The 60,455-nt window shown below is 31.9% G+C and overlaps 7 protein-coding genes and 1 long non-coding RNA gene across 8 annotated transcripts; 5 read left to right on the top strand and 3 right to left on the bottom strand.

Moving 5' to 3' along the window:
- Positions 1 to 3,284: 3,284 nt before the first annotated feature.
- On the top strand, positions 3,285 to 6,190 carry LOC25492164 (uncharacterized). The gene is made up of 3 exons (XM_013600232.3): positions 3,285 to 3,667; positions 5,072 to 5,095; positions 5,600 to 6,190. Exons 1-3 carry the CDS (start codon positions 3,457 to 3,459, stop codon positions 5,944 to 5,946), a joined length of 582 nt encoding a protein of 193 aa, XP_013455686.1. The 5' UTR covers positions 3,285 to 3,456; the 3' UTR covers positions 5,947 to 6,190.
- A 1,625-nt stretch (positions 6,191 to 7,815) lies between these two features.
- On the bottom strand, positions 7,816 to 13,328 carry LOC25492165 (condensin complex subunit 2). Its single transcript, XM_013600234.3, has 14 exons — positions 12,959 to 13,328; positions 12,772 to 12,873; positions 11,578 to 11,695; positions 11,219 to 11,286; positions 11,076 to 11,136; positions 10,779 to 10,979; positions 10,395 to 10,681; positions 10,127 to 10,271; positions 9,778 to 10,034; positions 9,619 to 9,649; positions 9,340 to 9,494; positions 9,055 to 9,168; positions 8,584 to 8,821; positions 7,816 to 8,118 (listed from the first exon to the last, which is right to left on the bottom strand). Exons 1-13 carry the CDS (start codon positions 13,211 to 13,213, stop codon positions 8,615 to 8,617), a joined length of 2,001 nt encoding a protein of 666 aa, XP_013455688.1. The 5' UTR covers positions 13,214 to 13,328; the 3' UTR covers positions 7,816 to 8,118; positions 8,584 to 8,614.
- Positions 13,329 to 22,842: 9,514 nt separating this feature from the next.
- LOC25492166 (increased DNA methylation 1) lies at positions 22,843 to 27,310 on the top strand. Its single transcript, XM_039833705.1, has 17 exons — positions 22,843 to 23,360; positions 23,466 to 23,589; positions 23,696 to 23,788; positions 23,899 to 23,980; positions 24,061 to 24,126; positions 24,227 to 24,279; positions 24,676 to 24,830; positions 24,981 to 25,191; positions 25,322 to 25,379; positions 25,488 to 25,544; positions 25,631 to 25,882; positions 25,989 to 26,053; positions 26,154 to 26,213; positions 26,309 to 26,402; positions 26,531 to 26,671; positions 26,751 to 26,867; positions 27,104 to 27,310. The coding sequence occupies exons 1-16, from the start codon at positions 23,021 to 23,023 to the stop codon at positions 26,838 to 26,840; spliced, it is 1,941 nt and encodes a 646-aa protein (XP_039689639.1). The 5' UTR covers positions 22,843 to 23,020; the 3' UTR covers positions 26,841 to 26,867; positions 27,104 to 27,310.
- A 6,024-nt stretch (positions 27,311 to 33,334) lies between these two features.
- Positions 33,335 to 40,349, top strand: LOC25492168 (outer envelope protein 61). The gene is made up of 11 exons (XM_013600237.3): positions 33,335 to 33,430; positions 34,104 to 34,334; positions 35,839 to 35,895; positions 36,028 to 36,156; positions 36,444 to 36,521; positions 36,616 to 36,686; positions 37,131 to 37,180; positions 37,301 to 37,499; positions 37,603 to 38,161; positions 38,828 to 38,971; positions 39,769 to 40,349. Exons 1-11 carry the CDS (start codon positions 33,335 to 33,337, stop codon positions 39,913 to 39,915), a joined length of 1,761 nt encoding a protein of 586 aa, XP_013455691.1. The 3' UTR covers positions 39,916 to 40,349.
- A 2,857-nt stretch (positions 40,350 to 43,206) lies between these two features.
- On the top strand, positions 43,207 to 44,182 carry LOC25492169 (uncharacterized). The gene has a single exon (XM_013600238.3). The coding sequence runs from the start codon at positions 43,382 to 43,384 to the stop codon at positions 43,838 to 43,840; it is 459 nt and encodes a 152-aa protein (XP_013455692.1). The 5' UTR covers positions 43,207 to 43,381; the 3' UTR covers positions 43,841 to 44,182.
- A 104-nt stretch (positions 44,183 to 44,286) lies between these two features.
- LOC25492170 (probable carboxylesterase 15) lies at positions 44,287 to 45,945 on the bottom strand. Its single transcript, XM_013600239.3, has 2 exons — positions 45,202 to 45,945; positions 44,287 to 44,763 (listed from the first exon to the last, which is right to left on the bottom strand). Exons 1-2 carry the CDS (start codon positions 45,855 to 45,857, stop codon positions 44,463 to 44,465), a joined length of 957 nt encoding a protein of 318 aa, XP_013455693.1. The 5' UTR covers positions 45,858 to 45,945; the 3' UTR covers positions 44,287 to 44,462.
- A 5,327-nt stretch (positions 45,946 to 51,272) lies between these two features.
- On the bottom strand, positions 51,273 to 54,935 carry LOC25492171 (uncharacterized). The gene is made up of 4 exons (XR_003011609.2): positions 54,535 to 54,935; positions 52,406 to 52,475; positions 51,777 to 51,847; positions 51,273 to 51,571 (listed from the first exon to the last, which is right to left on the bottom strand). It is a non-coding gene; the product is annotated as an uncharacterized lncRNA (long non-coding RNA).
- A 1,010-nt stretch (positions 54,936 to 55,945) lies between these two features.
- LOC112420825 (protein FAR1-RELATED SEQUENCE 5-like) lies at positions 55,946 to 59,009 on the top strand. The gene is made up of 3 exons (XM_039832725.1): positions 55,946 to 56,331; positions 56,473 to 57,886; positions 59,002 to 59,009. Exons 1-3 carry the CDS (start codon positions 56,293 to 56,295, stop codon positions 59,007 to 59,009), a joined length of 1,461 nt encoding a protein of 486 aa, XP_039688659.1. The 5' UTR covers positions 55,946 to 56,292.
- Positions 59,010 to 60,455: the final 1,446 nt, after the last annotated feature.

The following is a 60,455-nucleotide window of genomic DNA, read 5'->3' on the forward strand; positions in this document are numbered from 1 at the left end:
ATACAAACTTTATGATTCAAGTGTAAAACATTTTAAGAACACTGAATATGGTGTTAGACAAACTGAATATGTGAGCATCATCGATAGTCTCAGATATGCCACTGACTGTACTAGTCTCGACATTGCCTATGTCGTGGGACTCTTATGCAAGTTTACAAGTAGGCTAAGCAATGAGCATTGGCATGCACTTGAGATAGTCATGAGATACCTAAAAAGGACCGTGACGTTAGGACTGCATTATCAAAGATACTTTGGTACTTGAAGGGCATAGTAATGCAGATTCGAACACCTTGTCAGATGATTCCAAAGCGACCAGTGGCTACATATTTAGCATAGTTGGAGGTGTTGTTTCTTGGAAATCTAATAAACAAACCATTCGGGCCCAGTCCATAATGGAATCTGAGATGATAGCATTATCTACTGCAAGTGAAGAAGCATGTTGGCTAAGATGATTGCTAGCTGAGATCCCTTTATGGGAAAACCCGTTGTGAGCTGTGTTAATTCCTTATGATAGTACCGTGGCTATTGTAAAGATTAAGAATCGTTATTACAATGGTAAGAGATGACAGATAAGGTGAAAACACGACACGATTAGAGAATTTCTCTCTAATAGGGCGGTTAGAGTAGATTTTGTACGTACGGATGAAAACTTAGCTGATCCTTTGACGAAAGGACTAACAAGAGAGAAAGTCCAAAATACATCCAATAGGATGAGACTAATGCTTATATCTCACTAAGTGATGTTAATCCGACCTATATGACTGGAGATCCCAAGATGTAGATTCAATGGATAATAACATGTCATGAGGTGATAGAATATGCTATGATAAGACTAGAGAAGCACGACCCTGCAGTGAAAGAATGATGAGATAATATAAATTGTTAATGAGATCTATACTTTATGTTGAGTGGAGTACATGGCTACATGAGTAATCTTGATAGACTCACCAATACGAATGTTGAACTGAGCTCGGCTCCCATCAAATTTTGAGGCAGAATTCCTAGATCGTTTGTTAAAAATGAGTAGACGTGTAGGGCCTTCAACAGACGGGCTTTTAGAATACCTATGTTGAGTGGAGTATGTAACTAGAGGAGTACTTTTGATAGACTCACCAATACGAATGTGGAACTGAGGTAGGTTCCAATGGAATTTCGAGGCATAATTCCTAAATCGTTCGTTAAAACTGAGTAGACATGTAGGGCCTTGAACACGCGGACTTTTAGAATGCATCTTAGGAAAAGGTTTGTGTGTGAGTTTTATGTCTAAAATAGAGTTCAATGCTACGAGCAACTCTTGTTAAATCGGAATAGTATCTGTTATGCAAATGTTCAAGTTGTAGACGACACCTTTGCTTATTAGCAACCTTATAGAGACGTCTTTGACGTTATTTTCTCGAGACCATTTTTAAATTCAAGTGGGGATTGTTGGAACGCTAGTTGAATTTAAGTGGAAGTTGGAAGAGTAAACACAAGTCCTATTGGATAGAACTAGTGTTGGTGTGAATTAAAAAAATATCCCACATAGGAAAGGACACGCCCAATAGTAATGTTTATATAAGTAGGGGTGACCTCCAAGGGATTTGCCCTTGGGGTACCCACTTTTGTGAATAGAGTGAGCGCTTAAGAAAATATATATCACATGCGCGACGATGACAATGTTATTTCTAGAACTATTACTTACGGTATAGTACGTAATCGCACATGTGAACTGAGCTGTTTTATCCTGGAGGCAGCACGGTTGATAGCCTACCTTGCACAAATTTGGGTAGTGCAGAGTCTTAAAAGAGCGATCTGGTCGTGACTCAACTCGGTAATCTCTTCGGTAGTGATTTTTCCTTTTTAAAATACTTTTTCTAATTCCTAAAACAACATAAATTATTTGAATTTTTCACAAAATACAATATATATAATATATATCATGTTATCGTACGAAGATTATATCATCATTTTAGTGGTGACTAATCTTTGAAAATGGATTTCTGCAGTAATATTCTCTCCAGGTTTCTCAAGTGTAAGGATTTACATCATTAATCATTTTATTTTATCTCTCCTATTTTCAACAATTTAATTCCATGCATTATTTTTTCAAGCGTTGAGATTTTACTAGACCTTGTGGTCATTGCAGAGGGTCCCACTAATCTCCATGAAAATTTATGGGCCCACAAGGTAGCATCTATTTGAAGGTTTAAGTCTCTTACTTATTTAATTAAGTAATTAATTTGATTAAATACTTGATCTAATGCCTCTAAGTAGTGGTTCACCTTAGTGATTGTTTGGATATGCGGCAGGTTTTTTGTGTCCTTAGACAATTTTGCCGTGAAAATAACAAAGCTACACTATGTAGTATTAGAGCAAACGTGTGTTTTTTGCACTTCCACCGCTACAACAAACACAAGATTAGATGTCATAATTTATGACTTTCATTATTTTATTTTTGGGTTGAGAAATGATATTTGAACATTCATTTTATGACAACTTTCTCTCTTATACTCACATTACTTTTTACTTTATCTCTCTATTGTTTTGGTTATTCAATATGACTTTCATTATTTTATTTTTGGGTTGAGAAATGATATTTGAACATCCATTTTATGACAACTTTATCTCTCATACTCATATTACTTTTTACTTTATCTCTCTATTGTTTTCGTGCAAATACCAACTTTTTCTTTGTAAATTATGGTTGTCCCAAAAGTTGTCAACCAAATGGTTGTTCAAATAACACTCCTCTTTTGGAGTCATTTCAGTCCCTGAAAGTATAATAAGTAGGCAAAAAAGTCCTTCAATATATCAAAATTCTAATATTGTCATTGATTATCCATTTCGTTAGTAAAAAAATGGTAGCTAACTTTAAAATAGTTTCTCAATGTTCACAATAATTTTTTATTGCATCAATTGATATAACAATAAGCGAAGCAAGTACTTATGAGCATTGATATAATCGTAAATAAGTACATTATAGGACTGATACGACATTATTAACCAAATATTTTAACACGATGAGCTATTTTAACTAACAAAGTATAAATTGAAAGTATTTTTTTTTTGTCAAGTAGCATGGTGACTAGAGCTTACACAATTAAATTATGGAGAAGTGAAGTGTCCGGGATTATAACCCCGGCCCCTGCATATAAAATCCAATATCCCTACTAACTGAGTTAAGCTCACGGAAATAATTGAAAGATTATTTTAATATGACTATTTGGTACAGATTCAATCAAAATGACTATTATCTATTTATTTTTTAGAAGAAAAAAAAAGACAGACGTATTTTACGGTGCCACATTCAATTGAAGTCATAAATTAGGAGAAGATCAACTAAAAAAGAAAAAGTAGATAGATCGATCGAAAGAGGAGGAACCAGTAGCATAGCACTAGCAGCAGCATTACTTACCGACGCATACGCCGACACAAACACAATCTCAACTTCATTTCATTCAACTTCGAGAACGAAGCATGGCTATGAACAAATCAAGTGTTACGCTATTACGAGCAACTTTGATAATAGTTGCTGTATGCATAGCAGGTTATATATTAGGTCCACCACTCTATTGGCATTTCAAAGAAGGTTTAGCTGCTGTTAAACACTCTTCTTCTTCTTCTTCTTCAACTTGTTCCCCTTGTCTCTGTGATTGTTCTTCTCAACCCACTTTCTCAATTCCACAAGGTGTGTGTTTGTTTCTTTATGATTTTTGTGTTTTTATTGATTTTCCTTAATTGCCTGTGTTAAGATCTAGTTAAAAATTTGATCTTTTCTTAATTGGGTTGTTTAAGTTAGGTTTGGATCACAAGAAGAAGAAAAAATTGAAACTTTTTTAGATCTAAGTTCTATGAGATGATTTGAATTGATACTTAAACTTTTGAATTTGATTTGATCCTTGAACTAATGAATTATATGATCCCATATGAGTAATGATTTAATAAAGAGATACTTTGATCTTAATCTTAATCTTTCAAATTATGGTGTATATTATTTTTCTTCTTTAACATTATTATGATAGGGTTTTTTGTTTTTTTTGTAAGCAATCAGTAGACCAATTTGATGTGTAACTTGATCTAAGTTCCCCACTCTGTTTATGTTATACTTTATCGAATTTTTCGATTTGAGAGTAAGAAGACCTAATTAAGTAATGGACAATAGTTCATCTTACTGATGCTGTCATAAATTGCAATAAGGTTAATCCGCGATACATTCACCGCCGAAATTAGACAAGGGTTTTAAATAGATGTTGCGGTAGAGATTGTGGTTGTGTCGCGATTTTTGATATTGCAGATGGTTGTTGTCAAATACTGCCGATGCGGCAACATCAAAATTCAAAACCAGTTATGTTGCCACTCAGATTGAGATTGCAAACCTTTATTTTAAACCCTGTTGATGAGGTATAACCACATAGTTGTCTCCACTTAACCTATTTTTGGATTTTGCTACGACACTTATGAAGTTACAACCAACCAACTTTTTATCAACAAGAAACTTGATGTAACTCCCCAACAAATTCCCTCTGTTCATGTTATACTTCATCAATGCTTTTGATTTGATATTAAGAATAAGACCTAATTAAGAAACTAATGGTCAATTACCTCAAAAAAAAGAAACTAATGGTCAATTATTCAACTTACTGAACTAGTCTTAAATTGCAACAGTAATCGGCAGTACATTCACCGCCAAATTGATGGTCAGAGTTTTAAATAGCAGTCACTATAATAATTACGGTTGCAAATTGTGGTCAATGGTTGCATCACAGATTTGGCAACATTAAAAACTGTTATGTCACGGCCCAAATCATGACCGTAAATTAAAACCCTATTGCTGAAGCATATCCCCATAGTTTTCGTCATATAATTATTTATGTTATCAATTTAAACAAAGGTGAAAGTAGGCACCATAACCGTAACAATATAATATCTTGGTTATCGCTAATTAATTGGAAATTGTTAATCAACAGCCACGTAAATTAGAGCTTCAGTTGAACATTGTCATGGTTTTGTCATAATTTACTGCTCTTTTCTATTCAATTAAAGGCAAATTGAGCACATACTTATTTCAGTTTCTTTCACTGTGTTTCTGCAGGGCTGAGCAACATTTCCTTTGGAGGTTAGTTTCTGTATCCTAGATGTAGTACACTGAAATCCGTAGAAACATTCATTTCGTTTTTGTTATACCTTGATTTACACGTTTATGATGGTAGGAATGTAGGAATTGGAGTACCACTGTTGGAAGTCACTTTGAGCACTATGATAACTTATTTCTACTTTGCCAGAATCATCATTTACAATAACAAAATAATCTCATGTTGCTGATGTTTGTTTTCCAGTTCGGTTTTTTCATAGGATTCATTTTTTGGTTTGAATTTTGCTGTTTAAAAAAATATTAAATAAAGATTATATCTGGCGTAGTTTTTTGTCAAAACATGAATAAGGAATTATAGTTTTTGTACTGGATAGAACTCTGCTATAAATGTCATGAAAGCTCAAAAGCAGAAAATTCATCTTGCGCACAGCAGTGTTGTTGTATAACATTTTTTACCTGTGTTTTATGGCTCAGCTTCCTTCACTAACCAATTCTCTTTTTCTTTTCTTGATTGGAATTGCTATTTAGATTGTGCTAAGCCTGATCCAGAAGTTAATGGAGACACCGAAAAGAATTTTGCAGAGCTATTGTCGGAAGAACTAAAGCTACGTGAAAGTCAAGCTTTGGAAAATCAGCGACGAGCTGACATGGCTCTGCTTGAAGCAAAGAAGGTTGCATCTCAGTATCAAAAGGAAGCAGACAAGTGTAATTCTGGTATGGAAACGTGTGAGCAGGCAAGGGAGAAAGCCGAGTTGGCATTAGTCGCTCAGAAGAAAGTAACTTCTTTGTGGGAACTCCGAGCTCGCCAGAAAGGATGGAAAGAAGGGGCTGCGAAATCTAATACTCAGTCTCAAGGAAAAGTACAAACTTCTTAGAAACATAGCATGGCCTCCTCAATGGAGTGTTTCTTGCATATCACTTTTCAGTGTGTTTTTAACTGCTTGTAATAGTATATCATGTAGTTCTCATATGTGAACATGAAAGGTTAAGTGTAAAATACAAATGTTTTATTTCTACCATCCAGTTTTGGCCATTGATTCCACATGTACCACTATTAAAAGCTAGAAATCGGTGTTTTTGTTTACTGTGATAAAGCTTTACATGGAAAATATTTTACAACTGGCTTGTTTTTGGAGGCTCAGACTTGAATCTGTGTTCAGATTGTTGCTTCTTTAATTTTGGAGGTTCAGATTTGAACCTACAAGTTAATGTACACTACTTCAACCCTTCACCACTAGACCAATCCATGTGGTATAGGTTCTTGTTTCTTTGTTTTTACTCGATTATTTTAATGTTAATTGAGAGGGATCGAAAGGGAATTGTGTGGGATTATTAACTAAATCAAACTGTGGTAAAAAATATAAGTGGATAAGTATAAGTTTTTTTTTTTTTTTTTTTATGTAAATTGTGTATTGCATAAAGATTAATTTATTGAGCTAAATAAGACTACAAAGATTGACAAATCTTTTTCAAAAGATTTAATATTGTTGTATTTTTATAGTTGAATTCGAACAAAGGACCTCAAGTTAAATTGAAAGAGATATTTGTCTTCCTATTTAAGTGTTTTTGATTAATCTAGTTTAAAGTTTTAGGTAGTTTTCCAAATCCGACATATAGGATGACTTCAAATCTTTAATAGGGTTAATTATCATTTACAATGAAAAATATAACCCAAAATAGTAACTCACATTTTGGCTGGCCAATTAGTCTACCCTTTAATTTAGACTTAATAAAACAGAGACACGTTTGTCCCCATATGAAAATACGAGGGACTAATTTGGGTATTAATTTTTTAGACCGTGTTTAACTGGAAGAAAATTGTGAGACTAAATTAAGTCAATAATTTTCTCTTTCACGGTAAACAAATACTGAGCACCAACATATGTTAATTGAGTTTAACGTCAGTATAAAGTGAAGGCTGCTCAAAAAAAAAAAAAGTATGAAGTGAAGGCAAAAAAATTTACACTATCAATAAATTACAAGCATTCATACATTCCATTGTAAAAGTAGTTATGATTAAAGTCAAAACAGTTTTATTTTAATTTAACGGTGTAAAAGTAGTTATGATTTGACAATGTATAAATTTTACTTTATTTTTAGCTATTTTAAAATCATTTGCTTGATTGGTTGTGATTTACTAAAAAATAAAAAATAGGTAAAATTACACTTTTAGTTCCTTAACTTAATTTCAGGTAACAATTTGATCATCTTTTTTTCATTACAAAAAGAATTTAGATTATATTTTTTGTTATATTGTTGGTGTCATTGAAATAGATAATTTTGGTTAGTTTTGTTTGTTATAATTTGAAAGCAACAAACATTTCTATTTTTCGTTTTAATCAAAAACAAAATTTCATAAAAAAACACTGTTCATAATTTTTAAACATTAGCACAGTAAAAAAACGGAAAGACTTGCCCGTCTTTCCACTAGCGTATATAAATTAAATTCTATGAACTAGATCAAAAAAGTATGTGAGGTTTTTTTAAGAAACCAAATAACTGAATCACTAAAACAACAGAAAAAATCAACCAGAATGGTTTATCCCCATTTCTGAGAAGTGGTTTCTTCCTGCCATGATGATTTTGATTACATCCCAAGTGATAGTCACAACCCCGATCTAGGATACACGGACTGTGGTGTGTACCCTGTTAACCATTGAAACAGTGGTCCATAACTATTAATTTTCTATTGTAACATAAGAATCATAAAGTGAAACACAGCATACAAATCTGCAACCAAATGATCAGTATATTAACTAATTTATGATTACTTGTGAGAAATATGATTAATTTAGTTTGATATTTGTTAATACAGAAAATGTAGGCTGGGGTAGTGCTATAACAGTCAGTCAGTCATTCATCCATTCATCAACTTTGAGTATTTGACACAAGAATCAATCCAAATTATAGGATACAAATGGGAGCACAACATGAGTTAACTCTGTCATGAAGAAGAGCTAATTTACATCTCAATAGATCAGACAATTACTTGATGAGACTTGAACAACCATAACCAAAAGCGACATGTTACAATCTCCATCTGAAAACTGAAGCAGAAGCTCACGTCAATTGTATGATAAGGGTATGAATCAAGGAAAAAATATCAATTGACAATTGAGATTAAATAGTTTTTCTATAAGGAATTGAGATTAAATTTGTAATGGTCAAATTGGACTCATAACTACGGACTAATTTTTAATTTAATTTTTCTATCAATGTTTTTCAACCAAATCTGTTATCTATGATCCTCTGCTAATCTATTGACCCAAAAAAGAATGGACAGAGTTCATCATAACTAGGTAATGTCTATGAACAAAAGTATGGGTGAGAACTTTGAAAGCAGTGATTGAATTATATTATTTAAGTTAAAAAATTTAACATAAAATTTCAAAAAAGCTACTTTTATATAACAATTTAAACTGATTGAAGCAAGCAAGAAAAATTGATGAAAGCACGTCCATCAATCCCAATTAGACAGAAAGTGTATCAAAAGAAATCATAAAAACACTTACCGAACTATTTTCTAATTCCTGAACTGCAGAATTAATGAGTATCACCAACAGGTGGAAGGCATATTGAAAGATCATCCAAGTTGGGGAAGCTTTGGATACTCAATCCTTTCTCATTTGCCAAATGCAGTAAACATATGAAGCACAAATGAGGAGAAATGTCACTGATGTTTGCAGCGGCATTGCATTCACCAGGAAAATTAGCCAATAAATTTTTGAAAGATACTATCTCTTCTTGATCCTGTAGAATAGAGAGTCAACAGAACAAAACAATGCAAGAATTAGAACTTATCATTCAGTGGCAAGGCAAAAATAAACAGCTTTTGTAATGCTCTAGAATCCTATGGAGAGTTAAAATAGCACTGTGTCTTAACAGAAACTAACTGTAGCAAGTTTCATTTCAGTCAGAGAAACCAGAGAGGGAAGGATAATTGTACCCTGGATTTCTTAAGAAATGGAGGAATTTTGGTATACCTGAACAGGAGAAAGCTTAACAGATTCTTGAACGTGGTCCCAAAGAGTAACTTTTAGCACTTGAACATCAACCTGTTTGGACGTTTTGTCATACTGGACTTCTATTTTACTGACCTGTTATTTGGAAATAAGCATATATTATTATACTTGAATTCCTGCTGCAATATTTCGACTGAAAATTAATGACTAGTATATGCACTGATGAAAGACGTCATTCTTTCATCAGTGTGTATAATACCTAGAGGAATTTATTAAGAGCAAATGTGTATGTTCAATAAAACCTACCTGACGTGGCTGTGTAATAAGAGTGCCTGGATCCTCTATGTCACTATGATGATCACCTTCATAATCACCAGCCTCATCATCACCGCAAGCACTTCCATTGTCCCAAGAAGGGAATGGATCATTCTCGTTGAATTGATCTCTAGATCCATCTGCATCTGCAAATGCACCTAAGCTTGAAATACAATCTAATGACAGCTGAAGACATTTTAAATGATCTCTATATGTACAAGCATGGTAACTAGTCTACATTTTTAAAAAGGTAAATTTTAAACATTTTACCTGAGAATCTTTTTGCCCTCCTCCCAAGACACTAAAGAAAAAACACGAATCATCAGAGATAAATATAAATTAATATCACTCCATACAAGAAAGTACTTTGAAACTGATTGCTACGTCTTGCAGAAACTACTTTCTTTTGATCAAAAAGAAAAAAACTACCTTCACATCCGGAAGCAGAAATAGCTTGACAAGTTCCTCTGGCTGGTAGTGGCAGTCCTCTGGAAGTTTTGTGTTGCAAGGCGATCTGCTTTCAGGGAGAAGTAATGTTTTGGGATTCTTCGGAGGAGCAAATATATCAGACAAGTCTTTCTCCAGAGAATTTGTGAAATCTAAATCAACTTCGGCTTGTTTCTTACTCTTTGTCTGCCTAGGTTTCAGGGTTGACCCATCTTCGGAAGTAGGTTGAACCTCAGAGACTACAACAAAGTAACTAGAATAAATAAATAAAATGTTCAATTCTAAGAAACATAGAACATTAAAATATCTTTATCTGGCCTCCAAATCCCACCTTTGGATTTTTTATACTTCCAATGATCAGGGCCTGCCCATGCATTATGTTTTGAATTAAAACCCAGACTCAAGAATAAGAAACCATCAACATTTTCAAATCTATCATCCATATCAGAATCTGTGGAGGGAAACTGCTCATTTTCCTACAAAATTCAGAATTTTACTTTAGCAGCTGAACCACTCACTTGTTAGAATATCAAAAGAGGCTATTTTAAAATCTCATCCTAAACAGTCATAGAGGTTTATATGGTTAAAACATGACAAACCTGAGGATAACTAGAGAAACTTGGGTCTGCATCATTAGAGCCTAGGTCAGCAATGACTGGTTGGTCATCATGATCATCACTCCAGGTCGCGCCATTGTCATATTCTTCTCTGTCAGCGCCATTTTCACAATTAAAATCGGCATCAAGCTCTTCCGCTGAATTCTGGCCAGGAAGTTGAAAACCAGTAGGCCTTTTATTATTTTCATCGAACTGGTTTACTATAGTCCTCAGAGTTGGAGAAATTTCATCTTTCACACGCATCTCTAATACTATCTCCTCAACACAATCTACAAAGAAAATTAAATCACCAGTAACCACATTGAATGTGTTTCGGTTTGCAAATGTAACAAGAAGTTTCACCGGATATTTCACAAAGCAGCACACCTCTGGCAAAAGAAAGATCAATGGTATCTGAAATATCAGGTTCATTTTGGCTTTCCATACACTTTGCAGGTACTTCTAGTGAATCAAACAGCAGCCTACATCCACCATATACACCGAGATTATTCATTAAAAGACCTTTGGCTCCTCCTTCGTCAAATTTTGCAGTTGTCTGGCGATACAGGGGATCAACGACAAAGGCAGCTGAAAAAAATATATAATAGCATATACGCTTTCAGCACAACCTCAACCATGCTGCTTATAACTAGTAACAGAAATAGAATAAGGATTTGTGATCACCATCAAACTTCTTTACATTGAGAACCTCAAAAGATGATTCCAGTGTTGACAAAGGTGACAACTGCATGAACAAACAACTGTTCAAACTAAGCAAAAACTATCATAAACAAGTCATGATAAAAAAAAAAATCCAGACTATTGACCTTTTTATCTGTCTCTTTCCTGCTTCCTTCTTGTCCATTTTCAACATTAACACCCTCCAGTGTAGTGTCTGACATTATGACCAAGCATTAGATTAAACTAATATAAACAGAATATTTCAAAACCAAAAGTAAATGTACTGGAGTTTGAAACCGTTTGAATTTGTACATTCATAAGATATCAAACATTAGGAAATATAAGATACGTTGTACGCTATACTATACAATACAGAAGAAAAGTAATCCCCTGTAACTCATCCACAAAGCAATCATCGAGAAACAAATGCAACTTGTGCAGATAATGAAGAAAAAAAGAGAGAATCAGAATATGCTAGGCTTTATAAGAGGGTAATAAGTGTAACCTTGCTCAGCTTCTTGACCTGCTCTATTCATCCCACCAAGGACTTTATATGCCTCAGAATGAACCGAATCCACCCTGAGTGAATAAATTTTGACACCGGCCTCAAGAGTGCAGCTTGCCTGCCCAAAATAAATTTTTAATGAAACTACCTAAAGTATACACATACATAACTTTTCCTGTTCACCCCTATGTTGTTAATCCCAAATAGCAGCGCGTAGCGCCGAACCCAAAAAATGCTATAGTGGGATGACCGCTATTGTGAAGACTAAAAAACAGTTTACTTTATAGTGAGATGACCGCTATTGTGAAGACTAAAAAACAATATACAAACTAAACATAAATTCCAACAAGATACATAAATACTCAAAAGTACAAAAATACAAAACTTAAAGGGACATTCGTACTTAATAATTCTAATCAACTTTGTCATCTTCGATCAAATAAGTTCTAAATGTAATTAAAATGGCATAGCATTGAAAATGACAAAATCCAGTTCTAAAATTAAACAAAATGACAAGCCATCAAAATAAAGTTTTAAAAGTAATCAAAATCATGCTTCCGCGTCTATGTCGGCCTCATCTTCACTTCTAAGTTCCACCACATCAATATTAACTAAAGTAATCACTTGATTCAAACTCTTGTTTTTCCATCTCCAACTCCTCATCTTCATCCCCATCTCCATTAAGCACAGCTGTAGTGGGTCTAGATTGCTATAGTGGATAGTGGGATGGCCGCAATTCACGACCACAAAAACCACCACTGTTAAGGCAGCTTGCAGGGAGATAGTGCTGCGTCACTGCTACGCAATTCCGCTATAGCAGTGCTATTGACAGCATAGGCTCACCCTAGAAAGCTATATAGCACCAAAACTTCAGATTGAAGTTCTGTTTGTTTCTAAAACGACACGGACACATGTTAAATTACTTCCATTTTCTTAAATTGTTATCAACATGTCAGTGTCCAGTGTTCGTATCTATGCCAGTGCTTTATAGCTTGTCGGTTCATATGTCCAATCCATAATCTAATATCTAATTCCTCTAATCTAGTAGATTTTTTGAATAATTGCACATGACCTCACACATTACAACAAAATTTTACAGCAAACATCTAATCTCTTAAATTATAAAACCAAAACTCAAATCCAAAATTGAACCAAGAAATTAAAACAAACAACGCGAATTTTAAGCATACATACCTTCTGAAAATTAGTCTCAGTATCATTCTCTTCTTCAGCCTTAATAATATCAGTAAGATGATCAATCAAGTTCAACTCCCAAGTATTTTTCTGATTAATTTTCTGCACAAAAAATTTCCCAAAATCAAAAAATCAAACAATAAGATTAAAAATTAAAACTGAAATTTCAATTTCAAATTTTGTTTACATTTTCGCTGGCGAGCTTTATACAATTCTGGAACAAATCGAAGATCTGCTGTTTATTAAGACACGGATCGGAGTCGGCCTCGAGAGATTGCGAAACCGGGAGATTCTTGCGGCGGATTGCAGCGGCGCGTGCTGCACGTGCTTGAGCGCGTTCGAGCTGGTCGTCATTGGAGCCTAAGATGAAGGGGCTGGTGGGAGATTGGATGCGTGCAGCAACTGGGAGACGGTGTTTGGTAGGACTTAGGGTTTCCGCCATTGGAAGAAGAAGGTAGGGTTTGGAATCGAGAGAGTGATGAGGAAGATGAAGTTAGAGAGATTTGTTTGTTCCCTCCAGTTTTGCAATTTGAATTGGTAGCTTTTTTTTTTTGTTAGTGATAATTAGAAAGATGTTCAAAATAAAAAAAAAAATATATATATATATATATATATATATATATATATATATATATATATATATATAAATGATGTGATGTGACATAAAGAACACTAAAGTGCAAAAAAATAATCATCCAATGGTGAGATCTTCGCTATTTAAGACCCGATATCTAATAGTTATCTTTATTGGAGATTTTTTTTTTTGGGTTTTCTAAGATCCAGGGTCTCACTTCCTCATTTTTGAGTGGACCCCACATTACTTTTCATTAAAATAATCATTGTAGTGTTGGAATGTAAATGATGAAGAGTTAGTGGTGAGACCGATTTAGACCTTTTGTTAGAAAGTCTTCACTTGAGTGATTGAGTGTTTATTAGATAGTGTTATTAAAAAAATTATAAAAAAAAAAAAAATGATGTGTACACGTGATACCCATTTAAGAATTCTAAATTGAAGGTCTCTATTATGGATGCTCGGATATTCATATTGTAAATGTTTGATGGTTTGAGACCACAAACTATGAAAATATTAAATTGCTAACTCAAATTGTTTAAGTTAGTCAAAGTGTTCCTTTCGTAAAATAGTTGTGTTAGAAATATTGATGACTCATGTTAAATAATATCGTCGTTTGTTCATGTTGATGTTGTGTAACACACACTACTAGTTAATAACTTTAAAAAAATATGAAAATAGAAAAACATGGGGTGTAAATAGAAAAACTCATACTCTTTAGATAGTGGCTTTTTCTTTTTTTATTGCCACGCGTGAAAAACATTTTACATGTCATTAATAATTAAAAAAATATGAAAATTATTTTTCAAAAATTATAAAAAATGAATTAATTAGGAGAAAAATAATTTGTTTTTAAATTTAGAAAAAAATTATAAAAAAATCTCAAATTTAATATATTTCAAAATTTTCGAAATCTTTTAAAATAATAAGGAAAAAGATTCTAAAATATCCAAATATAAATTAAAATTAAAAAAACTTTGAAAAATATTATATTATCTAATTGTTTTATTTTGAAAATTAAGTTCCAGAATTTTTTTTTAAAATATTCGTAATTTCGAAAAAAAATTGAATTTTTTTCATTTTTTAATTTTGAAAAAGATTTCATAAAAAATTATAATCAGAATTTAAAAAATCTTCAAAATTTCGTAAAATCAGAATTCTGGAACAATATTTCAAGATTATATCAAAAAAATTGAAAAAAAAAAAACTGATTTTTTTTAAAAATTGAACGTTTTTGAAAAAAATCTGAAGTTAAGATTTTAAAAATTTAAATTAAATCGAATTTTTTTTCAGATTATATCATTTGAATTTAAAAACATTTTTATCTAGATTTTTAATAATTAAAATATTTTCCAGTATTTTTATTTTTTGTAGAAAAAATTTAAAAAAAGTTTTTTATTGCGAAAAAAAATCTGATTTTTTTTAATTTTGAATTTTTCTATTTAAAAAATTAAATTCCACATTTTTTAAATATCTTCTTAATTTCGAAAAAGATATGAACTTTTTTCTATTTTTTTATATTTCGGAAAAAAAAATCTAAATGTTTTTTAATTATTGAAAAATAAATCTGGTTTTTTTTTCCGATTTTTTTAATTTAAAATAATAATTTGAATTTTTTCAGATTTTTTTAAAAAGATTTTTCGTTTTTTAAATTTTTATATTATTTTTTTTAAATATAAATGATGTGTAAAATATTTTTTACTCGTGGCAAACAAAAAATAAAATAAAATAAAATAAAAAACCACCTAAATGTCACATCAAATATTCTGCTGAGTCAATGGACTTCGGTGGCAATCGTGAAGAATCTTCATTTTACAATGACGAAATCTAAAATAAAAAAATTACAGGGGGCAAAACCAAAAGTGTCTTATATTACAGGGGGGTAAAGGACTATTAACCCTAAATTTTATTATCTTATTCACTTAATTATTTAAAGGGTTAATAGTGTTTTACTCCCCTATAATATAAGTCATTTCCGGTTCTCCCCTATGTAAATTTTTTTTTTTTAATTTCATCCTTGAAATTTGAAAACTTTTTGGTTTTAGACCTTCATGGAAAATTTCACACCCTGTAATTTGAGCAAATTTAGGTTTACCTCATTGTAATTTGAGCAAAGTTCGGTATACCCCCTATAATATAAGCAAATTTTGGTTTACCCCCTGCCATATCTTCGATTTTGTACTGTCAAAATTCATGAAGGTCCAAAACCAAAAATCTTCAAATTACAAGGACGAAATCCCAAAAAAATATTTTACCGGGGGTCAAACCAGAAATGACCTATATTACAGGGGTAAAACACTATTAACCCTTATTTAAATAATAAACAAATAAAACATAACTTGTTAAGTTTCTTCCTCTTTCCCTACCAAATAAATAAATAAAATAAAACGTAACAACTTACCAATGCGGGTTTGGTATAATATATTTGGAAGGGCTAGGTATTTCAAGGTGTCTACTTACTATATTATAAAGATAAATCCCTATGATTTTACCATTTTGCCCTTAGGAGGGACATTTTAGTAGTTTTCTATTGATGGGTGTGGTTAGTGCCATCTCATCATTTTTAGGATGCATTTTCCATTTTGCCCCTCACCATTTTTTTTATTTATTTTATAATTTTTTATATTTTTAATAACTTTTATAATTTTTATATTTTTAACAACTTTTAACTATTTTCCAATTTTTATTTTTTTAACTATTTTTTTATTTTTTCACCCAAATTCAGTTGCTTCCACATTGCCGTTGTAGGAGATTAAGGTATCGTTTGACCCGACTATTTTCCAACTTCTCTACATTTTTAAGGAGAAGTTAGGTCAAGCACGCTATCAATTATTTTAATTTCAATATTGTTTAATCATCACAACCTCACAAATATTTTTATTCACACTGTCATTTAATGATACCAAATACTTTTATTTCTTTTTTTCAACCTCGCAAATATTTACACACACACATTAACATTTAGAGTAATATTTTATGTCCGTCTGTCTGTGTTTTTGTTACGCTGATGCATATAATTTTTTGGGTTAATAGTGTTTTTCACCCTTGTAATATATGTCATTTTCAGTTTTCGCCCTTATAAAATTTTCGGTTTGATTTGCACCCTCGTAAAAATTTTATTTTCCGGAAAACACCCTTAATAGGCCATTCAAAAACCAAAATTTCTTGAAAAAAAGATTCTGAAAATGGCCTATTAGGGGTGTTTTCCGGAAAATAAAAATTTTACGAGGGTGCAAATCAAACCGAAAATTTTATAAAGGCAAAAACCGGAAATAACATAAATTACAGGGTGAAAAGCACTGTTAACCCTAATTTTTTTTAGTGTTGCTTGGTTAAGTACTGCCTCACCAATTTTTTTAACTATTTTTCAATTTTTATATTTTTAAAAACTTTTAACTATTTTCTAATTTTTTTTATTTTTAACTATTTTTCTCCCAAATTCAGTTGCTTCTACACTGCCGCTGTGGGAGATTAAGATACCGTTTGAACCGGATTTTTTTACTTCTCTACATTTTTAAGGAGAAGTTAGGTCAAACACAATATCAATTAAGTACTTACTAGAAAGGAAAGTTTTTTTAATGCATAAAATTGAATGGAATGAACTTTGGCCAAAAGTTGTTGAATGCTACTTTAAAAAACTATTTCTCGACAATATATTTCACAAGCACCTCTTTTCAGCTCGCGCTCGGAACCTTTTCTTTTATTTTTTAATATTATATTTCAATATGTTTTCTTTTCATTTAACTTTATTTTATTTTATTTTTTTGAACCGTTCCATTTAATTTTATTATCTTTTTATCACTTATATATTTAATTTTAATATTGTTTAATCATCACAACCTCGCAAATATTTTTATTCACGCTGTCATTTAATGATACCAAATATTATTATTTCCTTTCTTCAACCTCGCGAATATATACACACACGCACATTAACGTTTAAAGTAATATTTTATGTTCGTCTGTCTGTTTTTTGTTACGCTAATGCATATAATTTTTTTAGTTCGACTTCTTCTTAACGTACTTCGTACAACGGTTTTTCCAAACTGTCTCAGGTTAAGCCAATTGCTGAATTTATAAACTTAGTCAATGTCTGCTTATTTTATGCACAAACATGCTTTGAGTTTTTTTACGCACAAATTAAAAATACATATTGCATTATTCTTTATTTCATGTGCATAATTTGTGTTAGGAAACATACTGCATCACTATTTGGAAAACAACTAAATTCAATCCTAACCAGTTTGGATTGTATTATGAGAGTTGCACCAAATGTTCGAAGACATGAATGTCAAATGGTGCTAGCTATATATGCACATGCGGAAGTGATGCTTAATTTCCATTTGTTTCAACAATGTTAATCGGTCAACGGGTTACATATAATGTACATGCATGCATTTATCTAGACTTTATAGGAATATACTCCCTCTGTTCCTTTTTTAGTGTCGTTTTTGAAGAAATTTTTTGTTTCTATTTAATTGTCACTTTTAAAGTTCAATGCAACATTAAATGCAAAAGTAGTAACAATCATTGACTATCTTGGTTTATGTAAAATGTCAAAATATGACAATTAAAAAGGAACGAAGGTAGTAATAGAAAGATAAATTAGAAGTCATGCTACATTTTCTTTAGCTTAAAATCAGTTATGGTACCTTTATTTTATAAATTATATGTAAATATATTCGCATACATCTTATCCATGTAAATATGCATTAGACTAATATTGCAGTTATTTTCCTGTTTAGCATTTCCCAAACGAGGTGTCAAAAACAATTCTGAAAGGAAAGCGCAAAACAATCAATCTCATTGATGACCAGACACAGAGACCGTATAACTGTCACCTCATTACGGCCGATAAAGCAAGCTATGAAAATTACTTGGGTGGGCAGTGGTTCAATTTCTGCAGATAACGAGTGATAGAAGAAGGTAGTAAGCTCATCTTTGATCTCGAAAAGTCACAGAAGAACTTGCAAATTCGAGTTGTTCCAAAGTAGATCTTTGTTGTTGAACTATTTGAACTTCTACTATTTTGACGTATCGCTTTAGACTGTAGTCGTAAACTATCTTGACTTTGGGATGTCATTTGTTCTTTTCATTTTGTCTGGTTTAAATATTGATAAAAAAACCCTTTTTGGTTAGTCTATGAAACTTGCAATCTCTTTTATAAACATAACTATTATGTAACGTTAATCTGCACATTTTTGGTTCCTTCATTGCTTCCAATTAGTATCATGTTAATTGTAATGTTGTTTTCCTAATCTCTTGAACGAAATAAAACATGCTCTTTTCTTACGGTAAATCTTTATAATGCTTTGGTAAATGTTTTAGAAATGTAAGTATATATAACTTCTAATTAACACTGCAATTTGTTTTATACCTAGCACTTCTCAAATGAGATATCAATGACATATCTAAAAGGAACACGGAAAACAATCACACTCATCGACAAACAAGCTCAAAAAAGGTGTAAGTGTCGTTTGATAACGGAAAAGAGAGCAAGCTACAAAAAATACTTAGGCGGCCAATGGTTCAAATTTTGCCAAAAACATATGTTAGAGGTAGGTGATAAGTTAATTTTTAATCTAGAGAAGCCACCTAAAAATATGCATCTTCAAGTCGTTTCTAAATAAAGATTTGGTGTTCATGATCCGCACTTTCAACAGATCACATTAACTCTAATCCTAGACTAGATTATCTTCACTCACCGATGCTACTTCTTTGCTTGATTTCATTTGATGTAAATATGGGCATCAATCATTTTTTGGTAACTCTATAACAACGTCACTCTTTTTTATAATTTTGGATAATATGTAAATTCACACATTATTGGTTCCTTTACTGGTTCCAATTGTTTTCATCATAAATATTATGTCAATTCCTAATCTCATAAACTTATTATATGCTCTCTTAATCAGCTCATACATATTTTATGATGAATCATAATGTTCCGTCGTTTTAACATCTATTCTTTCGAAGATTTTTTTTATCGAATACGTTATTGAACCCGTGCTTGGCATGGGTTTGTAACTAGTTTAGAAGATAAAGATAATGGTGAAACTAATAGTAGGGTATATAACGGAAAGGAAGAGAATTTGAAAACAATTATATAATTTCATAATTGTTCTATTACAATTAAAAGACCCTTTTTAGAAGTGATATAATGAATGATGAATTTTTAATTTATGTTATTTAATTATGTTTAAGTCCATACCATATGCCACAAATTTGACCAAGATAAATTTCGATGATAAAGTTGATCATCTTATTCACGTATGTTGGAACAAAATATGTTTAGCAATAATAATCTTTCAGAGTTTTGATGATAACAAAGTATTAAAAATTGTCAATTGGATACGCTAATATTTGTTCAAGTGTACAGGACTATAGACAATATTTGACATCTTAAATTGGTCCTAAAAGAACAAGTAAAGAGCAAGTATATCAACAAAAAGGGAAGCTTAAAGCGTCTGAAGAAAACTGTGTCTGAAGTTTGAAGTGCTCCTGAAGACAAAGTGCTTCTAAAGTGATGACGTCATCAGAAGCAAGTTTATCAGAAGCAAGTTCATCAGAAGCAAGTTCACCAGAAGCTGCAGATCATCAGAAGATCAACCTAAAGCTTCAAAAGTTGTTTCAAGGATTCAAGCTCGCCAGAAAATTGCAGAAGACTTGGAAAGTTAACAACGGCTATTTTGAAAAGCATTGGATACTTTTCAAAATACAAATCACTATCTGCACTACTCTGTTTTTGTCTCTGCTACAAGACAAGAATAACAGCTCTGCCTGCAAACAATGTTTATACACATTGGGAACGCATTTGAAAGTGATCCTTCATAGGACAATAACCATATCAGGAAAAAGATCAATGGTGAATTATCAAAGCTTCAAACGACTCTATTTTGGATGTGCTGGCAATTCAACGTCTCTCTCAGACCTCTATTTAAGGGACTGAAGACACAAAGTTTCATAAGAACAATATACGCATCAGCTAAGCAAAAACTCTGTTGAATTTGTTCTCCACTCCAAAGTTCACTTAGAATTTCTTAACAAAGCTTACATCTTAGGAATTCTAGAGTCTGTATCTGATTTGTATTGTGAACACCACTGATTGTATATCAAGTGTTCAACCTCAAACATTTTTCATTGTAATTCTGTTTGAATTTAGAAGTCTCTTGCAGTTGTGCTTGAGCAATAGAAGTCTCTTGATATTGTTCAGGAGCATAGGAAGTCTCTTGCAGTTGTGCTTGAGCAATTTGAAGTCTCTTGCTAGTTTTAGTAGTGAGCAATTGTAATTAGATATTACATAGTGAACTCTCATTGGAAGTGCAAGGGGGACAGGACTGACTTCCGGTTTGTTGAAGGAACCTGTATAAATTGCCTGTGTCTTTCTTTTCTCTTTCTCCCTGTTTTATCCGCTGCATCTAGTTATGAACATCTATTCAGAAGTGGAACTCTATCTGCTTCTGAACTACTTGTTTCAGTTAGGAGAAAAAGATTAAAAAAAAAAAAAAAAAAACACAATTTAACCCCCCCCCCCCCCCCCCCCCCCTTGTGTTTTTCTCACCTTCAACGTATTTATTTAAATGATTAACAAATAAAAACATACCAACATGGGTTGGATTCTTTGGATTTGGAAGGGACTAGTATCCTCTACAACATGGTGAACCTAGGTTCGAATCTTGCTTAAGAGGGTGTATGATAATTCTACAAGTAAGATTGATTATAATAACCTCTGAACCCACTTGGGTTGCTACGGTGGTGTTGGCTTGAGACTTTGGAATGTGCTCCTCTCAAGGTCTCAGATTCGATTCTCACCAATATCAATTTTGATGACTTAATTTACCTTATTCAAAAAAAAAAAATATGAAACTTAAAGAGGAATAATAAGTTATCTTATAAACCTATCATATCCTAACCACAAAATACATAAAAATAAAAAAAAATAAAAACTCTAAGGGCCCGTTTGATTGTTCTGATAGGGAGCCAAAATATGATATCATATCTTTCTTAAATCTCATGTTTGATGCACCAAAGAGATAAGATAAAATAAACTGTTTTCTTATCCTATCTTGTCTTTCCTTTGTAATTTTTATCCTGAGTATAAATTGAGTTAGAAACTATCCTGATAGAATTAGAAGATAATTTCTTATTTATTATCATGATATTCTTCCATTTTTAAAATGTTGTCATTTTTAAAATAATGATATCATGTATTTGTTATTATAACTAGCGAAAAGACGGGCACTCATGTGCCCCTCTTTCCGCTCTTTTTACTGCGCTAACGTTTGAAAATTATTAACCGTGTTTTTTTTTATTAAATTTTGATTTAGATCAAAACTAAAAATATAAATCTTTGTTGTTTTCAAGTTATAACAAACCAAACTAATCATGATTATTTATTTCAATGACACCGACAATATAATAAAAAAATATAATCTAAATTTTTTTTTTTAATGACACCGACAATAAATATTTATATTTTTAGTTTTAATCAAAATCAAAATGTCATTAAAAAAATCCACCGTTCATAATTTTCAAACGTTAGCGCAATAAAAAGAGCGGAAAGATGAACACGTGAGTGCCCAACTTTCCCCTAGTATCTATAACTAAATATGCAAAAAGAAAAAAATATTTGTGTTTTGTTAGTTTTAAGATATTTCAAAATTTTAAAAATATGTATATTAGATTAAAGTAAAAAGTAAATAATCAAAACAAAAAGTAAAATAGATTGCATTTGAAATATTATTAATAAAATAATAAACTATAGTTGCGTGGAGATGATACCCGGTTCACCCACAAAAAATGTTTCAAATACAATATTGTTAGTAGATGGATAACAAATTTTTGAAATAGTATTTCGTGTATTAAATTAAAGTGAATGTTGTGTTTTTATCTCCACAATGAAATACTGAATTGAAATAAATTTTCAAACCTCAAAAGTAAAATAAAATTATTTTTCACCGACATAAATTTTAAATAGGAGCAGAGCCCTTAATAATCTGGAGCTCTGAGAGGTAAATAAAGCATGATAAATAATTGTTTCATCCAGAAATTAAAATTTGGTTCTCCCGACTATTTTATTTGATTTAGCATCAATAGAAAAAAATCATGTTAATTAAGAATAGTATTTAATAATATTTAATTTTCTTTATACAATTAAAAACTTCGTGACAAAATATAAGAGAATGAGATGAAAAAATTCAAATGTATTTGGTCTAAAATTTAGACAAAGTGCATTTGGTAATTAAATTATTTAAAATGATATAAGATAAATTCCTTTTTTAATAATAAAATAATTTTTTAAAAGTATTTTTAAATAAAATTAATTAATTAATGTTTACTTATATTTTATATTGTTTTATTTGTCATTTTTGCTTGTAAATACCCACATTTCTTGTGACTGAAATGTATACAGAGGAAAACAAAAATTCTTCTTCTTTAAAAGTAATAGGTCTTGACAGCAAATTCTATCTCATTTTAATTCTTTTCTTCTCTCTGTCTCATTCACTTTAGTTCTCTTCTTTAACCCAATTCTCAAATTTCCCAAATTCGTCTCAATCCCTAATTCCTCTTTCTTCAACCTTTCCATTATCTCATTGGGAGCGTGCTTCGGTGTTTCTGCGCTGCTCTATTTTGTGTATTAATTATTTTTCATTTAATTGAACTGTTACTATACTATAAATGACGAATGTTAGTGATGCTGAACAATTCGTGATAAAGTATAAAGTACGTACAGGGCACAAGAGAGAGTTTGCCTTTGCACTTAACTCTCACTCTGAGATCGGGATCTCATTGAGTAAAACCCGACCTCGTAAGAACCAAAATATGGTTCCTACTCCTAAACCTAAGAAGACACGAATGTCCAGTTCACAGGAAGAACTAAACGACAATGTTGTTGAAGAAATCTTCACAAAAAATGGTGATGATGATAAGAAGAAATTAAAGAATAAGAAGGTGAACAAAAAGAATAAGAAGGCACCAACTCGAGGGAAAAAGCCAGAGTTTTGTGTGAATTGCAGAGGTTTGTAAATCATATGTTTAGTTTCCCACTCTTTTCTTGATGTGTTTGCATGCCTATTGCATAAAATCTAAGAAGTGATCTTGAAATATTTTTTTCAATTTGAAGATGTCAATGTTGTGTCAGGACTAGTCTATAGTTCATGTGAGGAATCAAAGAATAGTCAACCAGGTCCAAGACATACAACTCAGACCAGTAATAGTCATGTCTCACCAACAACCGCTAATTACAGGTATTTTGTTTGTTTCATAATCATAATTTGATTTACTATATAATGGTACATTATAAAATATCTTTGTTGTGATGGGGATATAACACCCACTATCTAATTATCTCAGATCTCGCAAACCGATTGTGCCTCAAAGTTCATCATACAAAGGAATGAAGTGCATCACATATTGTGATAAGAGTCCCCAGAGACTAACTAGGAAGTACGTTTGATTTTGTTTCTCGAATATAAAACATTTACATCTATTTTTATGGATGTATTAATCTCCTATGTTATAATCTTATCCTTTATTACGTTTTTTAAATTTTATAGGGATCAATGCTTGCATAAGTTGGTGTTTCATGAAAGTGTGTTGAAAGATGGAGCTGCAGTAGGATATTTTGTTGATGGAGAGGTTGCTTTGATGATGACTTGTTCTTACATACATTTTCTTTCACTTTAACTTTCCTGAATATGTTTTTCATGTATTGACAGAAACAATTACATGGAGAAATAAACATAAACAAATTTGGTATTTTGTGTGATTGTTGCAACAAAGTGGTAATTTTTTTTCTTATCATGTAGTATATTTTGTCTCATTTATCAGCTTCGAGTAGACATTGACATTTTTTTTTTGAAAAATAAATAATCAAATGAGCAGGTGAGCCCTTCTAAGTTTGAAGCACATGCAGGTTGGGCATCACGAAGGAAACCGTGAGTCTTTCTTTAAACTTTATTACTAGATGTTGGATACTTGGTATATATATTACCTTGGATTTGAGTGCCTATGAACTTGTCTCCCTAACTTTTAATAGGTCAGTCAAGCAAGCTTGCTCATTCATAGACATTTTTTTTATATATTTGAGTTTTATCTTGTAGAGTCCTTGAAACATGGGGAAAATCACACCCTCCTCAACATGTCTAAGGTCGTAACTGCATGAAAAACGTTGCAATCAAAGACTCGTTATATTTATACATTGGATTTTATCTTCATGATTATATTGTTTTTTCTTTTTTCCCTAAATTTTCATATTTTAGCTCTTATTTATTAATGCCACGAAGAATTCTAGTATGGTGTTTTGGGAATCAACGACTGTTTTCTTATTGTAGTTACTCGCACATACGCACCTCTAATGGAGTCTCACTACATGAGTTGGCCATTAACCGGAGAAATTCTATGTCTGATAGTGATGAACATTGCAGTAGTTGTCAACAAAGAGGGGATCTTTTATGTTGTGATGGATGTCAAAGATCTTTTTACTTAGGTGAAGTATTGATTACTTTATTTATGTTTTTGCATTAATGCAATTTAAGTTTTCTATTGCATCTTTCATCATAATGTTTGCATCTATTATATGTTTATACTTTATTTCATCAAGAGCTAGAATAATAAGTTTGGACTTTTTCATTTGCAGATTGTATTGATCTTAAATCCCAATCAAATAGCAAGTGGTACTGTAAATATTGGCGTAATAAATTCCAAAAGGACAAAAATGTAGAGCATAAAGCAAATGATGTGCCAACTGGAAGGATTGCAGAGGGTGGTCCTTCAAAACAAATAGTCGAGATAAGCACCCTTTCAGTAAAACAGAAAGTGGTTGAGGATAGTTCATGTGCATTGTGCAGGTATTCCTGTTTTATTTTATGAGTTATGTCATGATCATTTTTCTTGTTTTTTTTTTCAATTTGTTGTTTTGTTCTTGATCAACGTTAAAAAAATTATAGTGGCTTAACATAAATTTGTTAAATGTTTTAGCAAACAAGATTTCAACAATAATGAGTTTGGTCCATGGACAGTAATGATTTGTGACCAGGTATTGGTTCATGTGAATCATTGTTTTTCTTGCCTTATTCATAAATTCGTTTCAATTCTCATATCAATAAATGTTTTGATTAAATTACTTTTTTATATGTTCTTGCAGTGTGAGAAGGGATATCATGTTGAGTGTTTGAAGGATCATAACATGGCTAACCTAGAGGTACCAAATGTTCCCTTTTTCCATGATTTTTGCTTTTTTTTATTCAATATTATATACAATTGTTGATAAACGTTTTTCTTCACCAGAAAGTACCTGAAGGTAATTGGTTCTGCAACGTAGATTGTGATGATATTCACATGAAACTAAAGAGTTTTATGGCTCGTGGGGATTCACTTCTTTCAGATTACCTCTTAAATTTGATTAAAAAGAAGCAAGAAAAAAAAGGGTTTGAAACTGAATTAGGTCTTGATATAAAATGGAAGATTTTCAACACGAAGTTGATTGATTCTGGAATTATTACTAGTTCGTTCCTTTTCAATGTTGCTGCTATTTTTCATGTGAGTATATTCTTCTTTCTGTGTTTTACTTTAGTTATAGATATTTGACAGATTTGATTCAATTGAATGCGCAATTTTATTAAGGATTGGAATCTATGTTGTCTAGGAACAATTTGATTCCATAGTTGATACTGGAACAGACATTGATTTAATTCAAGCAATGCTTCGTGGGTAAGAAGCATTTACTTCTTTTTCTAAAGTTGATTTTCTTTTTGGACATTGTCGATCAAGTGAATGGAATTTGCTTCTTTGTTTGGTTGGATTTCTATAGGACGGAGATCGATGATAAATATTATTTTGGTGGAATGTATTGTGCAGTGCTCATTGTCAAGTAAGGCTGAGTGTGAAGTATATATGTTTTTTTGTTAACTGCATATTTCTTTTAAAACAATGCTTGATTTTTGTGTGAATTTCATGGTTTTATAGCCAAGTGGTTGTATCAGCTGGGATTTTTCGCGTGTTTGGAAAAGATGTGGCAGAGCTTCCCTTAGTTGCAACTAAGGCTGAATACAAAGAACAGGTTGTTTTATTTATTTTAGAAATGAATTTGACCTTTCTCCTTAGTGTTTTTTAATTTGAGTAATTATTTGAATTTAAATTGGATTATGTGAAATATTTATTTACGAAAATGTTATTGTTTTCTTTTAGGGTTTCTTTCGTTCCCTATTTTCCTGCATAGAGGATGTACTTATACAATTAAAGGTAAAATGGTTAATTTTACCGGCAGCTCATGAAGCTAAGTCAATGTGGAAAAAAAAATTCGGGTTCACAACGCCCAAACAAGAGTTGGTGAGTAACTTTTTTTTAAGTTTTTTATGGAGTTTCATTTGTTATTACTTATTAAAATTGACTATCACTATCATGGCAGATGAACGATTTTAGGAAATTCTACCATAATTTGATGATATTTGAAGGGACGTCGTTACTACAGAAGAAGTTAGTTCCTCCATCTCAATAAGGGTGTTGAGCAGAATACCCATTTGAAGTATGTACATGATTTATATTTGATGTATAGAAAAGCAATTGATTCTTGTTGCAGTCATAAAAAATTTGCAATACGGGGGGGGGGGGGGATTAGATTTCAAGATAAAGGAAACTCGGACACATGATTTTTAGAAACTTGCAAACTTTGGTGCTAAAATCATTTACTTGTTATAAAACCTATTCATTTCATTTATTGAGTTTATGAATATTCATTTTTGTTGTTAATATGAATCCTAGGGCTTTCAAAACTATGCTGTTGTGGGAAACTTCAATCCTGTCAGAAGTTTGCATTATCAGATAGTGTTTGCTTCAAAGAAGGTTAGCAACATGTGTTGTTTTATGGCAAAGAGGAGTAATAATAGATATCCATCAACAATGGTTTGCGCAAAAGGAGTTTGGGATACCATTTTTAATTGCTTGTGTGGAATCCGACTTTGTGGGGGGGGGGGGTGTAAGGAGAATTTTTTTTTGCATCGTTCAACTCTCTTATAAAAGAGAAAAATAAGTATATTGTATCTCAATTTTATTGTTAACTACTTGTTGGTGTTCATTTGGTTGGAAAGAATGACATTATTTTCAATGTAAAAATGACAAATTAAGTGGAGGTGATTGATAGCATTAAAATATTATTTTGTGTGTGGCTCATTAGTTAGGAGGGCAGACACAAAAATTAGAGAAATGATAAATAGACACACATTTTTTGACACAATAGAGACATCATGGGCAATTTAGACTTTTCAACCTTAAAATATGGGCATTGTTGTAAATACTTCTCACCCCTCTTCTTCCTCTCTTCTCTCTGCGTGTGTAGAATTCGCAATCCTCCTCTCTTCTTCTTCCTCAACACTTACCACTACCATCAACTTTCTTCTTTCCTTGTACCTTCTCTCTTGTCTTCCTCCACCATCTTCCTCACCTCCGTCCAACACGAACCACCATCTCTCTCTTCTCTCTCAGATCTAGATATCAGCCGCCGACACCATCCTCTTCTCCCTCCGTCGCCGGATATCCGTTCATCCGCCTTCCATCATCATCCGTTCTGGACCTCCACTGCCGGCGACATTCACACCACAACCTCCTGTTGTCTAACTTTCATTCATTCTAGATCTCCTATTCATCTGTATTTCTTTGATTCCATTTGTGTTGCAGATCTGAGGAGAATGAGAGGCCGACCATCGAGTTGCAGAGCCGGTGGTGGTACGAAAGAGAAAAGAGAAGGGTTGCAGGGAAATGAAAATAAAAAATAATTAAAAAAACAGCAAGAAAAATGGAGTATAAAGTAACAGTGTTAAAAGAAGGAAAATACAGTATAATGGTGTCTGTATTGTGTCACAAAAAATGTGTTCAGTTATCATTTCTCCAAAAATTATGTATTTTTGGATTGGTGAAATAGTCATTTATCTTATTTTTAAAGTGTGTAATACAATTCTTTTATAATGAGTTTTGAGTAACTCTTATACTTTCATCAATAAACTTTTGCGTATAAAAAACCTGAAAAAGTTTTTTTTTTCCTATAAATTGGAAAGTTTAACGGGAACTCATCCCATTGATAAGAAAAGAAGAAAAAAAATTCTCATCCTTAATTCACACGTTTAAAGTACCTCCAATGGTGAACTTCTCTAAAAGTTACTTTGTGTGTTCTATTAAGTCACACCATCTTGAAACAACTCACTTTTTTTTTTTAATGAACTTGTTTTAGGTCCCATAACTTTACATCACATATTAATACTTTTTTTTGGTCTAGTAGCCTAGTGACTAGAGCTCACACAATTTAATTGTAGAGAAGTGGAGTGTCCGGGGTTCGAACTCCGGCCCCTACATATAATTGTAGGCATTCTCACAATATCAAGTTTTTTTTTATTAAGTTGTTTGAGAAACTATTATTTACTACTACCAAACATGGTTTGTTAGAAGTGTGGGAATTGAGGAACAAAACAACCATGTTGTGCATATTGTTGTCTGGAGACAATAACCAAGACAGAGACAAAAACTAAAATCAAATTGAGGAATTTTAGGATTCAATAAAGGATTTGGATTTAGAGAGATAGTGGGAGGTACTGATGGAACGGTTGATGCGTTGCGAATATAGCAAGTGTACCAAATCGTTTACCAAGTAATAAAGTGATAAGTAGAGTATTGTATCCATAGGGATTGTTCTTTTGTCACAATTCTCGTTACTTATTTTTATAATTTGACGATATAAAAGATAAGGGTTAAAAAGACTTGAAATTTTTATATGTTTGCAACAGAGCAAGTTTACCTGTTTTGGTTGCAAAAAAGTAAGTAGCTGTTAGGATTCTTCGAATCCCCTATGTATATATTGTTGGATAATAAGTATCAGAAATGCCGCGTTTATTTATCTTAGGTAGACTATACAAGTGATGAGGCCGTTGGGACGTTACTAACCTACTTTGGTTTATCCCTCCGATGGCTAACTGCACCTGTTGATCGCACGGTGATCCTTAAGTGCGGGGTCTTGCTAATTCAAAGGTAATTGAAACATAAACTTAAATTTACTTTCCAGTGTTTCCCAAGGCAATGAAGGCCAAGGTTCCCTTAGGTCTGCCCATATATGAATCTTAGGACACTCATAACACACTCTACATGCACTTTCTTAGTAGTTCTAGAAACGGGCAACCCTAATCTACGTCTACCTTCAGCTAAGCACTTGTTTCCCTAATTAATAACTAGATAAATCCTAGTTTCGGTGGGGTACCACCCAGTCTTAATGGTTTTCAGCCACTAAGCACTTACGTCTTAGGGTCGACAATTCATATGACATCTTTGCCTGGTTAATAATCACTTACTCTCTAGACAGATAATTATCAGTAAAGGGATATAAATATCAAGATATAAGCATCTAGTTAGTGATAGCAATATTAGGCCCTATCATAAAAATAAACTACTTCCTAATAAAACTTAATAGCGAACAAAAGAATAAATATATAAAATAAACGACATATTATATTAAATAAATATCCAACAAAAATATATAGATGTTCATCTTAGAACTCCAACCTGAAAAGATTTAGTTACACATGGTAACTAAAAACAAATTACTAAAGATAAAAACATACCGTAGAAAATCAAGGAGAAGATAGATTCTCTCCCGAAGCTCCAAAGTAGCTTTCCTCTTAAACTGCCACAGTTCTGAACGAGAAATTATGAATGAAGAAGACTAGTATTTATAATGGAGATTTCTAACAAGCTTTGGGTTAAAAACGCGGGCTTTACCAACAAAAAGGAATAAAATTACGCCTGCGCCCCTACATTTTGAGATGCTTGGGGTGCATCACATATGCCCTAGGCACATGGCATCATTAAACTTTGCCCTAGGCGCATTCTTGTGTGCTTCCGGGTCCAATTTCTCCGATCTTCGTCGTTTTTAGGTCTTCGTCTTCAACTCACTTGCCTCGGAACTTGGGAACATAATTCCTCCCTATGTAATGTCTCATGGGGCCTCTTGAATCTTCATTCTTGGTCTTCCGAAAGTCTTGACAATTCTTCAGATGTTCTTGATTTGCCGATTTGCATGATTTCTTCGTGAATTACTTCAAAACCCCCCTAAAATTGCTATGTTTCGGGAAAACTAGAATTAAAGACTCAAATATAGAAAACATCACAAAAGTCCCGAAATTATAGGCAATCGTTCTAATACTCCTCATTTTTGCAGCTAAAACCTACTGAAAATGACTAAAAAACATGCTAAGAATAATGTAATTTGACCTGTCATCACTCTCTTCTTGTGTTTTTCTCACCTTCAGCAAATTCATTGACACATTCAACAAGACTTGATAGAACATATATGGGAACGTTTTGGGCATGAGAATATCCACATCTAAAAATTATTTTAAACGTTCATTATGTTTTATGCTAGTAGTTTATTTTAACGTTTATCTATTTTTTATTGTATTTTCTTATAACTTATTTGTGTCAAGTAGTACGTTATTTAATATATTTTCATTTGATTTTTTTTTTTTTTTGGATATTTTGATTCATTTTAAGTATGGGAGCCCTTAATATGGACCTCTTTTATTAGGGTCCATCCGTGGTCCTTACAAATTGACCCGCTGTAGCAGGTAGTTTTTGTTCCTTCCATTTTTATTTTTTTATGATCTCTTCCTTCTCATTTTACACAGTAAATTGAGAAAAAAAAAAGTAAAGGTTGTTGGGTTGGGTATTATGTTGGAAACCACCGCCACTACCACTTAATTCCACAATTCACGACAACAAATTTACATGGCTGAAATGTAAAATGAAAGAATAATCCAATTTCCAACAAATCTAACTCACTATTTTTTTCTACACCTTCAATTTCATCCTTCAAAGGCTGACGAAAAACAACAACAACAAACAATGAATCACAATTGACACAGCAAAATCAACAAAAGTGTTCGTTGGATACTTCCAAAAGCACGGTAATATCCTTGAAGCCGTTGTCATTTCCGACTAGCTTATCAACAGATTCAAATGCTAAGACATCCTTGTTTGATCAAATTACATTTACACCCAGTAAATTCATTCCCAATTTTTAATTTGATCTAATAGTGATAAGAAAGATTAGCATTCAAGGAAGTATATGCATGGAAGAAGGCTTGCGAGGAACCAAGTGTGAATATCACTGGACACCAAAGCACACCTTCTCTTCTAGGTGCTGGCTCACGATGGTCTTCTAGCATGGAAGAAGGATATGAAATGTGAAATGGAGCGAAGAAATAGAAGGGAAATGTAAAAGTGATTTCTGCAGCTTAAATCAGAAAGGAACAAAATCTACCTATTATTGTAGGTCAATTAGGAAGGACCATGGGTGGACCATAATAAAAGAGGTCCATATTAGGGGCTCCCTTTAAGTATATTGTGAGATACATTTTATATATTTTGATTATACATTTTATATATTAATTTAAAATATAATTTGGAGTATATGGTAAGATTAGTGGGATCCATTTTAAGTTTTGGAAAAGTGGTATGGATATTTAAAAAACGTAATTGAGTTTTTTTTGAACAAATCAAAATGGAATATATTACTCAGAAACAGAGTGATTCACCCCGCACAAGGTGTGCTAAAGTGATGAATCCTCTAATATCTGTTACAACACCACATCACCTAAAAATAAAGATGCCACCACCTAAACATAAAAGACGAAAACAACTTAAATCACACCCATACAATAAAGGGGATGTCTCCACCAATCGTAAAAGCCAAAAGAAATAGGCTCAAGATTCGAAGATAGCCAGAGAAAAGAATTTAACTTAACTTTTTCAACAATATGTAACAGATCAATAACCGTATCATAGAAAACACGGTTGTTTCTCTCCTTCCATATTGCCCAAACACAAGCAAGCCAAATAACCTTAAAAAACACGTGAGTAGATCTAGGCAAACCCGCCAAGTGAGTAAACTGAATGTAATGGTCCTTAATAGAACCTGGATGAACAAAAGAAAACCCAAGCCAGTGACAAAGTAAGACCCAGACTCTTCCAAAAGATTCGCAACCAATGAAGAGATGACATGTCATTTCGGATAATCCACACCCTCCAACACACAAATTGTCGTTTGGTTGAAGAATGAGACGACGCACCAAATTTGCTCTTGTAGGAATTCTGTCTTGTAGCAACCGCCAAGCAAAAGGCGACACTTTTTTCGGAACCAATTTGTGCTACACATCAATAAAATCCTCATCGGCCAACTGTTCTTCAGAATTTGTGAGAAAATGATAAGTCCCACCAACACTACATCCATGAAGAGGATCTAATAACCACCTTCAACGATCATGAATATTAACCTGCAAAACAATGTTATCCAGCAAAGTGATACACTCCCTCATACTCTCCTCCTCCCAGGCTAATAACCGCCGTCTCCAAACTCACCCATTGCCGCCCTCAACCCACCTAAAAAATGTAATTGAGTTGTTTAAATAAAAGCATTAAGTAATATATAGTATCATGTGAGAACCGTTTATACCATATAGATGTGTGCTCTAACCTCTCAATTAACAAAAATAGGTAAAAAAAAAAAAAAAACATGTATACTGTTGAAAAAGATAAATGACTAAAACAAACATTAGATAAAAAGATTAAAAAAAAAAAAAAAGTAAAACAAATATGAGATAAATAAAAGATAAATTAAAAAAAAAAATACAATTTTAGCTGTATAGTTGGAGTGTATTATAAAAGAAAAACCAACCGCATATCCATCTCTACTTTCTCAATTTATTTTTCTCTTTCTTTTCTTCTTTTCAACTTTGGTAGGCGCACCTCTAAATTTTGTTTCATATATTCATTCTCTTCGTACTTTCCCTATATCTCAATCCAACACTTTTTCAAATAACCCATAACTACAATCTTCATTAACCTTTCCAACTTAAAAAGTAGAAAGAGAAAATCACAAACAACACACTTTCTCTCTCATCGTTTTCGTTTTCGTTTTCAATCTCAATTTTCGATCGATTTTGATCATAATTCAAAATGTTTAACGGTATGATGGATCCTGATTTGATCCGAATCGCTCAAGAACAGATGAGTCGTATGACACCTGCTGATATGGCCAGGATCCAACAACAGGTTTTTTTTTTTTTTTTTTTTTTGCATGTTGATTTGTAGAATTATGATCCATAATTGTTGTTATAATGTTATAAGAAACTCAATTTCATTGTTAATTCACCAATCTTAGTTTGTGACAATTCAATAGTTTTTATTGTTTTGGTTTGATCTTGTTGTATGGTTTTTTAATTGATCTTGGAGATTTAAATTTGAATGTTTATGATAGATTTTCAATCGCAGATCGCGGAAAATAGTTGTTTGTTTAAATTCCGCTGCACAACGGTGCTATAGCCACAATTTGAAGATAGTTTGTGCTAAATACATTAGTGATTTGTTCAAATTCTGCAATGTTATATAGCTATAATGCTGTTGTAGCTGTTATTTAACAAAATTGGATATCTTGCATCGGTTTTTTGAGGCCGAATATAGGATTAGGACGTTTTGCCTCCAAAATTGATTCTAATTTAAATTTGAAATTCGAGCTTTTGATTATAGAATTGATTTTTGCACTCAAATTTATTGTTGAACACACTTTTGATTCTAGTATTGAATTTGAATGTTTAAGATATTATGCATTGTTTTTTGAAGCCGAGTCTTGGTATTTAGGATTAGGACTTTTTGCGTTTAAAAGTATACGTTCTTATTGATATAATGTGGAGACTTATTGATGTGTTTTGTTGTTTTGGAAATATAGATGATGTCTAATCCAGAGTTGATGAGGATGGCTTCAGAAAGCATGAAGAATATGAATCCTCAAGATTTTAAAATGGCGGCTGAACAGTTAAAGCATACACGGCCTGAAGAGATGGCTGAGATTGGTCAGAAGATGGCTAATGCATCTCCCGAAGAAGTAGCAGCTATGCGTGCTCATGCTGATGCTCAGGTCAAATATCAATTGAGTGGGGCTGAGATGTTGAAGAACCAGGTCAGTAGTAATATATATCAGGTGTCTTTGTAAAACATGAAATGCAAGCCATGGTCTTTTTTATTTTCTTTTTTATATTGATGCGTGTGACATGAGATGAATCCGAAGGATACAAGAAGTTTGGAGTAAGTTCCACAATTCTCGTAGCACACCCTTTGTAATTTCAAAGTGTCGCTGAGAATTGGGAATCTATCACATTGCGATTTTTCATGATGGAAGCATGGTATCTGACTATCTGCATATATTGGTCCTTAATTTTTAATTTTCTGCTGAAAAACCAAATTATGAAGCCATGAGAAAAACCCTTTTCCTCAATTGTTTCAGCTTCAAGAAGGATCCATAAATGGAATTACATTTGAATAAAGTAGCTTCCATAGAATGATAGAATGAATGGTTTGATCGGAAATATACATGGGCTCTGTTTGGTAAGGCCACACAGTTAGCTTATAGCTTATAGCTTATAAGCTCGTTTGACAAAAAAAGCTCTGTTTGGTAATGGTTTTTCACCACGAGCTTATAAGCTATTTTTCAGACGCTATTCCAAGTAGCGTTTGAGATTATAGCTTATTGTTTTTTCTTCCACTTTTGCCCTTACTAATTTATCTAAAATCCCCTTTTACCCTTTATAATTTATTATAATATAACTAATAGATATAATTACCTTATAAACATCCATAGCCTTACCTTATAATTACTCGTTTTGATCTATTGCATTCTCTTGTATTCTCGGTGCAACTGCAATATAGCTCCAGTGCAATATATTATTTTTTTTCATAAATAAAATGACCATTGCCTTCAGTTTAAATAAATATTTTTTTATGAATTAAGTTATATTTTTTTTTCATAAAAAGGACACATTTAATTTTTTTTGGTTACGTTTAAATTCTTTTTGTTAGGCTTAAATTGTTTTTATGAAGGGTGTTAGGCTTAAGCTATTTTTCATATATCATTTCACGTCTACATTTTTTTACGTCTAAATCATTTAAAACCCTAGTTAAAATAATCACATTTTAATACTTTTTCTAGGCTTAAATTCACTAAACTCTTTATACTTTATTGACATGCTTATTTTATTTTTTAAAGAAATATACTTTTTTTTGTTTTGTCCAAATCTTTCCAATGATAATGCATAAAAAATATATTAAATTAATAAATTATAAACACTTAAATATTAATTAATATAAATATTACTATGAAATAAGATTGTCCTTTTATGTCATTTTACATTTATAAGTTAGTTGAACCACTAATTTTACCAAACACTTCAACTAGCTTATCAGCTATAAGTCATCAACTATAAGCTATAAGCTATAAGCTATCAGCTACCTTATAAATTATCCGCTATTTTTACCAAACAGAGCCATGGTGTCATTGCATAAAGATATGAAGTGTTACTCTTTGTATGACCCTAATAACTGATTACAATTTTTTATTTTCTGTTAAACCAGTTGGTGTACTGTCTAATCTAGCGTTTGTCTTGATGATTTAAAATAAAATTGTACAGGGAAATGCACTTCACAGTCAAGGAAAGTTCGATGAAGCTTTGCAGAAGTATAAGCTGGTAGGTGAACTTTACTTAACTGTTACCTTCGCACCTTTTTTTTCTTCTTCTTCTTATTTATCTCTATTTTGAGACTAAAGGAAATTATCAGTTTTAAAGTCTATCATGTTTTAATTTAATTTTACATTCCAGGCTAAGGAAAACATTAAAGAGATTCCATCTTTTCAAAGTAGAAAGCTTCTTTTGGCGCTTTCACTAAACTTGATGTCCTGTTACTTGAAGACAAGGCAGTATGAAGAATGCATAAATGAAGGTTCTGAGGTACACATAATTCCTTTCATTTTGTCATTGCAATGGGATGTTAATTGTAAATTTTAACTGTCATCTCCAACATGTAAGCAGTGAGATTATTTTGGGAAATTTTATCAGCCAAGGAGACTATAAAGAAATTTACATAATAATTGTATTATGTAAAAGTAGGATTGCTACTCTACTCTGATACAATGCAAATATTATATTTGATTTTAACCGGCTATGAATTTACTTTCAATTCTGAAAATTGACTGTTTCATCCCAGCAATGCATTAATGCTCTTCTAACTATGGTAGGTTTTAGTATATGATGCAAAGAACCTCAAGGCTCTTTATCGAAGAGGTCAAGCGTATAAGGAACTAGGCCAGCTACATGTAAGCTTCAAGTGACTCAAATAGCTCTTCGTATTAGAATTGTCAGTGTATGTTTGTTCACTTCAATATTTAATGGCATTCCTGGTTTGTGTAGGAAGCCGTTTCTGATTTGAGCAATGCAGTTGAAGTGTCTTCTGGCGATGATACAATTGCAGATCTTTTACGGTGTGATCTTGCTCCCTTTCACATACACGCATCTCTCATAGGAACATAATTATTTGTTCATCTACATACGACATATATGATACATCTATATTTGTGACTGTTGTGATTGACAATTTTCTAATTATGGGTGGCTTTCATCAAATTCTACAATCAATTAATCGTTCAATCAATCAATGTAAACAATGGATTGGATGCTGAACTAAGTATATCTGTAATGTGTTCACAGTTTTGTTTTTTCGATTGAATATTGAGTGTCCTCTAATAAAGGAGTTGATACGGTTGAAGTAAACTGGTGTTCTTCCTCTATTCCTCTTCTGTAATTAATTAGAGGATATAATTGTTATTCTTTTTTTAAAAAAGGGGGGAACTCGGTCATTAGAGTTTGGAGTAAACTGGTCTTTAGAGTTTGGACTCCTGTTTGATGTCATCAACTGTTTGTTTCAGGGATACCAAGGAACAGTTGATAAAGGAAGGTGGTGATCGTGCACCCAGAAGTATGTGTTCCCGTCCTCTTTTCCTTTTGACCCCTTCATTTACTCCTAGCCTCCCTTAAGTTTATGGCTCTAAATTTTTAATGGATGTTAGATTTAACCTTTTTTAAATCGTGCATGTAGAATTAGTAATTGAAGAAATAACTGAAGAAGACGAGAATGTGCCTTCTGGAAACAACAGAAGCTCTTCTTCTGAACAAAAAGTTGATCAACCAAAAAAGTTTGGTGACTCTTCTAAGAGTAAAAGTATAGCTAACAATGGGAATCCAAAATCAACTTCAGAGAGTTTAGATGCACTGAAAAAAGATCCAGAAGCCATCAGGTAGTTGGAATTTTCGTAAATGTGGGAAGCACATTTTGTTTTAATGTTTTTACAATAATCATTAATCTACAAGATTGATTCACTGTCTCTTTTTATTCTACAGATCATTCCAAAACTTCATTTCAAATGTCGATCCTGCCACTCTGGCTTCTTTAAATAATGGACAATCCAAAGATGTGTCTCCAGATATGATTAAAGCATCCTCGGAAATGATTGGCAAGATGTCACCTGAGGAACTTCAGAAAATGCTTGACATGGCATCTTCATTTCAAGGGGACAATCCATTTTTTGGAGGAGGTTCCTCTAATTCTCCTTTCAACCCAGGATCTATTCCTCCCAACGTGACACCCGATATGTTTAAAACTGCAAGTGATATGATGAGTAAAATGCCACCAGATGAGCTTAAGAAGATGTTTGAAATGGCATCCTTACTGAAAGGGAAAGAATCTATTCCATCATCAGCAGCTGTGGACAAGAATGAAAGAAATGTTTCACAGTCAAACTTCCCATCCTCAAGCACCACTCGTGCTTTTGGAGAACCAAGTTCTTCTAACAATGCGTTTTCAAATATTAGAAATGCTTCAGAGCCAAACTTCCCATCCTCAAGTATTGATTTACAAGAACAGATGAGAAACCAGATGAAAGATCCAGCTATGCGGCAGGTATGTTCATAAAGCGCATGAAATTATCAGCATCCTTCCTCTACATGCCTGTCTAGAATAATTGCAACCAAATTTTATCTTTCACCTCTCTCATGTTACTAGTCAGTACTCCCTCTAGTCTTGTATACAGTATACCAGTGATAAAATATTTAAAATTGGTGTTCTTAAATATAAGCAAAATTCAACTATCAATTCTGTTTAATCATTTAATGTTGTTATTCCAAAATTTCTCTTGAATTAAATTTTAATTCATCTTTCCAATTATATTTATATATTATATTGCAAAAAATGTGAGGAATGCCAAAAGTTGCAGTTTTGTTTAACATGAGAAGACGAACAAAATAAGATATATGATTATTTTTTCATCACTTAGATGCAGTTAACCAACTTTTCTTAAGAGGTGTGCATCATTTTTTTTTAAATTAAATATTTGACCCGAGGGAGTTATTGGTAATTTCTGATTAAGTATACCCTTTAATTGTTTACTTTGGTTTTTAGTCGTTACATTCCATGTCTGAGATTTACTTTCATCCTGGTCAATGTTGTGCACTTGTGTTTTTCTTTCCGGAAGTACTATTCATAATTTATATCTTGCACACATTCTGATGTTCAGTATTATTATGTTTGTTTCCTTATTTTAATTTCTAAGTTTATGTTGTTTTGCAGATGTTCACATCAATGGTTAAAAATATGAGCCCAGAAGTGATGGCAAACATGGGAGAGCAATTTGGTTTCAAGCTTTCACCAGAAGAAGCAGCAAAAGCTCAGCAGGCGATGTCATCCTTATCACCAGAGAACTTGGATAAAATGGTATCTTCTTTTCCAAAGTCTAAAGTTATATAAATTTGTATTCATCAATAAAATTATGCACCTAAGATTAACAAGATGGTAAGATGAAGGTGTGGCCATACTAGGAAATGTAACAAAATGTGAGAGTATATGAGCTTGTAAAACATTTGAATACAAGTACAAGATAATTCTGCGGCTAACTTTACACACTTTTCTGTAACTGGTTGATATTACTTACGAGTTTGAGCCTGTGCAGAATAACAAATACATTGGGTTTCTGCTAGCTGTCCCAGTGTTTCCAATGGGTGGGATGGCACATGGCACAAAAATCTGCCATGGTGCCGCATGGTTTAGATTTGCAACACGGGTCCTAGCATGTCATCAGTGCCATGCCTAGTAGGGCCATGGGGTGCCTCCCGTAGTATTAGGATACATAATAAAGGAGAATTAGAGCAGTTAAGATTAGCTAGAGATGTATCACGTACATGGATATAGAGGAACTCTTCACATATGTAGACACCTGCTTGGTAGAGCAGTGACTCTATTGGTCAAGGGAAAACCATCAGAGGAGGGATCTCTCTCTATTCAGATATGTAAACACTTGGTAAATAGAGTAATGACTCTGTTGTTGAAGGGGAAACTATCATAAAGGGATTTCTCTTATTCTTTCAATTCAATTTCTTTGGTTCCTATCCTAACACATAGCTACCACTTTATTTTAGAATAAAATAACATTGGTGTTATGTTCCTTGAAATTGTTTAGTTTCAGTTATTTTGTTATACTAGAACTGAGATGAACCTTTTCATTGTCTTGACAGATGCTTTGGGCGGACAGGCTTCAAAGAGGAGCTGAATGTGCTAAAAGAACAAAGAATTGGTTGCTAGGAAGATCAGGCCTTGTCTTCGCAATATGCATGCTCATTTTGGCTTTCATTCTTAACCGGTCAGGTTTCATTGGTAGCTAGAATAAGTGTTGCATATTATATGAGTTTCCTTAGTGGTTCAAACTCCGGCATGGCCTTGTGAGGCAAAATGATTGAATGTCATATCTGCCAAAGTAACCAAGGAGAGAAGAGGTTGAAACATAGTAACATACCATTGATTATTTGGAAAGCAATGCCATAATGTTGTCTCAACAGATTTTACAAATTGAGGATGTGATTGACACTTTATTTCCCTCTCTGTAATATATTAGCTTTTGAATTATTTAATGTTTATCATGTAGTACTAGGAAGAATCCTTCCATTCAGTAAATTTAGTCATTGCCATACCCTAATTTTAATGCTTGTAGTTGTAACATTCACTCCGGTAGCCAAGGTTTGTGGAATCATTTCTGAATTTTTCATCTACTGCTGCACGGAAACGCGTTATGTATCTAATTTACACTTATTTGTTTTCAGCACACATATGAAGCTTTACTAATTAAGAACCTAATTCTAAATGGATGTCAAGGTCAATGTCACATGATTGATTAAATCATTTGTCATCTCATCACAGTATCTTTTTTTTTTTGAAGGAATCTCATCACATTATCCATACCATAATTTAAGGGAATATCTAAAGGTCATATATTTTTCTTTAGAAATTTGTCCTTGATCCAAATATTTTCAAATTTAAAGTTAAACCTTTATCTTATGTTTTTTTTTTTAAGCTAAACCTTTATCTATATCTATGTTATATAAAGGAGGAGCAAAATGGATTCTCTCCTTCCAATCACTCTCTCCTTCTCCCTCATTCCAAAATATGTGTCTATTTCTCTCTTGATCTTCTTTTCTTATCCAAATTCTAAAAATATGGTAATTAAAATAAGGGGATAGTAGATGCTGAAAATATGGTAACTAAAGCTTAACTTTGGTCATAGTCGAGGCTGACTATGTCTCCATTCAAGAAAAGCAGAGAGCCACCACTAACCTGTATAGCAGAGTGACATACACTTGATAGTTTTGTTAAAGAAATTTTTGTATCACTAAGTGTAGTTCGAACATTCTCTTCAAGAGTATGTTGTCTAACAAATCATTGCTTTCCAAGTTTACACTTGAGAAAAGTATTTACTAAGTGCATAAACAAATTTTAAAAAAAGGGGTCACAAAATCAAACATCTCTTTTAACCATTACAAAGAGACAAATAAAACAATTGAAAGATAACATTTATATATATTTTTCTTTTGATCTATGTAATTATGTTTAGTTTTGTATTTATATATAATTTTTTTTTAAGGACTGCAATAAAAAAATAAAAAAATTACTACACTCTCCATCTTAAATTATATGTCATTATAAATAAATGTAGTTTGATAGTACAAAAGTTATAATAAATCATTAATGTCAATTTTCTAATACCTTTACAATTTACTACTTTCTCTTTTTACAATATTTTCAACTTATCTTTCTTAAACTATATGAACGATATTTTTATAAAATAATTCATAATTCTATTTTTCCATACAAAATTATCTATGTTTCTTAATGTGAAATTTTAAATAAGTTAGCCTAACTGAAATCAATTTTTCCGAAAACAAATCACTCAATCAATTTTTCACTACTACAGAAATGACATTTCACATCGGTTGAAATCAACTTTTAACATCGGGTGCCAACCGATGTACCTAAAGGTGATGTTGTATGTTCACACCTTTTCCCATCGGTATCTACCCGATTTGGTAAGTAATTTTACCCTTGAAGTTAGGGATGTTTGCAGTGCGATTTGATTTAGTTTTGATGCTAAAATGCATCCTGACACCAGATAAAAGATATGTAGTTTGATTTGGTTTTGTTTTGTTGGCTTTTAAAATAAAAAACGAATCAAACCAAATCGACGTGGTTTGGGTTGATTAAGTTGTTGTGGTTTTTTGCGACATTAAAATCAAATTAAAAGTTAAAACAACTTATTTTTCGCAGTTTCAAAATCCATCGAACATTGCAATTTCATTTTCATCCATCAATGTTCTTATCAACATAAACCAAATTAAAAACATGCATAAAAAGGTAAGAGTAAATTACACTCCCCTCCCTTTAAAGATGCTTGAATTACACTCCCCTCCCCTCTTATGTTAAAATATACACTCCCCTCCCCTCTTATTCAAAACATATTAGGAAAAATTTCACTCCCTTCCATTAATAGAAGCTTGAATTACATTCCCCTCCCCTCTTAAGTCAAAATCTACACTTTACTCCCACAATAATTTTTTTATTTCTAATAATCTAGCAAAAAAAAAATAAAAATCGAACACACTTTGAGAAAAATAATATTGCGGGTCTATTTTATTATTATCAAAATTTGAATACATATTTTTCGCTATTTTTTATTCACAATTTATTAACATATAGTTTTAAACCCTATTATAAAATATGAAACAACCAAAAATAAAATTAAAATATGTAAAAAATTACTAAAGACAATAAAGTATGGTTGCTTAAAAGTTAATTTTATACTCTAAATTATAAAATTAATAGTAAAATATTTAAATTTAATTATCATTGACACTTAAATATAAATTAATTAATTTATTTAATTTAATGATGGTTCAAAATTGGTATATAATATAAAAATATTTATTTATCTTAAAATAGATTAAAGTTTAGTGTACATTTAATTATTAAGGGTGAGAATTATAATTCAAGCATCTTATAGGCGAGGGGAGTATAAATTTTATTTTTCAAGGGAGGAAGGTGTATATTTTAACATAAAAGGGGAGGGGAGTGTAATTTACTCAAAAAGTAAACATCTTCGATAAGAAATGCAAAATACAAAAAATTTTGTCATTATCTAAAAGTTTTCATTGCATATCAATGATTTAAGATATATACATTTTTAAAATAAAAAGTAAAGAATAAACTTAACAAAAGAAAAACACATGCCATTCCATGAAGGATCTCATTGAGCTTCTATGAGTGTTGGGTTGGATGACATAAGTTTAGTCGATACTTCCCTTAAGTTGCGGTTTGATTTGGTTTGATTGTTAAATTAAAACAAAAGTCGTAAATATAATCAAACCGAACTGTTGAGTCAAAAAAATGGTTCAAATACATTTGAAACAAACACGGTTTTTTTGCTGTTTCGATTTATGTTAGTTCGGTTTAAAGTTTTTTTATTAGGTCGGTTCTATTTCAACAACCTATAATATTTCTTATAAGAAAACAACAATGGGATGAATCCTTTCCTAAGAAGTTAAAAGGAAAAAAATTAAAAAAATTAAAAAAAATGACAGTTATTCAGATTATTATCCTTAATAGTATGATTATGAAACGCATACACCACACAAAACCTTCTCTCTCCCTCTCAAAGTGCAAATCCGTTACGATATTTGCCTAAACAGTCGCTCTTGATAATTCATCTCCATATATTATTCCTTTTCTTATCTTTTTCCAAAATCTCTCTTCATTTTTTTCCCTTCTTATTCATTCTTCTTCCAAAATCATGCACAACAACAAATGACGACGACGAAGACAAGCCATGCTCTCACTCATTCACGCACAACGCCGCGTGGTAAAAGACGCGGCGTTGGCGAAACAGCAGGCAGCGCAGCAGCAGAATGCGCTGCCGTATGCTGTTGCTGTCCATGCACGGTTGTCCACGTCGTCGTACTCGCAGTCTACTCCGTCCCGATCGCGCTTTTCAGAAAAGCCGTACATCGAAGACGACGTAGGTTAATGAAAAACAACAACGTTAACGTGAAGAAAAACAACGTTAATAACGACGTGGTTTTGTTGCAGTCGCAGAGATCAAGCAGTTTTTGTGGGAATGATATGAAGATTGATTCGTTGGAAGAGCATTTCGTGAAGGAACGTGCGGCGGAGGAGAAATCGGAGGAGGTTGCGTTGGAGAAGGAGATGTGGGCACGGTTTGCGGGAACCGGGTTTTGGAGAAGTGATTCTCAACGTCAACCGTGAGTTAGTTGAACCGGTGAACCAAACCGAACCGGTGAAACTGTTGTATATAAAAAGGATCGGTTATTTCGGCAGAAGATGCGTTCGTTGATTAAGGCAAATGCAACGTGTTGATGGTTGCGGAAATATCTAGAGTTTGTTTATTTAGATTAATAATATAATGTATTTTTGTGTTTTTTAAATAATTATTAGTTTTTGGAAATGAATGTATATATTTTTTCTATTATTATATTATTATGTAAAATTTTGGAATGTAGTGCAACATTCTCATGATGCTTGATTGTCAATTTTTGTGTTTGGATCATTGCATAATTTTGGTCGACATGGAAGAACTGTTGAATTGATATATGTTGATTGGTGTGGAACTTTTTTTTTTATTTTTTTATTTTTTTTATTTTTTTTTTATGAATTGATTGGTGGTACTAGTGCAAGGTTGATTACAGTGGAAATATAATGAAATAACACCCACTTTATTTTCAAAGATACAACTTACATAAATTCGTATACATAGAGATATCACAACTAGCTAGTGGGAAATATCAATTATTTGGTTTCTATGACCTAAAATCAGATACCTTAAAAGCTACTGCAATTAAAATGTTTGAAGCATTCAAACATTATTCCCTTAATATTTCTCAATGAATTGCTTGATGACCAACATCAATTCTTTTGATGGTTCTGAATTTGGATCAATAGTGAAGAACCCATGCTGTTGTCCTTCAAATTCTACATACTCTATATTTTTACCCCAATTCTTAAGCCTTCTTGCATAATCCTCTGTCCTATCTTTAAGCAAATCATTTTCTCCAACCACCACAAGAATTGGGTCAAGATCAATTTCCTCAAGACTCTTACTTCTTGGTCCAAATGGATTCACAAGTGGGTGATCAGTATCTTCTCCAATGGGTATAGAAAGCCTCCAATACCTGTTCAATATTAAGGCATAATAACAAATCAATGTTCTATTCTATACACACTATAAGTTTGACATTAATTTTATATTGTTTACTTCCTTTATGGTACTCATACTTTAAATTGACGGCGTGTTTGATATCTGACACATATCGTTCAATACTACTACACATGATTTGATTCAATCACTTCAAAAAATTAAATTATTATTGGTGTCGGATATGACATGTCTTGGTGTCGGATATGTAAACACGACACCTGTGCATGATTACGTCTAATCATGTCATTTTATTTTAAATTGTTTAGTACCAGTACCATGTCCGATGTTTGTGTCTGAGTTTGTAATTCATTGCTCATAACTAAATGATTATAAAATATTAATAGATGTTTTTGCTTGGATAATGTAAAATATTTGGTATGCAAAGTGAAGATAGGAAATCAAATTACAGAACCTGTCAATATATTCCAAGTTGAGAAAAGCATCAACCGGTCCTTCAGCTTCTGACTTGGTCCTCACGGTTCCACCAATAAACGGTGCCAACAAAACATAACCCCTAACCCGAACCGGTGCCAACTCAACCGAACCAAACCCAAGCCGAACCGCCAAATTATGAGCTATATTACCACCAGCCGAGTCACCCGAAATAAAAACCCGGTTAAAATCAGCCACATGGCTCAACCAAGGATCCATCTCACTCTTCAAAGCTTCTTCTTGAAGCCACTTAACAGCCATGAAACCATCTTCAATAGCACATGGAAGCCTATTCTCCGGTGCAAGTCGATAGTCAGGCGCAACAACTACTGCTTCAAGCTCAGAAGCGAGCTTGAAGCAGTAGTTTTGACAATTTGGCCATGTTCGTGATCCGATGCAGAAGCCGCCACCGTGAATGTAGTAAAAGATTGGTAGCTTTTTGGAGGGTGATGAGTTAGCTGGCTTATAGAGTCGAAGGTGAAGATTGTGTGTTGAGGAGAAAACAACATCTTTCCATAAAACAGTACCGCTGTCTTGAACTGTGATGTTGAAAGCTGGGTTTAAGGTTCGAACTATGGAACCGTCGTTATAGACATGAAGAACACCACGACACTCGTCAACTATAGTTTTTGACATTTTTTAGAAGCAAAGAAAATATGATTAATGAAAATCACTAAGGTTTTGGTGAGTGTGTGAGAGAGTGAAAGAGAGAGAGAGAGTTAATTTAAAGTTTGGAATATAAAGAGAAAATGAATGAATGTAGTTGATAGATTATTATCGTGAAGGAATTGTTATGCTATAGTGGCGTTTTGTGGAAGTAGTTTCTTTGCAGACGTGTTTGCAATGTAAGACAAACACGACGATTACCAGCCCAGAAAAAAACGACACGGGGAAGGGACCAAAAGGGGCGTGGAGAACCAAAGAGTGTCTTTGGATGATGCAATGTTTCGGGCGAATTCAAATATTTTTGAATGAATTCTATTGAATAATAATATAAAGAATTTTTAAAATGATGAAAATTTATGAAATATTTTGTTCAAATTGAATTTAGAGAATTTTAAATTTGGATGGGGGAATGTTTTGTGGGAATTCAAATACTTTGAGGTGAATTTCATTGTTTGGATAATAATTTGAAGAATTTTCAAAATTATGGAAATTTACGAAGTATTTTGTTAAAGTTAAATTTAGAGAATTTCAAATGACAACTAAAAGTTAAGAATTTCAAAATTCTTCATTGTTATAATTTTTCAAATTTTTCATTTTGGTCCTCAAATTTTCCAAAAGTTTCAATTAAACCCCTATAAATTTCCAAAAAACTGTAAATTGACCCCTCAATTTTTTCAAAAATTATAATTTGACCCCTTAATTTTTTTGAAATTTACAAATTGATCCCTGCCCAAAAAAATTAATTTATAAAATTTGCCCAAAAATGATGACAATGAAATATTTTATCAATTTTTCCAAACAAAAGTATTGTGAAATGAAAGTAATTTAATTGAATCATTTAAATTACCCTAAATTCTAAATTCTTTAAAAGTTAAGAATTTCAAAATTTTTCATTCTTATAATTTTTCAAATTTTGCATTTTGGTCCTCAAATTTTCAAATTGACCCAAATAAATTTACAAAAAATTGCAATTTGACCCCTAATATTTTTTCGAAATTACAAATGTACCCTTAACTTATTCTAAATTATAATATTGACTCCTGAAACTTTTTGAAATTACAAATTGACCCTTAATTTCAATTTTCAAATTTGGCCCCAAAAAATTAAATTTATAAAAGTTGCCCAAAAATGATGACAATGAAATTTTTTATTATTCCATCCAAACAAGAATATTTAGAAATGAAGTCAATTTAATTGAATAATTTGAATTGCTTAGAATTCTAAATTCTTCAAAAAAAATTCAATTACCTCATCCAAACACACTCTAAGGATTTCGCTTGGGTGTCATTAGTCTTTCGTGTTTTTGGTATCTTTAGTGTATTTAACATTTAAAATAATTAAAATGATAAATAATGATTTGTTAATAGAGAGATATGAACATGTCCTCGTGAGCATAGCTCAGTTGGTATGGATAATGCATAATATATGCTAGGTTCATGGTTCAAATTCCGGCCACCACAAAAAAAAATATGAACAGTCATCGTAAGTTTAGCTCAGTTGGTAGATATGATGCATAATAAATGCAAAGTGCATGGTTCAAACCCCAGCAACCACAAAAACAAAAAAGAGATATGAACAAAAACACGAAAGATTAATAATCCCATATGAAATCCAAATAATGAGGCAAATGAAAAATGAGAAAAATTTGAGGAGTAAAAAGATGACTATTATTCTAAACTATATTTGATCATAAAACTGTTTGTGAGGTGAGAATTAACCTCAATTATAAATATATTGTAAGATTATCTCATATCTGATGCGTGACTTTTATCGAAGATCGGATAAAATACTTTATCCTATATATAAGAAAATGGATTAAACTTTTACAAAATTCTATTTCATTAGACAACAAAGGGTATTTCAAATCCAATCAGAAAAATTAAAAGATTTCTGCGTATCCTCCGTGAATATATATCATTCCCCCGATATTACTTCAAAGTATCCTCTCTTCAAAGTACGTCGTCTTCAAAGTACGTCCGTCAACAAATTATAATGAGAGTTTAAATACTCTTTTAGTCCTTTAACTTATATAATTAGGTCCCTTAATTTTATTTAAGGTATCAGTTTGGTCATTTCTATTTATTTAATTCAAAAAAACGTTATATTTTGGTCCCTTAATTTATATAATTAGTATTAGTTTGGTCCCTTAACTTATTTAATTAATATTAATTTGATCTTAAACTTAATATAAAAGAGCATTTAAGCCTATAAAGAACACACTATAAAATTTGAAGAGTACTTGGTCAATTTTTTTAAAGAATACGGTAGTCTTTATTTAACTTTGGCTGACGCAAGCAAAGTATTATGGAAAAAACAAAAGAGACGTCCATTCTTAAAAAAAGTTGCACCTTTGGGTAAAAAAAAACAAAGAAATTAAACCTAATCATTTTTTTTTTTTTCTTCAGAGAATCTAATCATAAATATATACAAAACAAGTAAGACGTCCATTCCCGCAATAGTTTAAGAAATACATTAAATAATATAATAAACTGCTTAATGTTTCCGGACGAAAATTAGTCACTATAAACCGCAATGAAGTTTTCGTACTAGTATCATAGTAAACAAAAAAAAACAACCTTAATTTATTAATTTTTTAAAAAATAATTCTCTCTCAAAGATAATTCTTTCAAAAATAAGTTAACCCATGTGATGTTATATTATTCATTTCACTTTTTATATTTAAATGAATTTCTTTCGACTTTCTCTTGTAAATAAACAAATATCCGTCCTCGTGAACTTAGCTCAGTTGGTATGAACCTTGCATAATATATGCAAGGTCTGGGGTTCAAACCCCGACCACCACAAAAAAAAAAGTAAATTACACTCTCCTCCCCTCAAATATGTTTGAATTACACTTCTCTCTCCTCTTATGTTAAAATATACATTCCCCTCGCCTCTTATTCAAAACATATTAGAAAACTTTTCACTCCCCTCCCCTAAGAGAAGCTTGAATTACATTCCCCTCCCCCTTATGTTAAAATCTACACTTTACTCCCTCAATATTTATTTTTTATTTCAAATAATCTAGAAAAATAATAATAATCTAACACATTTCGAAAAAAAATAGTATTACAGGTCTATTTTAATAGAATAAAAAATTAAATATATATTTTTCGCTATTTTTTATTCACAATTTCATTAACATGTAGTTTTAAACCCTATTATAAAACATGAAACAACCAAAAATAAAATCAAAATATGTGAAAAATTACTAAAGACAATAAAACATGATTATTTAAAAGTTAATTTTATACTCTAAATTATCAAATCAATAGCAAAATATTTAAATTTAATTATCATTGACAATTAAATTGTAAATAAACGAATTTTTTTTTTAAATGATGGTTCAAAATTATTATATATCATAAAAATATTTTGTTTGTGTTAAAATAGATTAAAGTGTAGTGCATATTTAATTATTAAGGGAAATGGCTGTAATTCAAGCATCTTATAAGGGAGGGGATTGTAAATTTTATTTTTCAAGGGAGGGTAGTGTATATTTTAACATAAAAGGAGAGGAGAGTGTAATTCAAGCATCTTTGAGGGGAGGGGAGTGTAATTTACTCAATAAAAAAACGAATATCTAAAATTTATATTGTAATCATTATAAAATATTTTGAATAATTTATAACCAAAATTGTCTTATAAATATTCGAAACTATATTTAGTATTTCTTATCACCATTTTGATGATTCATATAGACAAATCCATATGCGTATTTTACTTTTTAAAGACTAATCTATATGCTAATCAAAAAAGAAATGTGCTTTGAATTTACCATTTTGCTCCTATAAGGGGCAATTTGGTAATCTACTAATTGGTTGAGTTTTTTTTTTAACAATGTCTATGAATTTCCATTTTTTCCCCTAACCAATTTTTTTTAATTATTATCTAATTTTTATATTTTTAATAACTTTTAATTATTTTCCAATTTTTATATTTTTAACTATTTTTCAATTTTTTCTCCCAAATTCAGTTGCTTCTACATTGCCGTTGTGGGAGATTAAGGTATCGTTTGACCCGACTTTTTTCAAACTTCTCTACATTTTTAAGGAGAAGTTAGGCCAAACACAATATCAATTAAGTACTTACTAAAAAAAGTACTTTTTTTGAACGCATAAAATTGAATGGAATGAGCTTTGACCAGAAGCTGTTGAATGTTACTTTAAAAAACTACTTCTCGACAATTTATTTCACAAACACTTCTTTTCAACTCACGCCAGGAACCTTTTTTTATTTTTTAATATTATATTTCAATATGTTTTTTTTTCATTTAACTTTATTTTTTTGAACCGTTCCATTTAATTTTTTAAGGAGGTTCCATTTAATTTTATCTTTTTTTCAAAGAATTTTTTTTTTTTTTTATCACTTATATATTTAATTTCAATATCTTTTAATCATCATAACCTCACAAATATTTTATTCACGCTGTCATTTAATGATTTCAAATATTTTTATTTCCTTTCTTCAACCTCGCGAATACACACACACACATATTAACGTTGAGTAATATTTTATGTTCGTGTGTCTGTTTTTTTTGTTACGCTAATGTATATAATTTCTTTAGTGTTGCTTCGTTGAGTGCTACCTCACCAATTTTTTTTAACTACTTTCCAATTTTTATATTTTTAAAAACTTTTAACTATTTTATAATTTTTTATTTTTAACTATTTTCCAATTTTTTTTCTCCCAAATTCAGTTGCTTCTACACTGCCGTGGTGGACGAATAAGATACCGTTTGACCCTTTTTTTTTTCCAACTTCTCTACATTTTTAAGGAGAAGTTAGGCCAAATACAATATCAATTAAGTACTTACTAAAAAATGCACTTTTTTTAATACATAAAATTGAATAGAATGAGCTTTGGCCAAAAGTTGTTGAATACACTACAACATTTCCATCTTACGACAACGCCAAAGAAGTGTAGCAAAATGCAAAAAAACTGTTGCTATTGTCTACGAGAACGGTTTACCGTCTGAGGCAAACTGAGGCGTTGTCTTATCATTGCACAACGGTTTTCTTCACAAAGGGCAACGATGTGGGAATAACCGTAGTTGTAGGGATCAAAAGAAAACGGTTTTTGAAGTTCAAAACCACAACGGTATTTTGCCGTTTTGAAAATAAAAGCGTAGCAATTGGTTCCCTTTAGACACAGTTTTCTAGGGGATGTCGCTACGCCTCTCACCGTTGCTATTGTGGAAACCGTTCTGGAAGATATGTATCTAATGGCCTCTGCATATCTACCCCAAAGGTCAAAAAGCGTTGCAAAACACTTTATTTTAAAAAAAAAATTATTTCTTAAATGAATTAAAAATAAAAGAATGTCAAAGAAGGACAATAACATAGATAAAAAAAAACTTTATTCATATAAAATTGTAATCTGATATTTAATTAAAATATTGCAGAAAAGGAAATAGTTATCAATCGTTATTGATCACACCGAAAGTAACATCTTCAAAATTACATACATAATAAATTTTTTGGATTTCTAATGAATACCCTTAGAGATATTGACAATTACACTACCAAAAGAAAAAAGATATTGACAATTATTATTGATCACATTCAATATAACATCTTTAAAGTGACCATTAATATCAGGAAAAAAAAAAAACATCAAATTTATATCTCTTCATCTTGTACTTTCAAATCTTGAAATTCTTCGTCCATATCATCATTATTCTTCTGGAATAAAATTAAAATGCTCAATAAGTAATGTGTAAAAAAATTCTCTTGCACAATACAAATTCCAAACATAGTAATAGCAAATAGAGGCAAAGAACCATACATGGAGGTAAACTAAAATGCTATATTTGAGCACATAAGATTATTACTTTTCTATATCATAAGAAACTTTAACAGATCAAAACAAAGAGAAAGAGATGAAAACCTTAATTATTTTTTGCTTTAGATGTATCAACTTGCCGAGTCTCATTGAAGGCTACAAAATTGATGATTAACCTGCCAATAAAAAAAATAAATATCAGTGAGAAAACACAAATGCAACAAAATAATTAAGGCAGTATTGTCTGCGAGATAACACAAATACAACAATAGTGTAAAATATATGGGACACCAACAAAATACATATATAAGCATCTAACTTGAGCAAGTTATTTCATTAGAAAAAGTTCTAAAGCAAGATATCGTAGTATTTGACCTTTTATTTATTCATCTACTATCAAAAAAGCTAAAAATGTTATAATCAACTGTAATGTCTATTACCTCCTAATTAATCAACATTTCTCAAAACACATGTAACTCTTGTATCTACGATATGTGGAAGCAAGAGAGAAAAAAAAATGTTTCATATATTTGTCAGAGTTGTCCGACACGGCTCGTATGAATGTTATAGAGGTGTCGACACCGGTCCTAGGAGTGTCGAATTAAAGAAAAAAATATTTTATTTGAGACACCGATTTTAGTTGTCTGACACGTGTCGAACAAGTTTCATAGGAGTCCTAGAGGTGTTTGTGCAACAAAACATAGACATGCTTTGAGAGGAGAGAAAAGTAGAACCTGTTCCTGATGCTTTGTAGAAAGCAACATGTACAGCAACTATTTCTCCAGCATGAGCCTCTAGAATCTCCTGCCAATTTGGGAGAAGAATCCTGGTTAGATTTTAAAAAGAGATATGGTCGAACAATTACACAAAAGCTCTCCAAAGACATTCGATTTAATAGGAAGATCCAAAAATCATGATGAAAATCTAACAGTGACCCCACCTCATCATTAGGCACCCCAGTCAAAAGAGTAATTTGCATATTCATAGAAGTAAGGCTTCAGGCACATAATCATTTGTCTCAAAATGCAAAAGAGTATATTTAAGTATCCATGGACCGGACGTGTGTCCTCCATGCACTGTGTTAGAGACTTTGATCCATGGACTAGTAAGAAGTGGATAATTTGAGGTAATTAATATTGCAAGATCCCACAATTTTGTGTATTTTTGTTATTCATTCTTCCCAAGACAGAATTTAATTTACAACAACTCTTTGTAGATTATCATAAATTCAATCTTGAATTGAATTGTACATTTATAAAAAGTGAACAAATTGAATAACAAAAAAATCAAGATTGGGTACCATAGCAAAAAAGAAAAGCAGATCCACAACGCAAAACACGATATGCATAAGACCACTGCAATCAAACTAGAACAGTGAGAGATGGGAACTTGCAGCTCATGAAGCAAGGATAACACCTTAGAAGTATCTAGGGCTATGAATCACCAAGTTAGGACCAAGACATAAGAATGCCTCGGAAGTAGACCTCGTGATATCTATATCAGAGGCTGTTAAAGGACAGAAAAGTAGAGAGAATCTGAATATATTCATATATAGGAAATGAGAACTACAATCTAATCGGCAAAGTCGATTCCGGGAATTTAAAAAGAACTTAAAATTCTATATTGAAAAAAATCATTGCACAATCAATCATCATTGTCACAATCAAAATAACAATCTGATCTATAAAAAATAAAAAAATAAAAACTTTAGCATCAACATCCATCCCTTCATTTTGTGCTTCTAAATCATGAAATATTTCATCGATATCATCATAATTCATCTAGTAAATAAGAAGAGTCCATATATAGAGAAGAAATAAAGATATATTCAAGTTCTTATAGCTAAGAGTAAGTGCAAACAAATCACATATCCCTATGTCCATAAGAAGAGTCCATATATAAATAAGAAATAACTAAGATATATTCAGGCTCTTGTAGCTAAGAGTAAGTGCACACAAATCACAAATCACTATGTTCAATACTCCATCATCCTTAATGCACTAAGACTTCAACTAACACAACGGCCCATTTATCAGTCCAAAAAAAATAAAAATAGAAAGCTTAAACCATATAAATACCTTCTCAAAGAGATAAAACCACTTAGAATTATATGAAAGAGTCTCAACCTTCTCACTTTAATAGCAGTTATCTCAGAATTAAACTAGATACTATTATTTCTTTTAGGATCACTTACAAACAATTAGCAATTCACAAATTGATCATATTTGTAATCTAACATTGTTATGATTAATTTTAAACAAATTAGTATCTACGTATGCTCAACAAAAATCAAATAATTTAAAAACAAATTGGTAACCAGGTATGCCCAACATGTATAACACAATATTGAACAAATCACTTTCATCTATATGTGAAGAAAGAAAAAAACAGAACCATGAAAAGTGGGAACAAATCACTTCCCCAGCTTACTAAATAGATGATAGAAACATATGAAGCATAGACGCATACACACATTCACCGACACTGACATGCCGACGCCCATAACAATTTAAAAAAATGACATAATTCATGTAATCATATGTGTCGGTGTCTAACACCAATGTGTGCCGACACCAGGACACACCACACCTAATCTGAGGAGCATCAATGCTTACAAAAATTGGCGAAATTAATGCCAATACACAAACGCATAACTTATATCCTACCAACATTAAACAACTACCAAAAAAATAACACCAAAAAAAAGATACCATTCAATTGTTATCCACAGAGCAAACCAAAAACAATGTTTAACCAAACCAGATACCAATCGATTTTTATCAATTGACAATACACAACAAACAAGAGAAGTAGAGAAAAGGAGAATCTGTTCAATAATCTACGTTGGGTAAAAAGAAATTACCTAAAAATCACAGCAAAACAATATATCTTCATGTACCTTCCTCAATCGCAACAAACCGTGTCTTTGCGTTTAGATATTGATTGAACAAGATGTGAGCTCTGAAATTTCGAAAGAGTAAGGATTTCTCGAAGGCTTCATAAATTTTTTCGAAGGGGGGCAGATATTCTTCCAAGGAAGAATCAAAGAAGGAAAAATGGGTTCTGAGATTTCCACAGAATTTGTGGGTTCTTCGAAAGATTGGGATTTTCGAAAGGGATAGAAGTGTGAGATTGATGATTTTCGTTGAAGTTTGAGGGTTTGAGATTCAAAAGCGTGAGACTGATTCACTGATAAGTAAAATTTTTAGATCTAAGCAATTTTCGATTCAGTTGTTATTTTCTATTTTTTTTGGGGGCAAACTTCTTTAATTTATGTTACCACATATGTATATATTATTAAAAAAATAAAATATAAAAAATCATACCACAACGTTATTAGGAGTAGCCAAAAGTAATTAATAATAACCGTTTTGCTTTCCTATACCATAACTCTTATGAGCCGTAGCGTAAAAATTGAAAAAATTTCATACCCAACCACAACAAAATACGAAAAGCGTTGTCTTTAATACTCTTTTAGAACAGTTTTTTTACCGTCAAAAAATTAGACGTTGTCGTAGGGCCAAAATGTTGTAGTGATACTACTTCAAAAGTCTACTTCTCGATAATTTATTTCACAAGTATCTCTCTTCAATTCACGTTGGGAAGCTTTTCTTTTATTTTTTAATATTATATTTCAATACGTTTTTTCTTCCATTTAATTTTTTTTGAACCGTTGCATTTAATTTTTTTTGAGGAGGTCCCATTTAATTTTATTACCTTTTTTTCAAAGGAATTTTATTATCTTTTTATCATTTATATATTTAGTTTCAATATCGTTTAATCATCACAACCTCACAAATATTTTTATTCACGCTGTCATTTAAAGATACCAAATATTTTTATTTTCTTTCTTCAACCTCACAAATACACGCACACACATTAGTGTTTAGAGTAATACTTTATGTGTGTCTGATTTTTTGTTACGCTACTGCGTATAACTTTTTTTGGCGTTGCATAATGCGTATGATTATTTTTATAAAATTTTGAGGTAGCAGTCCTTTGCTGCACCTCTTTTTTGGTTAAAAAATAAATAAAATTGTAGATGTCTTTTCTTCAGAAAAGGTCTAAATGCCTAAAAAAATTGTACTTATATATATATATAGAGGACATTTCAAATGAGAGGAGTTTTAAAATGAGAGGATGAGAGCATGAAATAGTGGCCATTGGATTAAATAGATGGCTGTTATTAAATGTTAGATTTGAGTGACTCACGTGACACTCTTTGCCAAAGAATTAAACACGTTTCTCTCACTTTGACTGTCTCTATGCCTTCACTGTGAATGTTCCTTATTCATCTTCTTCCCTTCATTCAACGTAAATGCTTTCTCTTTCTGCCGAAACCATTCTTCCTTGCTTCCTTGTCTTTTCTTCTTTGCGTCCTTGTCTCTTCCTTGTTCCTCCACTGTTTTTTCAAGCTATTTATTTCTTATGTTCTTCCTTGTTCCTCGAGTGTTTTTCAAGCTGTTTATTTCTTATGTTCTTAAGTTATCTTTTATGTTCTTTCAATCACTGATTGTTCCTTGTTCCTTCTTCATCGCATTTTCTGCGACATCACAAATTAGGGTTCCAAAAAATCACGAGATTAACTTGCACTTCTATTGAGTTACGTTCATCATTCTTTATGGACAAAGATACATCAACTTCTTTTCAAATTCCTCAGGTATATTATAATTAGTATGGCTTAAATTTCTCATGACTTATTGTTCTTTTTTCCTGCTACAGTCTGTGTTGTTGATTATATCTTGTTGATGGCTTCTTAATAAAATATGTTTATTGAAGATATTTATTTTGTTAATTTTAGGAATATGAATGTGTGCCAAATTGTGATGATGAATTAAAGCCTAAGATTGGACAAGTATTTGATACGTTACAAGAAGGTAAATTTTTTTACGAAAAATACGCACTCTCTATCGGATTTAGTGTGCGTTCATCATCATCGACTATAGATAAAAACGACTTGAAGCGTTGGAAGTATTTTGTTTGCTTGAAAGAGGGATATTTGCCAAATAAGACGGATGATAAGGAGCAAAGTGAATCTATTGTCAAGGCTAAAAGAAGAAGGGCTTTAACAAGAGAAGGATGCAATGCAAATGTTGTTTTTAAATGGGTGGGGGAAGGTAAGTATGAGATAGCTCGATTTCATGAAAGCCATACACATCCACTTGCTTCACCTATGAAGAGACCGTTTCTAAGGTCTGCAAGGAAAGTGAATTCAAGTCACAAAAGCTTATTACTTGCATGTAGTAGAGCAAATATTGGACCTTCAAAAGCTTTCCACTTGTTAAAAGAACAACGTGGGGGTTATGAAAATGTTGGATGCACGCAGAGAGATCTTCAAAACTATTCCAGAGATTTAAAGACTTTGAATAAAGATTCTGATGCACATGTTTTGATAGACTACTTTAGAAGGAAGCAAGAAGTTAATTCATCTTTTTATTATGCGTATGAGGTAGGTGAAGAAGGCCGACTGAAGCATGTTTTTTGGGCAGATGGTATTTGTAGGAAAAATTATTCCTTATTTGGAGATGTGGTTTCATTTGATACTACATATCAAACAAATAAATATCATTTGATTTTTGCACCTTTCACTGGGATAAACCATCATCGACAATCTATTACCTTCGGAGTAGGACTTATAACAAATGAGAAAAGTGATTCATTTGTATGGTTGTTTGAAAAGTTTTTGGAAGCAATGGGTGGACATAAGCCAACACTTATAATAACCGATCAAGATCCTTCCATGAAAGTGGCTATAGAAAATATTTTTGATACTTCTACTCATAGATTGTGCATGTGGCATATCATGAAAAAAGTTTCTGAAAAAGTAGGTGTTTCCACGAACGACGATGATGAATTTAACAGAAGCTTCAAGTCATGTGTTTGGGGTTCAGAGACACCAAATGAGTTTGAAGAGACTTGGGCGTTTTTGATGACAAGGTTTGAGTTAGAAAAGAATAAATGGTTGTTACATATGTTTGATATTCGAAGCATGTGGATCCCAGCATACTTCAAAGACACTTTTATGGCTGGGATATTGAGAACAACATCAAGATCAGAAAGTGAGAATTCTTTTTATGGTAATTTCCTGAATCCTAATGTTAACTTGGTTGAATTTTGGATGAGGTTTGATTCAGCAATAGAAGCGCAACGGCATAAGGAGTTACTGGCTGATAATAACTCAATTCATTCTAAACCAAAACTAAAGTTGGAACGTGGTATAGATAGATATATATATATATATATATATATATATATATATATATATATATATATATATATATATATATTCCACCTTTATATTGTAACAAACTATGCATATCTTTTTCTTATTCAAAAAAACTAAACATATATGTTTCCATGATACCAACAAATATAATATCATATAATATAAATTCCAACATTTATAATAGTAATTTTTTTAAGAAATCATCGGACAATGCCAATTGGGACTAGAAAGAAACTGTGTACAAACATTGTGTTGAAAGATAAAAGGTATTATTTTCTAATTTGTCAGCATAAGATGATAGGATTTTGTATAAGTTTGATAATGACCTGAAAGATGTCTTTTCTTATGCAGTGAGAATATAGTTGATGAAACACTATGAGAAAAATATTTCGTAGCTTTATCATTTACCATCTATTTACCTTGAGTTCTTTGCTTCCATTTTGTAGTCAATGGAAACCCAAATATATGTAACAATTGGTCAGGTTCGAGGCTGCTCATCAACCTACATTATCCGGTAGTTGAGAAGTTTAAGACTTAGTAAGTTTGCATTATGATTTCACATACAGTGTTAGAGTAAATTATTATTTCACAATCTGATTTGATTGTTTTTTTACCATGTTTCTTGAATTGTTGTCGTGACCTTAACACTTCTCAAGCTCAGAGTCAAAGCATCAGTATGAACTTAAGTCAGAGTTCGGCTTCTTCTCAATGTATTCGTACAACGATTTTTTCAATCTGTCTCAGGTTAGGCCAATTGTTGAATTTATAAACTTAGTCAAGGTCTGCTTGATTTATGAACAAACATGCTTTAAAATTTTTTACGCACAAATTAAAAATACATATTGCATTATTCTTTATTTCATGTGCATAATTTGTGTTAGGATACATATTGCATCACTATTTGGAAAGCAACTAAATTCAATTCTAACCAGTTTGGATGATATTATGAGAGTTGCACCAAATGTTCGAAGACATCAATGTCAAATGGTTCTACCTATAGATGCACATGCGGGAGCGATGCTTAATTTCCATTTGTTTCAACAATGTTAATTGGTCAACGGGGTTCATATAATGCACATGAATGCATTTATCCAGCTTTTTTAGGAAGATAATAGGAAGATAAATTAGAAGTCATGATACATTTTCTTTAGCTTAAAATCAGTTATGCTACCTTTATTTTATAAATTATATGTAACTATATTCACATACGTCTTATCCATGTTAATATGCATTAGACTAATATTGTTGTTATTTCCATGTTTAGCATTTTCCAAACGAGGTGTCAAGAACAATTCTAAAAGGAAAGCGCAAAACAATCACTCTCATTGATGACCAGATACAGAGAAAATATAAGTGTCGTCTCATTACCGTCGAAAGAGAAAGCTATGAAAAATACTTGGTGGATAGTGGTTCAATTTCTGCAAAGAATGTGTGATGGAAGAAGGTGGTAAGCTCATATTTGATCTGGAAAAGTCACCGAAGAACATGCATGTTCGAGTTGTTCCAAAGTATATCTTTGCTGCTGAACTATTTGAACTTCTACTATTTTGACGCATCTCTTTGGAATGTAATCGTAAACTATCTTGAATTTTTGGATGCCATTTGTTCTTTTCATTTTATTTGATGCAAATATTGACAAAAATCCCTTTTTGGTTAGTCTATGACACTTGTAGTCTTTTTTATAAACCTAACTATTTTGTAACGTTAATCTGCACATTGTTGGTTCCTTCATTGATTCCAATTAGTATCAAGTTAATTATAATGTTCTTTTCCTAATCTCTTGAACAAAATAGAATATGTTCTTTTCCTACAGCAAATCTTTATAATGCTTTGGTAAATGTTTTAGAAATGTACTTATATATAGAACATCTAATTAACGCTGCAATTTGTTTTGTACCTAGCACTTTCCAAATGAGATATCAAGGACATTTCTAAAAGGAACAGGGAAAAAATCACACTCATCGACAAACAAACTCAAAAAAGGTATAAGTGTCGCTTGATAACGGCAAAGAGAGCAAGTTACAAAAAATACTTAGGCGGTCAATGATTAAACTTTTGCCGAGAACATATGTTAGAGGTAGGTGATAAGCTAATTTTGATCTAGAGAAGCCACCTAAAAATATGCACGTTCAAGTCGTTCCCAAATAAAGATTTGGTGTTCATGATCCGCACTTTCAACAGACCACCTTAACTCTAATCCTAGAAAATATTATCTTCACTCACCGATGCTACTTCTTTGCTTGATTTCATCTGATGTAAATATGGGTATCAATTCTTTTTTGGCAACTCTACAACAACAACACTCTTTTTTATAATTTTGGATAATATGTAATCATAATTCACACATCATTGGTTCCTTTTTGGTTCCAATTGTTTTCATCCTAAATATTATGTCAATTTCTAATCTCATAAACTGATTATATGATCTCTAAATCAACCCATACATATTTTATGATGAATCACAATGTTCCGTCGTTTTAACATCTTTTCTTTCGAAGAATTTTTTTTTTATGCCATGATTATCTAAGGTTATTATTTTACCTTAGATAAACATTAAT

This window comes from Medicago truncatula, chromosome 4 (genome assembly GCF_003473485.1).
Source record: "Medicago truncatula cultivar Jemalong A17 chromosome 4, MtrunA17r5.0-ANR, whole genome shotgun sequence".
NCBI lineage: Eukaryota > Viridiplantae > Streptophyta > Magnoliopsida > Fabales > Fabaceae > Medicago > Medicago truncatula.

Bases quoted from the DNA above. Each gene is read 5' to 3' on its own strand.
- LOC25492164 (XM_013600232.3), top strand. From the start codon at position 3,457: ATGGCTATGAACAAATCAAGTGTTACGCTATTACGAGCAACTTTGATA. The intron at 3,668-5,071 runs GTGTGTGTTTGT...GTGTTTCTGCAG, and splicing joins CACTTTCTCAATTCCACAAG to GGCTGAGCAACATTTCCTTT. The intron at 5,096-5,599 runs GTTAGTTTCTGT...ATTGCTATTTAG, and splicing joins GAGCAACATTTCCTTTGGAG to ATTGTGCTAAGCCTGATCCA.
- LOC25492165 (XM_013600234.3), bottom strand. From the start codon at position 13,213: ATGGCGGAAACCCTAAGTCCTACCAAACACCGTCTCCCAGTTGCTGCA. The intron at 9,650-9,777 runs GTAGTTTTTTTC...TTTTTTCTTTAG, and splicing joins TTCTGCTTCCGGATGTGAAG to TGTCTTGGGAGGAGGGCAAA. The intron at 9,495-9,618 runs GTAAAATGTTTA...GTGCATTTGCAG, and splicing joins GAGGGCAAAAAGATTCTCAG to ATGCAGATGGATCTAGAGAT.
- LOC25492166 (XM_039833705.1), top strand. From the start codon at position 23,021: ATGACGAATGTTAGTGATGCTGAACAATTCGTGATAAAGTATAAAGTA. The intron at 24,831-24,980 runs GTGAAGTATTGA...TTTCATTTGCAG, and splicing joins TCAAAGATCTTTTTACTTAG to ATTGTATTGATCTTAAATCC. The intron at 26,054-26,153 runs GTAAGAAGCATT...GGATTTCTATAG, and splicing joins ATTCAAGCAATGCTTCGTGG to GACGGAGATCGATGATAAAT.
- LOC25492168 (XM_013600237.3), top strand. From the start codon at position 33,335: ATGTTTAACGGTATGATGGATCCTGATTTGATCCGAATCGCTCAAGAA. The intron at 34,335-35,838 runs GTCAGTAGTAAT...AAAATTGTACAG, and splicing joins CTGAGATGTTGAAGAACCAG to GGAAATGCACTTCACAGTCA. The intron at 38,972-39,768 runs GTATCTTCTTTT...TTGTCTTGACAG, and splicing joins CAGAGAACTTGGATAAAATG to ATGCTTTGGGCGGACAGGCT.
- LOC25492169 (XM_013600238.3), top strand. From the start codon at position 43,382: ATGACGACGACGAAGACAAGCCATGCTCTCACTCATTCACGCACAACG.
- LOC25492170 (XM_013600239.3), bottom strand. From the start codon at position 45,857: ATGTCAAAAACTATAGTTGACGAGTGTCGTGGTGTTCTTCATGTCTAT. The intron at 44,764-45,201 runs GTTCTGTAATTT...AATATTGAACAG, and splicing joins AACTTGGAATATATTGACAG to GTATTGGAGGCTTTCTATAC.
- LOC112420825 (XM_039832725.1), top strand. From the start codon at position 56,293: ATGGACAAAGATACATCAACTTCTTTTCAAATTCCTCAG. The intron at 56,332-56,472 runs GTATATTATAAT...TGTTAATTTTAG, and splicing joins CTTCTTTTCAAATTCCTCAG to GAATATGAATGTGTGCCAAA.